Below are 72089 nucleotides of genomic sequence, written 5' to 3' on the forward strand. Positions count from 1 at the left end.
AATTAATTACTACCCTTCTATGCAAGAAGATCTTTAAGAAACAGCGAATACAAAAGTAAATCCCAAGTTCTGTTTGTGGAGAGGAATAAATAAGGGCAATATGATGTCATAAAAAATTAATTAAACTGTGAAATTAAGGCTTATCTAATGTTAAGATGAAGAAGAGGAGTTGATGAAACAAATACGAGGGACGGAGAAGAAGTATTTTCCCTCTAGAAATATTTCAGTTTGGGATTTGATATTTTGTATATATATACTAATAAGTCTCATAAGTTGTTGTATATTATTTTGTTTTTATAGATCTGTTGGTTACTTAAATAAAGCCATGAATACTGTGCGAGATGACGTGCTGTAGAAGGCTCTGGTCTGATCTGCCATAAAATTTCTTCATTGCAAGGCAAAGCAGAACAGATCCATGAGGAGCTGAAGACTGTACATGAGGAGGATTGCCTATCATATGAGACTGTGAAAAATTGGAAAAGACAGTACAAGTGTTGGGGGAAGCAGTGTACACGATGACCCAAGAGGAGGACCCATCTCAGCCACAAATCCTGCCATTGTGGCTAAAGTGGAACAGATAGTCCTTCAATATAGATGTGTGACTATAAACGTTATAGCAAATCAAATGAACATTAGCCATGGGTCTGTTCACACCATAATGCATGACTTCTTGCACATATCTAAGGTGGCAGCCTGAGGGGTTTAGAGATTGTTGAAACTTCCTCAAAAGCTCTACAGGAGAGAATGTTCCGCACATTGTTCGAAAATTTTAGAATGTTGCCGACAGATGAATTCTGGGTACGTCACTATTACTTAGAAACAGAAGAGATGAGCAAACAATTGAAGCATTCATCTTCACCAATCTACACCCCCTCCCCAAAAAGCCAAGGTTCAATTGTCTGCCGACAAAGTCATATTGTCAGTCTTTTGAAACTCTAAATGTATCATCATTACAGATTACTTCCCAAAGGGCAACAGCATCGCTGAGGAGCACTACAGAAACTTCCTGGGAAATTTGAGAGGCTAACAAGTCGAAAAGAGACGGGAAGCTATCCATAGTTGTTAGTCTCCTAGCGAACAGTGCTCCTGCTCATGACTGAGCACATAATGAATTTGAGAGGTCGGGAGAAGAAGGTGAGTGCTTCAAAGTCCAGACTTCTTCATCTCCCCTAAAATTAAGTATTCATTGTGTGGCCAGATTTTAGGCTGATGAGGACATGATTAATGAAGTGAAAGCCTGGTTTTCCGCTTAAATTAAGGAATTATATTCAAGTAATCTGAAGAAGTGAAGAAGCTTAAAACCATAGACTGGAAAAATGTGTAGCTCTGAAGGGCACTGAGTCCTTCTCTACATAGAGAAGGAGTCAATTTCCAACCGAGTGTGAAATCCTTAACTTAAATATTTCTAAGTGAGGAAAAACCCCACTAGCAGTGAAGAGACAACAATATTTATTACAGTGAAGAACAATTTAAGAAGTTAATTTAAATAAAAAAGGTAAGTTAAAAATAAGCAAATAACAATAATAATTACAAACAAAAAAAAAAACAATCGAATAATAAATAAATGTGTAAAAATTAAGATGAAAAGAGCTGAATGAATATAAATTCTTGTATGATGCTACTTTTTTCTGTCTTCTTCTTCTTCGGTCCTTAGCTGGCAGCTGGGGGAGGCAGTTGGCCACGCAACCAGTATGCTGCTGTAGGTGCCGCAGGGTTTCGGACTTGCTCTGTGATGTTCTTCCATACCTTACGATCCATGGCGTCAGTCCTAGCCTGATTAAGGTCGAGACGTCGGCTCTTCAAGTCATTTTCCACTTGCTTGGCCCACGTTTTCCTAGGCGCGGTCCGTTGGATGCTCCATTGGGTGGGTCGTTGTCTCCAAAGGAGTGTGGATGGTATTCTATTCGTACCCATTTTACATACGTGGCCAAACCATCTAAGCCTTCGCTTCTGGATTTGGTCGGCAATGGTTGGTTGCTGTTGGCATCTGGCACGGATGGTATCATTAGTGATGCGGTCGCGAAGAGAGATGCCCAAGATCTGCCGCAGGCATCGCATTTGGAATACCTCAAGTTTGTTCAAAGACGTAGAACTGATTTTTCTGTCTTTTTCTACGTCTAAGACGTAGTAGGTAGAACTGATTGTAAATTCAATGCTTTTGTTGATCCAAATAAATAAGAATTTCATTCTATTGATTAGCATATTTTATATTAGACTACCGTGAGACACTTTATCGAAAGCATTTGCGATGTCAGTGAAAATAACGCTGACTCCTTCACAGTTATTAATTACAGTATATCAGTGAAAATTTATTTCTTCCCTTTTAAAGCCATATCGTTGTTTACTAAATAGTTTTCGAGATATCAGTTTTAAAAATTTCGACAGCCTTGTTCTGGAAGGACAAGGGTCTGTAGTTGTTGACTTGTTTCATTGACTTTTTATTAAAATGTTATATACAGAAAAGAGCCCTATTTGAAGAAGTATAAAAGGCTTGGAACTTTGAATTACTGCCAGTATCCAGGATATAATCACGAGGCACAATGGAATTCTACACTGAGGGTGATTTCTTATTGATGATAACCTGACAAACTGTGTGAGACTGGGGAACATCCAAATGCGGAGATAGACTATTGGCCCAGTGACAAATGGACTTCATCTTTGGAGGAGAGTATACGGTCTTAGAAGTATCTTACGCTGTGAGCGTCGCGGATGGACGTTGAGATGTTTCCTATTAATGGTTTCTTGAGAAAGTTCTTTGTCGATAGATAATCAATGCGTGAGATTGTCTCTTTACTCACATTGAGATTATTTGTAGAACTGGTGGACGATACACAGGTCACATTTGTAACACGGGCCTGCTGGCGCTGGAATAATAGATTCAGAGGCGTCATTATCGAAGACGGATAATATGGCGGATTGGCAAAGAAAGACTGTGTCCTCGTTAAAAAAGAAATCACTCGCAAATACATAAATGTTCGGTCGAGAGTTGACATTCTGGGTTGTTTGAGTCATGTGAACTTCAGCTCGACGATATTTAAACTATTTCTAAGGTCAAAGAGCATATCATGGCAGGTCCTAACGGTCTGCCAACCATGCTATTAATATTCCTAGTACAAATTCATACTAATTCCTTCAAACTTTTGTATTTCCTCTCGTGTTTCTCCTAATGCTTTCAAAATAAGTTGCACTTAGTTCCTATTTTTAAAAATCATTCAGATCATTTTGTGATCACTGTAATTACTAACACATTTCCACTATTAACGTTTAGCCAGGATTTTTAAAATTGAAACCTTCAAGAAGCTAAGTGGATATATCAGCCCTTTTCTTTAAATTTTTGCGCTTATGCCCTATAGATCAATCTGTTGAAATTTGGCCCTATTTCTCACTTCACTCCTGTTAATCTGGATAAGGGTAATCAGATCGATTCTCTATTCTTAGGGGTTGGCTCTATCTTTTGGCTCTATTCAGCATAAAGGCCTTCTTTCTGAGTTGCTATTACAGAAACTATAGAATGTTCACATCTTTACTTCACTCGATAATTCAGTTGTTAAATAATAAGTCAGAAATATTGTTGCAGAAAAGGCTTCAAGATCTTTTATCTTGAGGAGCATGACGAGATCACCTCTGGGCCCTTTACTGTTCATTATATTTTTCAATTGCTTCAAACCAGCACTCCTATGTCAAAAAAACAATTTTAATGTTAAATCTAAAATGTCTTCTGATGACTTTATTTTGTTCACATCTGTAAAATATTCACATTTTATTTTTCCATAATTATATATTAATTATCAAATTTTCCTTTAAATATGCTTTAAATTTAAACTTTGGAAAAATGATGTAATTCTGAAGGTCGCTTCCCTGCATTGACTCTATGCTATGCAGAAAAGAGTGTATGTCACTAAACAATTTCAAACATATTGTTGGTTTGAAAATGTTAAAAGTTATTTAGCGGGAAGTAAAGTAAATAATGAATCACAAAGTACATTGAGCATACACGCCTCCTGGTGACAGAAATAACAATCATAATTTGATAGTTCCAAATTAGGTGATTTTGGTTTTTATAATAAAACCTGGGGGAGTTAAACTGCCAGTCATATTCATAAATGTAAAGAATCTTTTATTTATCATTTTTCCCATTACAAATGCTAAGTGGATATGGATACGGAAGGCATGAATAAAGAAACTGTTACAATTGATTAATATTCCAAACAACAGGCTGATATGCAAGGACATGAATAAATATTATTCGCGGTGTTAAAAATAATTGTTCTTTTTTTTATATTATTTTAATAAAGTTTTGACCTTTGTCTAATTACATAAGCCATCTACGGCAGTTTCCGCTTTATAAAATATATGCCAAGCCGACTTCTGAGGTACTGCATAGTTGGCACTCAAAGGATTATAGGGAAAAACCCTACGTTCATTTCAACAGTTAGCAAATAAAATCCACTAGAAGGCGTTGATAATCACAGACGTACCACGGTAGCTAAAGAACAAGGTGTTTCAAAAAATGTCCACGACTTTATAGAGGGCAGTGTAACCACAGCACCGCGCGCGCAGATGATCTACAAATACTAGCGCTTCAGTCACATGGTCTACCATCGTTGCACATTCACACACAAGAACGTAAGTAATCCCGCCCTCAGGAACTATTTTCTTGTGAAACGTCAACCGCCTAAGTCCGAGATGTTTAGGGAGATTTTTGTAGATTTGTTTTGCTCCTGTCCACGTTAACCAATTTCTTTCCAACTTCTCCCTGTCTTCACCTGGGAATACTCGAAAAGCTGATATGATGTAGCCAGTCTTGTCTGTCACTGGACGCTTGGACAAGATGTTGAAGGATGGTCTAGCTATTGTGGCCACTTCTTCATATCCGGCTACAATAAAAAATAAAAAGACAGTTAATCAGATTTCAGGTTGCTGTAAATGTCGCTTCCCTGCATAACAATGGTGCTATGCGAGGAATTATGTCACATCAAACTTAATTTCAAACATTGCTGAATATTTGAAATTTACAAAGCTAAAGATTTAAAATATGACGAGAAATACTTGCTAGTGATGTCATCTAGTAGACAGAAGAGAAAGATATACAGTATTTTTAAGTTGTAAACTTGTAGTTCTTATTCATTTATTTTAAACAGCTAAAAAATATGTTTATCCCACAATTTTACGTCTAAAGCAGTCTGTAAAAGACTGAATGAGTAAAGAATCTTTGAGGTTGGGAACAGGATACAATAAGTAATTCCTGACTACACTGAGTGATATTAAAACAATTTTATTATACAATATACATATAAAATCTTTAAATAAAACTAAAAAGTCTTAAACATACAGATAATATCAAATAGTTTCAATAAAGGCATTAAAATATACTACGTTTAAAACGGTTAAAAATAAACGAATTAAAACAATATTAAAAATGCCAGACTTCGGCATCCATATGATGTCTTTCTTATCTTGAAAAAGGCATCAGCTGAGAAAAGAATTATATCGATACCGAAAGCTATGTTTTCTTATTTTTTAAAATAATTTTGGTTCTTTTAAAGATAGATATTTTAACTGTTCTATCAGTATTATTTTATTAGTACATTTTAACACTTTTTATTTTTATTTAAAGATTTTAACTGTATATTCTATAATTAAGTTGTTTCAACGTTCATAGGGCAGGCAAGAACTCCTTACACAATATTGTGTTATATTTTTATTATTGTTTATTTTAAGCTTTATATGAATAAGAAAAATATTATGGCTAATAAGATGAACCATTTTAATCAAAGAACACTATTAAAAAGTACAAAAATTGTTTCAGAGGTGCAAAAATAGTATCGTAATTACAAATTTGCAGAACGTCCATAAAAGTGATGCAAATTATTTCTGATATCTTTAATAATTGTTTGTAAAATATTTAAATTCATTTGTTGTTTCTTATTCAAAGATCAGAATTATTCTCTACGTTTCTAGGTAACTAGAATATTCTTTATGAATATCACAATTATCTTTCCTGATAAGTTAGGTGTTAAGTAGATTCATGGTAATATTAAAGATGGTAGGATGGATGGTAGGTAAGATGATAAATAAGAAAAAAAAACGATTTCTGACGAAGTTATTTTTCCGATTTCCCGCAGAACATTTGTCCTGAGTTGTTTACTTCCCTTATGACTTCCTAAGGAAGTAAGATTTCTTAGAAATCTTACTTAGATCATCATTTCTTAGAAAGCATTTTTCTTCCTTGAAAACTCTTTTAAAATCTTCATCGTTTGTTTGAAAAATCTTTCGGAAATGAGAATGCCAACTTCTTCGGGAAGTTATTTTTTCTACTTCCTAAATCGATTTTAATGGCCTCAGCCAGAAGTCGCTTCCTGACAGTTTATCACATGACAGTGAAAGTGGTACAACGAAAGAATATGTACCACAAACAATACCGCAGTGTGTTCTTGATTAATTAGATTACTTAATCCTTATAAGCAGAACGTATGTGGAGTTCTTTACAGTACTTTGAACAGCAACTTCCGTAGCAGCGCTGCTGTTCACCGTTGTTGTTGGACAACCAAAGTACTTGTAAAGCAACCAGGAGATAAATCATTAACCAAATCACCTCTCCAAGGGTAACCACTCAGAAAATCTACTTAACATAATACCAAGAACCGGAGTAATAAAATCCAAACCCGTAGGCGCACGTGGTTAATATTCTCCTCACGGCTACCTCCGTGTACCGAAATTTAATTTTCCACAGTCCGTTCCCGAACTAGACGTTAGTGGATCGCACTTCTTCAAGCGTCAGGTTTTGGCGTCACACCTAAATGATGAGTTCATTATGCAGCAGGTGACAGCAATCTCTCTCTTTCGTTCGATGGAGTTAACACGAACTACATTAATGCGCCAAGACGAAATCTTAGGTTGTAACTCCCTTGAACCGCTTCCATCTACTAAAGCGAATGTAAGAAAAAAAATTGTTTGCTCACTTTTTTCTGGAGCAACTAACTTTCATCCTCAGTGGATTTGCATTCCGCTTTGATATGAAAGACTTCAGCGGATTTAAACTTCTCGTGTTTTCTGAGTATTTGGTAAATACTTAGAAAAATTCTGCGTCCATCCTTTGGGTGGGATGGACCACTTGTTAGCCGTATTGCAATTACCAGTAGAATTAACAGCGTTAGAATTAATTAGAAAGAAACAAAAAGTGGCAGGTCCCAAAATAAACGTAATAAAATTCTGTAAACTTTGAATTTAATAAAAATTTGCAAACTTCGCGAATGAAGTTCACAAAGTGGAATATGATGGTCCTCTATCGTGCTTGGAGACTGCATCAAACAAGGTTTTTTTTTCTTTCTAAACTCTCGTCAAAAAGAGCATTTTAATTTGAAATTATAGCTAGGCTGATATCAGTACCTCAGCCCTCATTAATAACCTCGGAAGCTTAAATCAACAAGGCTTTCCAAATAAAGAAAATTCAAACTTCATAATCAGAATTCTTTTTAGCTAAATCACTATATCTAGTTAAATAAATAGGGTGTTTATTTTGTAATAAATGTTTCATATGTTACTTTGAATGTATCTATTCGATTACCATGTTTAAACAATGCTAAAAAATATAGTCTCTTCACACTTAGCAATATACACTCTGTCTTCAAACTGCTTGAAAAATTGTTCTTCACTTTGGGAATAGGTTGGCGAAACACCAACACGCTTCAGTGGTGTGCTTAAGCAAGTGTGGAAAAGGAGCACATCACATATGATTCATCGCTGTTGTTTTCTCTTCTCTGGATGCCACAGTATCGGGAACTACGAATGTGCACAATTAGCTAGGGAGACAAACTCCTGGTCTGGCTGGTAATCGCGATTTTAACTTTGATACACGTTGCCGTTGCTCAACTGAACGTGTTCTTGAAGAGTTCTTCTCAAAGATATTTTCAATCAATTATACAACGAAATCGATTTCTAATTGATGCATATTGATCCTGTTGTATAATTCTCTCTCTCTCTCTCTCTCTCTCTCTCTCTCTCTCTCTCTCTCTCTCTCTCTCTCCGGACATTCTAGTTTTTTATTCCGAAAATAGCTAAATGGACCCCAAAACCCTCATGGCCTGAGCTGCTTTAAAGAGAAATACAAAACAAGCAACCAACTAATGATAAATCGCACGATCCCTCTTTCACCATGGTTGAACTTTTGACAGAATAAATAACCTATATTTCTAGAAGAGATCTGACCAACTATTTAAGGACAGGATTTCGATGGAATTCTTGTTCTTAATTCAATGGTCTGTTTTTAAAGAGTGTTATTACTCAAAAGTATACGAACAACACTGTTATTTGGAAAAAAATTAGACAAATCCGCCACCTGAATGCCATAAGATACATTGACATTCTGAACAATCCTTCTTTTCTTACAGTGTGGTAATATGAGTGAGGCCCTTTTCTTGTGCAACTTAAAAAGCAAAGCGTGACACCGTGCAGCCAGTGGCTTGATTTGAAGACATAGGTTGTGCAAGAGCTTCATTAGCCCATTAGCGCTCCAACCTTAACCCCATTGAACACCTTCAGGATGAACTGAAACATTGGGCAGCCGAAAACCTGCAATCAATAGCTGAATTGACCACTGTATTGTTAAAGGAATGGATCAAAATTGTTTCCGAGTACCATTGATAACACAGCATGTAATTAAGTCATATATGGATGAACACGTTATTAAATGCGTCTCCGTAGCCAGGTGGGAAGGAGCAGCAGTGCGTAGCACACGCTTCTTGATTAGACCGGGGTTCGAGCCCGTCACCACCAAATACGGAGGATGCGGAAAGGTCAAGGGAATGACCACCGCATATTCCCGGAGCAATATGGCCTTAGTTGCTAATGCTCCTAAAAACCAAATAACAACAACAACGTTATTAAATATTGTATCAATAAAGATTCTTTGAAACATACAGAGTCTCCGTTTACTTTTGGCGATATAGTGTATTATACAATTAATGCATATGCAATGTTTTATTATTATTTTCTCTGATGGCTACTGGAAATAATCATCATTTCCTGGTTATTTAGTGTCATAGCCATCACAGAAAATAATCAGGTTGATCAATAAATACCATTCTCTCTTCCCAAACCTCAACTATTCAAAGGGACCTTATAATATACTCTAAATAATCTTCTCTTTTTTGAAGTACTGCTAGATGGAGCAGAATGATCTCCAATATTTAATGACTTTACCTGAAGGCCTTGACTCTCTAACCCAGCCTCTTCCGGTGATAATCGTTTGTCATGAAGGTTTGCACTTTGAACGATAAGCATTTTTCATTCCCACCACCGTTACACCAGGTGGTGTAGCTATTTTTAGTCGTGTAATAGGCTGGCTTAATGCACGAGAGGTAAACGTAGACTAACAGGAATCAACAGATAAAATTGCTTGCATATGGAGCTCATTACCAACAGGAAAGGAATGAAGCGAAAGATAGATGGAGAGAGAGAGAGAATGCGTAAATTAGCTGAATGATTAATCTTGAAGCTAAATAAACAAAACGGTCTAATGTCTCATTCGTGATGCCTGTTTTAAGTCGAAGAGCGAATGGAGTTAATGAATCCACACGAGATAACGCCAGAGTTGATCTATTTCGTTAATTTACACCCGTTCGCAAATTAGCTTTTTCAGAGTTCATTGTGTTCATCTTTTACCTGCTCCGCACACACATTCACAGTATTAAATCATCAGTTGAAACTGCTAATTAAATTTCTATGTAAACTGAACCTTATCAATGTAAATTAATTTGGACATTTTTAAAGTGAAAGATGTTCAGCATCCTGACTTTCAGATTTTAATAGTAGAATTACGTGCTTAATGGAAATTTACCACCATTTGAATGAAACACATCTTGTGTTTCACATTTCGTCTATGTGATCAAAGTTTCCGGTTTAAATTTAATTTAATATAAATATCTTTAAACAAATTCGTGCGAATTTGTTTAAAGATGTTTATTTAAGTGTTACTAGCTCAATCTACACTTAATACAGGTTGGGTACGCTTCGAGTTTAGAAGCAAAGGTGTAATGAGAGTGGGAGTAATCTACAGACCAGAAGACTATGAAGAGTATGACGAGAGTCCTCATATGTAAATGGAATGGGCAAGCAAGAGGGAATTTCTTATTATTGGTGACTTCTATCTGCCCAAGATTGATTGGAATAAGTGGGAGGGAACTTATCTTAGGGAAATATTTTTCTAAATGGACTAGATGATTATTATTTTTACCAGCACTTTAGAGAAAATATTAGAGGCAAGAATATTCTTGGGCTCATCATTACTCAAGAATAAAATAATATCACGTGTCTTAAAGTAGAGGAACAATTGGCAGGTAGTGATTGTGCAGTTGTTAGTTGGAAGATGGAGAAAGATGTTGGAGTGATTAATGGTTAAGCCACAGGATTTAATTTCAGAACTGGTGACAGTGACAGTTTAAGGCGCTATGTGGTATTTCTTAGTTGGGTGGATTGCAGAGGGAGGACGAATACATCTGAATTATGGAATACCGTTAAAGCAATAATCACATAAGCCATGAACGCATTATGAAAATATAGCATGAGAAAGATGTAGAGATGGATGAATACAGAGCTGGCCGGTCCATTAGAGCGGAAAAAGATATCAAGGAATTTTTACTAATAAAGGATTCAGTTCTGCAAATTGCAGCGTCTGGAGACTAGGCACCTGTGAGGTGATCTGATTGAGGCGTTTAAATCTTTAAATTGATTGAGCAAGCTCAATGATAATGAGTTTCTTCCTCAGACCACTTACGTGGTGGGGCACAAATTCAAACTGAGGAAGGCCGATTGCAGAATAAAGGTCATCGCAGTCACTAAAGCGGGTAGTTTATTGTTGGAACAAACTTCCATCTGTCGTCGTGGAAGTTGATATCTTAAATAAATTCAAGGAGAACTAGACAAACGTTTGTAGGGAAAGGATGGATGAAATGGAGAGTGTTTGATTTTATTTTATTTTCTTTTTTGGCTGATGCTGTAAGGTTATTTTATTTACTGACGAAAGACCATTTATTCTGAAGAAAGGCTGTACGAGAGAGGCTCAGCCGAATGAAATTAGTGATTTCGAAATTGCTGGTGACTGTTAATTAGACAAAAAATTCTTTCGAGCCTAAAGGCAAGTAAGGCTCCTGGAGATTATTGCGTATACCCGATAATTTTGAGGGAAGCAGCTAGAGAGTGTATTGAACTAAGGCAGTGATTAAGAGTACAATCCAAAGGCATTTAGATATAAATGTCATTTTAGGACTCATTAGGACTCATTTGATTAAGGGAAAATCATGTATAACTAAACTGTTAAGCTATTTTGACGCAGTCACTAAAGCACTAGGTGTAGAGAACAATTACAACATGATGTATTTGGATTTTATCAAGGCGACTAAGTCGCTTGATAAATGAGAGGCTACTGTATAATCTGGAACGTGTTGGAATTATTTGAAATATTCTAAGATGGATTGCATGGTGGCTACAAGGCAGAAGGCAGAGGGTTTTAACGTCAGAAGTCGGGTCTTCTAAGGATCTGTTCTTAAACTACTAGTTTCTTATTTTCATGTCTAAGATGGGATAAAGGACGCGGTGTCAAAATTTGAGGACGACGTAAAGACTGGGAGAGTCTTTAATGATCAGTGCCAAGCAGCTCTCCTTCAGGATAACTTGAACAGACTTCGAGAATGGCTAGAAAGTGGCGCCTAGGTTTTGATGCAGCAAAATGCAAGATCTTACACTTGGGGTATAGTAACCCCAAAATAAATTATACATTTGGTTGGGGGGATTGAATTAAAAATAGTACAGGAAGAAAGGGATTTGGGAGTTATAATACTGGCACATATGAAATTTTTGAGCAGGGTAAACAGCTAGCCAGGAAAGCCCATGGTGATCTATCGATGATTTGTCGAACATTATCTTGTAGAGATATGGAGGTCATAGTCCCACTGTATGAGGCAATTGTGAGACCACATTTGAATAATGTGTTCAAGTACAGAGACATCTGAAAAAAGAAATCGAGCTTCTTGAAAGGGTCCAAAGGTGGGCAACTCGCAGTGAGATAGGAAAAAGGGCGTCCACATAAGGAAAGACTCCTTATATGTGGGCCGTAAAGCATGGCAACAAAGCACCTCAGAGGTGACCTGACTGAGGTTTATAAGGCTCGGAGTGGGGTTAGTAAAATGCATGAAGGCAGACTTTTCACTCTTATAAAGACTTCTAGAGGAAGGGGTTTAGACTAGATTGTAGGAAGGTTTCTTTTAGCTAGCGAGTCGTTGATTGGTGGAACAAGTTGCCTCAGCAAGTAGTTGAGGCTGATAGTTTGAAGATTTTCAAAAGTCAACTAGATAGTTACCTGTGTGAGGAAAGAAGCACATAATTTGTATCTTCTTATCTACTTTTTTTTCTTTGGCCGGTGCAGCAAAAACCTCTAGCTTCCTTGCCTTATATGGCTAATACTAATACTTAGAAACGTTTAACAGTTAATAAACGAATTTAAATCATTGAAATAATCCCAGTCAATGGACTCTTTCAATGATTTAAAATTAGAATATTAATATTAGAATTTTAAAGAGATTAATTTAAACCTAATCAGTTTTATATTTACTAAAAGGGACAGGTTGAAACGAAAATTATTTTTATTGCGAAGCACTTTTTTAAAGAATACGAAGCGTCAAAAGGATCTGTCTAGCCAGCTACATGAACTGAGAATCAATATAGGTTTTGAATTGAGTATAACATTAAATGTAATGTGACATAAGAAGAAACAGCTGTTCGATTAATATAGGGGAAATTCATTATTCCTCAAATAACCACATATAAGAAATATTGTCGATCAAAATCATCTTTGTACAGCACTAAACCAATACTTTACGTTGAAGTAAAGATCAACTACCAAGAAGCCCTTTCTAGTATTCTTGAAGTAAACAGATTGAACGTCCCTGACATTAACTATAATGGACGCTGCTTTTATCACTTAACGAAACAGGAATATAATAAAAATATAATCAACAGTTAACATCCTAAATTAAGGGACGATGGTAGTAGCAATTCTGGAGTACTTAATCCGTTTTTGGTTCTTTTCTCTGGATAATGGAAGCTTAACTTCCATTAAATTGTATTATGAGCCAGAGTTGTTCCTCATATTAGTTCTAAGGGTGAATTTTGCCTGGTAGATTCTCCTTTAATATGATTTAAGAAGGTAACGGCTATTCGGGAATTATCTTTGTCTTCGCCTTTACAAAATGAGAGTAAAAAAGATGAAAAGAGTCAAAAAAATTAAATAAAAACAGATACACAAATGAAGAGGGTGATTACAGAAAGGTGCCAAAATCTCAGAGGCGAGAGAGAGAGAGAAAGAGATTATAATTCAATATATTTCCTAGGAGATACTACAACATGCGGATTGTATAACAGCTTTCGTTGACCCAGCGATCTCCGCACGAGAAATCATTATGATTTGTTGCTCACCCTTAATTACAATAGCGTCGCTTTGTAGAGCACCAAAGATTAAGACTTTTAATTAATTGAGTTGTTAAGGCTTGCGAAAATTGCTAAAGATTTATAGGCGTATATACAAGGTCTTAAATCACCCTACGGTGATTGGAGGTCTCTGCTTAATGAAGTGAAAGGCAATGCTTGTCGTCAGCCACTTATAAATTATCCTTTCTTCAATAAACTTTCATCTGTAGTTGTCCTTGCTTTAAAACGTAGAAATTTATTGAATCCAGATATCTAAGAGTAAGCGTGGTTGGGTGCTTCATAAAAATGTATACTTTACGGATAAATTATCCACAGTTATATCACTTATGCGGATGAAAATCCCTAACTTTTTGTGATGCGCATAAAATTACTCCTAAAATAACTCGCATATACCCGGGAAGATGGTGGTAAAAGTACACGCGCACAAACTCATATAAAGAAGAATCAAGGGAGTATAAACTTTGCGCTGTAGAAATTCTAGCAGTGGTCGAAGTGTTTGTATATGGAACACATAAATCTTTACCGAGAGACGAAAGCCTGGCATTCTCTTGTGCATTCCTTGGCGTTTTCTTGACTATTCCGAATACGACTTCGCCGTCTAACCAATCAGCTATAAACAAGAACCATCTATCACTTCGGGAAGTCATCAGATTTCTGCCCTTCTTCACTGCCAACCTCCTAATCGCTATCTGCCTTCGTACCTTACCCTTTCTAGTATAATAATGCTTCAGTGGCAGTTTTCAAACTGATTTTTTTCTTTCAATTTTCAGCGAATGATGAATGTTTGCTATCTACTGATCAATCCTTCCGTTTTTTTTTTTTTTTTTTGCACGTACTCGGATTTCTTTACAACTAAGACTTATTTGACATTTCGGGGGAGGGAAAGAGGTCTTCAAATAGTGAATGACAGGCGAGCCGATCTTTCGAACGAGTTTCATGATTAAGAATGCCAGGATCACGGAAAAGACAACTTCCATAGCAAATGGTAGTGGGAGTTCTTTATAAATGCTGGGATATTCTCCCATCCACGGCAAAAATTTATCGTGATCTGTTTCAGCGTACTTTCTTTTTCTTGTTGTATTTAAGACTATATTTCACTCAAAATTATAACATGCTGCTACAATCACTGACCAAAAAATTGGAAACCCTTTGCAATATGCGTCAACAGACAATTAAACTTACAATATGCATTGTCAGTTGCCACATGGAATGATCTCAAGTTCTTTGGCATCGGATAAATACCGTAAGCTTTCTGGGGCTTCTTAGTCGATTCTGTAGGGAAGATAAGGGAGTTTTCTGATTTTCAGAAAGATGTTGGAGCACGTTTAGCAGGAGTCGCAATTGAGAAAACAAAGGAAATCACTGGTGTTTCGAAGGCAACCATCTCAAATGTACACAATGAGCGGAATACGAAAGGAGATTGCAGCTCTAAAAGAAAGGAATTTAGCAAAAAATGGGTACTATAAGAACGAAACAGCAGAAATTTAAAGGCGAATCGTGCATCAGAATGAAAGGTCCAGTGTACAACAAATGACTGAAAACGTCAATTCACAAAGAAAGACTCATTTACAACTGAACTATGCGGCGAGACTTTAAGAACCTGGGATTTGTCGAGTGCCCATACAAAAGCCACTTCTTTCTGCAAAAAATCGAAAGATTCGAATGGAATGATGCACAAAGATTCGGCTGGAATCAAAGGTTATTTTCACAAACATGAAAATAACTTAACTCATCCTTATAGACAGTGTGCTTTGCCTGTAGAATCTTGGATGTCCTTAGGACTAAAACAAACCTGAAGGCGTGTTATGCGGAGTTATATTCCGTATTTTAAGTTAAGCTATTGGGTATTTCCTGTAAATTATCCTGCTCTCCCACTGCAGAAAAAATTGAGGACAATATTCCATGAGGCATGCGTAAAACTTTATGGAACATAGAAGATGCAACTCATGCTTCTTAGGTCCATAAAAAAAATTCTCTGTGACTTTTCGTAACCCAGACCTGAAGATTTGTTGGAGTTGTTGCAGGTCAGGCCTGTCTACTTCACTTGCATCTGCTAGTTCATTAAAATTTACCTCGCTGATATCCAACACAGATTGAATAAACTTTGCTATCTTCTTGAGGATACTCAAATAATATTCGGGAATACAGAGAAGGGGAAATTTCGTTTATCTCCTCCATCATCAACACAAAGTTCTTGTGTTATCATTAAGTTGTAATCGATGCAAGACCCCGCAATTTTTGGACGCAAATTGTTTTGGAACAAAAGCTGAAAAATAATGAAGAGACATTTTATGTTCTGTTGAGAGAAAACAATTTTTTGAACAAAGACAATGCCAACATATTAAGTCCTTGCTACCATCACCTGTTAACAACTGTTAGAATGCATTTTTATATAAAAAAACCTCTTATATTAAACAAAAATATAGTTGTGTTTAAAGAATTTATAATTTTTACGCAAATTCGTAGAATCCATATATATTTTCTTAATTTTAAAAGAATAATATGAATTTTAAATATCAACAAATTATTTAAAAATATTTTGCTGATATAATCAAATAAATACTTGAAATTAAAATTAAAAAATATATAAAAATTATTAAATCGGTACTTACCTATATGATGGAGCTGTTCCGAACCGTGGAAAGGGGTGGAATAAGTCCGTAGTTGAACAATTAGTTTATAGGGATCGCTGTGTTCTGTGTTTAAAACAAGGTAGGTGACGAAAGGAAAGAGGCCTAGATGGAAAAGAGTTCAGCTCTTTTAATACCAGATAGTTACACGTATTTCATCACTGATTGCATTAAATATCCAAGATCATAAGCTTCGATAAATATTGTTTAAAGAACTGACACAATACAGCGCAAACATTAAAATAGAATCATCTAAAACAAATCTTTCTACACCTTTGAAATACTGAAACATCCCAAATTCGCAAAACTGGCGCTGTGGCCACAAAACTCAACACCACTCTTTCATGTAGTACTGATCAGAAGGTTATTAAACACAATCGTGGTGGTATAGAGGCGTATAATACTCTCGTGGGTGGCACAATGTTATAATCACCCTATTCCACACCGGGGGGAAAGGCCTAAGTTCGAATCTCGTCAATGACGTACTCATTGAGTCATAATTATTAAGTTCTGCTGCAGCACAATGCCAAAAAACGGATTTGAATCAGAATAAATACCGGCCTTTTTGTTTGTCATAGCATATAACAATTTTGGGGACGATAAGGCTTTTAATCTTTCCCTGACCAAAGTATTTGAACCAGCATCAGCAACTTCTGAAGCCATTAAAGTGAAAAATCCATTTCAAAATATTTTATAATGCCCTCATGAAAAGCCCAGAATTGTTGATCAAACCTCATACATATGTAATTCGTTCCTTTTTCATACATAATCGTTTTGAGTCTACCAGAAATATGGCATCCACCGGCATACTTAAAGACCCAAATGAAAATATAGCTTACACGGTTAAAATTCCCTATGCAGCAATTAACCTCCCCCAAATATTTTGATAAGTACGAAGCCAAAAGCAAAATTAAATGAATATTTTAAATCTCTGTGGAAAATTGCTTTCAGCTGGTTGTAAAGGAGAATTTAGCATTAGTTTTCTGAATTCTCCAACACATCTCGCTGGTGAAATATCGACTTGAGGTTTGGAATGTTCCAGAGCAAAACATAAGAAATGGAAAAGGCGAGTAAAACTTTTACAAATCCAAGACGATTTCCACTGGGAGCAGTAATTCTTGTAGCATAACTAAACTCTGACTTTTCTATTTGTTTTTCTTGAGCTTTGCAGGAACACTGGAGATTTTTCACTGATGTCTAGTAAACACCGAAGAATGATATTATCTGACAAACTAGACTCTCTGCAGCGTCTATAAACCATAAAAGGCGCATGGTCTGCTGTATAGTTGGAGACCAAAAATATTCTAAGCAATATCTAAGAACAGAACAAGAAATATCCAGTAAATGTGGATGGCAACTAAGAAACTGCCCCAGGGGATGCTCTATAAATGGCCACCAACAGAATTCAGTAGTAGGTATACCTGGCTGCGCTGGACTATGTGAGTACAACAACGAATGGTAAATTTCGATATTTTATTCGTGCTTCTTTTTGTTTTTAGGTTAGCTGACTTTCCTGGAATTAAACCAGGGGGTTTGGTTATTACCCAGTACAAACCCAGTTTGTTTCGATAAACAAAATGGTACATGATAAATAAGAACATGGTACGTACTCTTACATTTGCTCAGACAGCATAATGCCCTACCATTAATATCCGAGCACAAATCTACAAATAATCTTTATTGACAGGATAATTAATAACGTGTGCTTAAACCTTTATCCTTTACGACAACCTGGAGTCACAGTGGAACACTCTCCATCAGTTTTTGTAAATGTCCTCTGATTCTTTCCACCATTCAGAGGACATTATTGTCTAAAACGTTATATAGACCTCAGCATCCATGGTCTTGTCCAAAATGAAAAACAATGGTTACAGGTCAAACCATGAAAAACAGCCTCAGATTATCACCCTGCCTCCTCTATATATCATTGTCGGGACGATACAGTCCGGGGGGCCAGATTGATAAACCATGCACCATGACTCGTCACTCCAAAACACAACTTTTTATTGGTTAACCATCCAAGAATGGTTAACCGATGGATATCCCTGCATGACCAACTACTAACTGAGGGGTTTCAGGATATTCATAGTAAGACAGCGTATAGGTATTATAGCTTCAGTTTAACTCGTCCCCAATACAACGTACGACTCCTTTCCCAGTAGGATTTGCATCTATTAATTTTGATGTCGAAAGGCCATTTATTTTTAGAAGATTAATCCGATACTTATTTAGCTTAATGAATTCTGTAGGCAGAATTTAATGGTAGTGGAAATGATCGGTTGTTTACATCAGCTGTATCATCACCATGCTTAATTATAGTTCGCAGTAATTAGCAGAGCTTAATCAGTAGTTGGAAAATTACTAATCAAATAAATGTGTAAACTATTAAACACAGAGTGTAATAAGCGTCATCCGTCCGCAGTGAGGTGCTTCTAAGAGGCCCTTCAGCGACCTGCATATTACGTAAATTATCACTATGTTGTATTTATAGCAAACGCTTCATTTCTTAATGAATAACTTAGATCAAGTTAAATAGCTTAATCGAGACTTACGTCTTTAAGGTAATGACTATAATACATATCCTCAAGATTTTATAATTCTTCAAAATCCAAATTAATGTTCTTTAAACTTTAGAAATTTGGAACATATTCTCTCCTCCAGTATTCTGAATGATGAGCTTTGGTGAGTCCCTTGCAAATCCGCCTCCAACAAGGTAAAGGTTGCTTCAAACCTTTTTAAAAATCTCAGTTTTTCTTAATGTTTTACTGCAGACTGGTTTCATTTAGTTTGCTGATTAGCATGAAAAGACGACCAGCAAAAACATTTCTTTAAAAAGGAAAAGAAAAGAGGGAAAGAAACTTGAAAGTATTTAAGGTAACAACCAACAACTAATGTGTTTGCATTTATTTAGCCACCTCCCATTGTCTTCATTAAGCTAAAGATATTCAGTCAAAATAATTCCCCCTTTTTTTTTCCTGCTAAATTTTCTTCGGGACTCTGTATTCTCATGTTAATGAGAAACGTCCAGATGAGCAGGGTAAGAGCAAATTAGAAAAGAAAACATCAAAGGGGAAATATTTTTAAAATTTTATTTCTTTACATACTGTACTTTTAAATTTTATACATTAGTTACAAAATTAATTAAGAGGCCGGTTGCTTTGGAGATCAGTTTTCGGCTGCTGCATTACAAGGTATAAAGAGTGAAGCCAGTCCAGATAACGAAACACTTGTGGGGCTTATTTCTTTAAAGCAAGAGGAAAACACCGAAGTGCAGGCGCTGCTCCATCTACTGCTTGTCTTTGTTGAGCATAGTATCTACAAGACGGCAGTCTTTCAAAATTGTACAGATCTTTAATCTTCTTCTAAGATCTTCTCTAAAGATCTTGAGAGGCTGCCGTTCAAGATGATGAACGATTAGAAATGCACTTGTTAAAATACTTTTAGGCGTGTTAACATACAGTATGTACTAAAATTATTCGGATATCATATACTTGGATTTCAGGAAAGCTTTCGATACTGTGGCATAAGGAAGACTACTGTATAAATTGGAGCAATATGACGTTAAGGAAAAGTTGCTACAATGGATAAAACGATGGTTGAGTGGGAGAAGACAGAGAGTAGGCAATCAATGGACACTGCTCTTCGTGGACTAATGTTATTAGTGGAGTCTCCCAGGGTTCTGTGTTAGGCCCACTGCTGCTTTGTATATGCATCGATGATATTGATGAAGGTATATCAGGCTTAATATCCAAGTATGCAGATGATACAAAGGTTGGCAGGGTTGTTGGTGACATTAATGACAGTATGCTGCTGTAACAGGATTCAGAAAAGTTGCTCACATGGGCTGAGGGGTAGCAATTGAAGTTTAATATTGGCAAATGCAAAGTACTGCATGTGGGTAGAAGTAACCCCAGAGAAACGTACCAACTGTGTGGTACTCTAATTTCATCATCTAACTAGGGTGTTAGAGGATGAAAGAGACCTGGGGTAATTGTGCAGTCAGATATGAAGGTTTCTGAGCAGTGCAGACAGGCTGCTATAGCAGGTCATGGTGTCTTTTCAATGATATATAGGAATTTTGCTAGTAAGGAAAAGGAGGGATTATTCCCTTTTATAAGACAATGGTCAGACCACGCCTTGAATACTGCGTGCAGGTCTGGAGGTCCCATTTCAGGAAGGATGTAGAGCTGCTGAAATGAGTACAGAGAAAGGCAATGAGATTGGTGAGAGGGAACGAAGAGGCCATCTTACGAAGAAAGGACTAAGTTCTGCAAATTGCAGTGTCTGGAAACTAGACACTTGTGAGGTGATCTGATTGAGGTGCATAAGGCCTTGCATAGTTTGGGCGTCAAGAGAAGAATAAATTTTGAATGGATAGCATTCAGGAAATATAGTCACATACTGAGGAGCAATATCCCAATTTGCCTGAAACGTAAAATAATGAACCAATGTATACTCCCCACCATGACTTATGGAAGTGAAACTTGGGCACTCACCAAAAGAATGGAAGAGAAGCTGAGAACTACGCAGGGAAGAATGGAACGAATTATACTGGGAATCAGACTGTTAGATAAGAAGAGAAACACATGGATTAGCAGCAAACTCAAGAAAAGGACATTCTTATCAAAACTAAAGAGCTAAAATGGTTTTGGGCAGGACACATATCTCGAAGACATGATGCCAGATGGACTAAGAAAATAACAGAATGATATCCAAGAGGAGCTAGAAGAAAACCTGGAAGACAAAACTGAGATGGACAGATGAAATTCATGAGTTTGTGGGTAGTAAATGGATGGCCATTGCACAAAACAGAAGGAACTGGAAAGTTGCTGGAGAGGCCTTCATCCTGCAGTGGGTTGAAAATAGCTGATAATGATGATGGTTTCAGAAAGCTCAATGCTGGCTGGATTCTTCCTCTTGCTCAGATCACGCACCTGAGGAGCCATACATTTTAAGTTGAGTAAGGTTGGTTAGTAAGTTGCGACGCTGAAATGACGTAATTTGACTCCATTTCAGTTTCATAACAAAGAAAAACAGAGTCAGGAGAGGATATCGCGCAAAGGATCGTGGTAGGTGATATTGGTTGTGCTCAGAGCCGGCATAAACCAGCTGGTTGCGGAAAAACGTTTATGATTCGTGGCATACCACTTAGGTGGCTTTGGTGTAACAGAAACGTTATCAAAAGGTTTCGTTATCAAAAGGTTTCGTGGCAGAAACCTTTTGATAACGAGAGAAATGGATATCTTAAGGGCAGTGATCTTGGATGTGCTCAGAGCTGGTTTATGCCAGCTCTGAGCACATCCAAGTACTATACAAGTTGCTAATTGCTACATAGGTAATTAGGCTTTTGCGTTGACAAGTCTCAGTTGAAAGAACGAACTGACAATGTGGTGGGTGAGCAGAAGCGAAAATTTCTCTGTTAGTGCATAAAAGTCGTTGATTTTTTCTCATTTTTTGTTGTTAATAATCACGAATTATTATTATTCGCTAACGCGCCTGAAATGTGTAAGAGTTTTAACATAATTACGCTTTTGCGATGAGGTAGAAATTATTTAGCCTGATGTCAATATGAATTGTCGTTTTGAAGTGTCGTTTATACAACGAAACAACAATTAGGCTTAACGCTGAAACTTCCAGGTAACTTCCAAGATGAGGAATTCTAATATATTCTTCCAGTTTTAATGATATACTAATTAGCACCTCGCTCCACACAAAACAAATTAAAACTGAAATATTAAGAACATTTATTTGCACATAATCATACCTCTAGCGAAACTCGTACGTTTTTATTTTTCCTCTGAGCTCAGAAGTTTCGCGCAGCGTACAAGTTGCAACCATTAACAGAACGACGTAAAAATGTTCTGTTCCGCTAACCGTCGTCAACCCTGTTATTTGCAGCCCACACGAGACAGACACTGAATTAATGCCGGTGGTCTTGACAATGGCTCCAGAACGTAATTAGGGTGACATAGTTTCACTGGCGACGAGGAACACGTTTATCCTCAAGGGAACCAAATTACCATGTACAAATCTTCATTTGATACAACCAACGTAACTTGCTTATTTAGGTATTGATTAATTGCTGTAAAATATGAAACGAGCGCGTACACTGAGTGGACAGAAATCATGAGATGCTTACCTAGTAACGGGTAGGCTCACCTTTCGCCCTTATCCGGGCGAAAGCATTGAGTCTACTAGTTCACAAAGGTGTTCCACTGGTATTTCCGTCCATGCTTGCTGGACCGTTGCCCATAATTCTGTCGCATTCCTGGGTGGAGGATCCAAAGCTCGAACGGACCTTACGACAGCATCCCACAGATGCTGCACATATCCGATGAACGGAGAGCCATTCCATGGTGTTAAAATCTGTAGAATGCTCTTCGATGGACACGTAAGCTGCACCGTTCAGAGATTCGTCTGGACATACCAGAGGTCCCAACGTGTGCTAATTGAACACACCCCAGACCATTACCGACTGTTCACTTGCCTGAACAGTTCCTTGTTGACATGACGAGTGAATAGCTTCTTCAGATTTCTGCTAGATACGCATCCTCCCGTCCGCTCGAAATAAAACTGGAAACGGGACTCATCGTTCCAGGAGATAGGTCTCCAATCATCCAAGGTCCAGTGCCGATGTTCTTTCGCCCAATTGAGGCGTAGAATTCTGTGTCGTAGTGCTAGCGATGCAACTCTGGTGGGTCGGCGGCTCCCATAACGTATTGCGGCTAATGATCCCCTGATGGTCTTGGTGGAGACGTTTCTGGCACCTCCCTTGTTGAAATCGGCGGTGATTTGTGCCACTGTCACTCTCCGGTTTGCTGAAATAACGCGATACAGACGTCGACGGCCACGTACACCCGCAACCTTTCTCCGCCCACAGCGCTGTCCACGATGAGATGTTATTCCGGAAATAAAAATAAATAAATTTTCTGTTTATACTCCGGGAAGACCAAACAGTCAGAGGAGTTAACAAGATAGACAGAATACAAGAAACAGCACCGTATTCAGCAGTCACGGGCTTGAACCCCGGTCACTCAAGGCACGTGTACTTATGCACCCGCGCGCCTGACCACTGACAAATGACGTGTTCCTGATACATTCTTGATACTGTCAAATGGGAATAGTGCAATTTCTGTACCATCTCCGCGATAGAGTGACCCATGCGTCGGGCACCCACTATCATCCCTCTTTCAAAGTCGGTTAACTCACGACGTTTATCCATACTGACATCGAGTTACCGTCTACGTGAATGCAGAGTACCTGTATACCTGCCAAGCAGTAGGTTCTTCCACTAGCAAGAGGTACGTCGCGTTGCCCAGGAACCAGGTATCCCATGAATTCTGCCCTTTCAGTGTATATTGGGTAAAAGCATTGAAGCTATTTACATCTGTTCAAATCATCGAAAAACAAATCGTAGAAAAAATGGAATATCAGGGATCGTGTGAAATCAATATCACTAAGTCCTAATTGGAATCCTTTCGCTACCGAATTTGCAAAGTGCTATCATCATGGCTGAAGTAGCTGTTCATAGGCGAAGGTTGCATCCGACATCCTTGTTTCTCAAGGAACTAGAGTTTTTTTCATCCCACAAAACAGATAATCCAACCGTACTAATTCTCTAAATCTATAGACACGCTATTGCCAACCTCTCATGGGCTTAAATTCCTCTACCAGAATTCTAAACAACTTGTAAGACGACACAAATCCCCCGATACTGCAATTTTACCACTTTGTTTATTAGAGCGTGCCTTCGATTTGTGTCTGCTTTAAATTTGCCACCATTATGCTTCTAGCTACGAGATATTCGTTTAAAAGTTGTTTAAAACTTTCTATCGGATATAATCGGACGTAAACGACACGCGACCACAAAATTGGATAAAGCATCGAAGACAGAAATTGTCTCTCGGCTTAATTCATTCGTTTGCGTAAGACATCGAACGCTACTGCAAATATTAATGCAAATCAGTTTCGATTTACCGCTATCGTCAAAGCCAGGGATGTTTCGTATTCGGTCAGAAAGCGAGTAATTTATATAGGCAGCGAATAATCCTCTGCACCAGAGAAGTCGATGGAGTATAAAACTGAAAAGGCGTGCAAGGCAGATAGAAAGACCGCTCCGCCTTGTCTGAGTTCGATAAGAGTAATCACAACAGTGTAAGGAAGTGTGAAATATAAATATTTTGGTTATAGTGATATTTCCTAGGCAACCGACCGGCTGTCTGCACTCGGGGTATTTCGTATTTGCTTATTATAAGTAGCAAGGCATGACCTGCACTCAATTTAAAATTCTGTTAGCTTCTGGCGGATTTCGACAAGCATCATATCAGGAGTTTTTAGATGCTGAGAATCCAATCTTGGGAAAAGTGCACTGGATGGTTACAAGTAGTGAGTACTAGGTTTCTGTGACACCCCTTAGTGATAGTAGTTTATGCCGTCAATTTATTCAGTGAGTTAACCCATTAATGGGTTAACTCACTGAATAAATTGGGATAATTTACCAATTAAAAATTTATTCATAAAATTTTATGAATTCATAATTTTTTTGGATTTATAAATTTTATGATTATGATTATATTTTATGAATCCATAAAATTTTATTCATAAAATTTTCTCTCTTGTCTGTGGCTGATGACAGTATTCAACACGGAGTCCAGAAACGTCACCAATTGTTTAAGTAACTGTATTTCGTTGAAGTTTACTTATAGTTAACTGTAAACCTTTATAAGCTGATTAGGGTTATTCGTACTTCATATTAATTCGGCAATTAAAGATTTAAATAATTTGTAAATTAAATAATATTTTATGAGAAGCCAATCTGCGATGGCACCATCCCATTTCATCACCGAACTTTCGCTCTACTGGAACTCCTATTTCTGTTATAATGAGATGCAAACCATGCAGGAAAAATCCTTACACAACCATCATTTTCTGTTCTTATCGCCGGTTTTTTCTGCACCTTCCATAATCACCGTTCGCTGTGCTACAACATTTTCCTAAGATGTCTGAACAGACTTCCGTAACCAGAGCGCTCCTAATAGAAAAATGATCCTCCTTATTGGGCAATTTTTTCCGCTCAGCGCTCATTCCCATTGGGAAGGAATTCTTTCCCTTCAATTGGTCCAGCTAAGTACAGTTCATTGCTGTGTTCATCCCCAGTGACAACAGTTAACTTCTTCTCTGTTCATCTTTTTCTTATTTCTCCCTCTTTTCGTGCTGCCTTGGAGACCAAATTGTTCTCGAATAACAGTCCAGCTATTCGTGAACAGACCCTAATCGTTAGCGTTAGCTTGTCTATTCATCTGTCGCGGTGAATTAGCTGCCTCGTTGCCTAGAAATGGCTCGAGAGTGTGTCCTTTATTATGTCGTTCATTGAGAGCAAAAAGAAGTTCTTGTCTTTCCTAAATCGAAGTGATAACAGAAAAATTAACTCCGTTAAAGAAATGGATTCGGTGCCTAGTGAGGACAGCTGGTTTAAGTAATAGAAATCCATATTGGAAATTATAAAGTCCACATTATCTTGACAGTGTGTATAAAATTGCAAGAAGAGAGAAATTTAAATTAATATATGCACTGTTCATCATACAGTGCCATCTACAGACTTTCATAAAAATAGAATCTGTAGTTTTGGTATTAAAAATAAAAATTCATTAGTTCTGTTTTACTTTTAGACTCATGTAACTGGATAAGGTAAATGAAGTCCCAGATACTTTTCTGTAAAACCTTAATAATGCTGTTGGACGGATGGATACGGAGTGTCTGTTGATATCTGGTTGGCCTCAAAGGGAAATGGAAGTCTGCAATACTTCCGGAGAATCATAATTCCCAGCGAGAATTTTATAGAGAAACTTGAAATCAGCTGGGGTTTATCTGACGTCATGAGTGGTAGGACAAAGGGTTCCTGGAGGTCAAGTACATTACGAAATTACGCTGAACAGCTTCGAGCTTCTTCTAGAGAATATTCTTGTAGAGATTCCAAACATCCAAACAACAGAGGCATGGTGAATGACTGGCAGAACGGTTGCATTGTGCAGGACAGCATCCTTAGTGGAAAGTTTTCATGAATCCAATTATTTTAAAAGATTTTCTGATGACAAGAAAAATATGGTTGTCAAAATCGGCAATGAGCAATTTCTTAAAAAGATAACTCCTAAATCAGTAATTTTTTTTCAATTTTTTGAATAAAAGCTGATCCAATATAGGAGGAATAGCCGACATTATTACATGACGTGGAAGAGAGAAAGAGATAGATTGATGGATTATGGATTAGATGGATTTATAGTCTGTTGTCTAAAGTCTACTGTCTGAGTTTGCTTAGAGCTTGTTGGAGTTGAATTTGCTCTGCTCAGTTGGTTTAAATGGTTGAGTAGACTTTAGAAGCAACGATTCGGGAAACATGGCAATTTGAACGGATTATCCTGAAACTATTTGAGGAAGGTCAATGATTAAAATACTAAATAGAAGAGGTCATAAGCAAGACTCTTGGGAACCCCAAGTAGTAGGGGAGAAAGATTTTGAACAAGCAATATTGACAATAATAGTATGTTGTCTCTGAGGAAGGTAGATTCCAACCCAAGCACGATACTAAGTACTATAGGTTCTAATACCTCTCGTCTTTGGGGTTTCCATAAAAAAAAACTCAGCGTGTCGGAGTTCAAGAAAAAATTGGGATGTTGCGTAATCATTGCCACTGCACATGCGTAAACTGCGATAAGGCAAAACAAGAAATAACTAAAACCGTTTTTCTGTGTATTTGTATACCTCTGAACCTTCATAAAAGTGATAAAATTACACGAATGATGACATTATCTGTGATTACAACAAGCGGTATGAACTCTCTCTATATTTTTTTGAAGTTAGATGAGCTATTATTTGCTTTATCTTAAGATATCCTCTTTCATCTGAGGGATCTCTCTTTTTGAGTGGATGAAAAACGTAGACACCATGGCGCTCTTCATGAAGAGACAGCAAACTGTATTATTTACTACATATTCACCGAAAAAGTGTAGTACTGAGGCGAAAGTCAACCCACCACATAAATGATATCAAAATGAATATATAAGAGAATTTTAGGTGAACGATCTCACTGCGAACCCAATAAATGGAGAAAACTCTTATGGCGCTGGCTTCCATCATGAGCGATTGAACATCCATCCTATTCGTGAAAGTTGCTAAGGTGACCTCAGAGCGCGTGGAAGACATCGGAACCCTAGATTCTGTAATAAATTCGTAGGGTAATATAAATGAAATTACTAAGAATATTTATTAAATTTTATTATTAGTTTTTCATATCAGTAAAAGGTGTTGAAGTGTCCATAAAAATTTTATGGACTTAATTTCGGGGTCTTTTCCACTCGGGGTAGGAAAAAGTTGAATTACCAATTATTTCATAATAAATCAACCGTATAGTAAATACAATTTACAGACATAATACACGTGGATGTCGCATCTAAATATCTCAATTTAATTTATATCCATTAGCCTGTAATGGTGCCTTAAGCAAAAAAAGCATTCTCAGACATAAAGGATGGATATTGCCCTAACTAACCCAAGAATGAAAACAAATAGTCTAGCTGAGCAGTTCTTTTCCATCTGCAGACTAAAAGATTAGATGTATGGGCAGCCACTGCCGGCCTTTGAAAGTCCAGTACTTAACTGATGTCAACATTCTCTTTGAAATTTTGTTCAATGTCTGGATTCTAATCAATAGAAGCTCACTTACACAGTCTAAATCAACAAAATCAATAACTGCAGCCTCCATGCTGTCTTCCATCCCCTCTGCCAGACGCATTGATGGATAACTATTCCTTTTTGATGTTTCTCCTTTAACCCATTTTGTCGCTCAGACAGCTTATCTAGAAAAATTCCTTCTAGTCTGGATGTCTAGGAAACAATCTGCGGTAAGTATCCTTGCGTTACTTATTGGAGCTTACTGGATAGTAAATTCAAACATTAAGAATGGAAAGTTTTCATTGTGCTAACATACGGTTCAAATGAGGCATACCTTTAGTTAAATATTGGATCAACGATCCCCTCATGCGGAAGTCTTATTAACGCAGTTTTAATATTTCTTCTGGTTAAAGGATAATTCAAACTTCTATCACTAATCCCTGCATTAGTTCTGATTGAATGAGAAATGCAAAGAAATTTATTTTCCAATGAACATAAAAGAATATTTGATGGAACAAATATTTCCATGTTTGTTCAATCAAAAATGAAAATTCTACAGAACAAGATGTACTTTGTAAATCACGTGGAACTGATGATTCTCTTGTAGTTGTTTAGACCAACGCTGATTATTTTTTGTTATAAATAAATAATATCTATATTTATGCTTTCTAAGAAACTTGTGTATTATGTAACATCAAACTTTGTTTTTAAATTCTTCTTCAGCAGAAAGATTCCAATATTTGTAATTTATAAAATTAGACAGACATCCAAACTACTAAATACAATTCACACTTACTATAGCGTTCTACATTCATTAGTAAAAGTCCTTCGAAAGCATATTCAGACTCCCTGACCCAGTCAAAGGTCTTGCGTTGTCTTGTCAGTTGTCCTAGCAACCATTCCTTTGGCGTTAAATTCATAGCTGTAGTGGGGAATGGAAGATCTTGTGAAGCATAAGCAGAATTCTCTCGGAAGTCGATGACAATGCATTCTTTGGGGTCAGCAATTTCCATCATGTTAATTGAATACGATGGTATAACGCTAGAATCCTGAAAGAATTTTTATTCTTAGAATTATTTCTGCAATAACATTTCACATTAAATTTAAACAACAGTTCGACAGTAAAACCAATTCATCCCCAATTATTTTAAAACATTATCTTAGCAATAATAATGATTAAGCCGTTCTGCTACTGATCTGCAAGTTATTTGTACACTATGTTACCAGAACAATTGAGACACTAATAAATAAGCCAAGTTTAGGCAAACTGGTTATGCAAATACTGTACAGGACGGTTTATTTGTTTGTTTTAATATTTGGGCCAAGAAAGCCAAAAAGATAAAGGCCACGAAGCGTCAGTATATTGTCAGCAAATGGAATGCATTGTGGAATGAAAATAATGTGACACTGATCGATGCAGCATCTCAAATCACAACAGAATTTCTGTGGTACAAAGTGGAAAGGCTTTCTCCTTTCATCCACGGAGATTAATGTCACGAACAATTAAAATCTGTTCTACTGAAGAAATGGAGAAATATATCAATCGATATGTGTCACCAAAACGATGGAAAGTGTCCCACAAAGACCACACGCTGTATTAAAGAGAGAATGAAGTGCTTTGCTGTGCTAAAACATGATTCGTAGACTGTTGTTTCTTTTCATAGGGTTATGTAAGTCAGAAATCTCCCTCCTTTTTTATGGAAAAGTTTTATTGAGACATATTGCATGAATACAACAAATTCAATTTCTTGTCAAGAAGACATTTCGAATAATTTATTTCTTTGCCGATTCAAAACTCGATGGAAAGAATGTGAAAATCTATTTTGATTTACTTGGGACAGAATCTAGGACCGACGAAGAAGAATAATCTCTTATTGAATTAAGCTGCGAATAATTGAAAACCCAAATGATAAAAATAATTATAGTATAACCTGTTTCCACTGACAAACCAAATTCAACTCTGCAGCTAAATTTAAATGGGTAAAAGACGAAGACCTCTTGAAAAAAGAAGAAAAGAAAAATAGAAGTACATCCAAAAACGCACCGCTAGCTTTAATCAAGAAATCAATACAACAACAAAAAAAAGGATTCCAGTGTGTGGGTCTACGAAAATAGACCAATCACGAGAATGTAGTGAAAGCATGAATAATCGAAAACAAGGATATTTAATTAGCCTAGTCGCTCTCTCTCTTTTCTTTCTTCTCCTTTCTTTTTTTGTAGAGAGGGAGAGAGAGAGAGTATTGTCTTCTTTCTTTTAGTATTTTTTCAACTTTCAAAAGAAACTTTCTGAAATGCAAATTACAGAAAATCCCACCAGAAAAAGAAATTTAAGCGTTTCTTGATGGTATTTCTTTCTATTGGCCAAATAAAGAATGCCTTTGTGCCCTTCGAATTCACTTTTTATTTCATATCTTTATGGATATACACCATTATAGAATGTCTTCTGCAAAATCCTTCAGTTGCGATTAGTTCTAGCAAGCTTTTCTACCACAATACACCAATTCTAAACCAAATTACTGGTTTGGGTACAAAAATCTCCATATGATATTTAAGTAGCTTAAGCACGCTGCCCGGCAGATTTAAACTTTTTTGTTTCTTTTCCTAAAAAAACAAGATATTCAGATTTGCAACCACATATTAATTTGAGAAAATTAACATTTCAGCTCTGATTCCCGCTTGTATACTGACCACCTGGCTTACCTCTAATCGAAAACATGTTCAGACTCCACTTACTTCCAAACAGTTTTCTGTGGAAAAACGACCTGGTATAATCATCTCCATATTCATGACTGACATCATCCAAGTCCCGGGAAATCATCCATCCATCCTGGGAAATCATGATGAATTTTAAAACGAACATTTAAAAGGAATTTAAGTTCATATTGATAATCTTCGATTTTATATAACGTTTTCGCAGATTGATTTGAAGGCAACCCATGTTGATAACTATCTTTCATTAACATCTTGATTTGTGGACCAAAGAAATAGACCCCTCTTTTTATCTTCGTGTCACTAAATCCATGAAAGTTTTGAAAGAGTTGTTTATGCATGGGTACTGCACTTACATCATTTCTACTATCCAAGTTAATATGAATGCATCGTTTAATTATATCTCATATTGTGAATACCTTCCCAACGAGTGGGCGAGGTATTGCGTTGCTTTGAATAAGTAACGCTTCACCAGGGGAAATGTTGCTTGTTCTCGGCGGATACTTCCGCCTAGAATAGAGGAAAGTTTTGTTTCAACTGTTGGAAACTACGTTGTTCTTCCAAAAAGAGCGAGGCCTTTAATTTCACAAATAGATTTGAAGCGTTGAAGTAGAATTTGAAGAGATGAAGTAGATTTCAAATAAAAAAAACCATTATTGATAAAATAGAGAAAAAGAGATTGGGGTGGTTTGGCCATCTGAAGAGAATGGAGGACGACAGATTGCACACAGAGAAGGAAAAAGAGAAGTCCAAGGAGGACGTGGATAGAGGGTGTGAGATCAGCCATGAATAGAAGGGAGTGGAAAAAGAATGAAGGAATAACTTTTACATTTTGATTTTAGGTAGAGGATAAATCCTAAGAAGAAATACTAATGTAATAAATCCTAAGAAGAAAAAGATTTGAAGTCAAAGAAGAATTAAAGAATTTGAAACAGTTTTGTGCTACTTTGCGGCCTAGAGCTATAACTTAACCTGATCAGAACATGTTGCAGTTTGTCTCGAACTGTCATATAGTAACGAATGTCACCCAGAGTCATTAATCACTGTTAATTATTTAAGGTCAACAGGTCTTGACGGTCCTCGAGAAAAACGGTAGTTTTCAAAAATTCGACGGGATAAAAATATTTTGGAGTTATTTTTTTGTAATCAGGCGAAGTCTCGCTTTACCAGAAAAAAGTATGTTGTTTAATGATGATATTAGCTGAAGCATGGCGACCATTAAAGACCTCAGGAAAACATTGTTTATCTTGTCCTAATCAAGACTGGAGGTTGTATAAAAATCTGTTCAAAAATATGCAAAAGTGCTGTTCGGGTATCGAAGGTAATTTGATGTCCTAACATATTAATTTGCCGAGGTTGAGTGAGCATGATGGATGGGAAAAAGCTGCTGTTGAATACGGGGAGGTACTGACTCGCTGAAATATAGCGTGTTAGACGAAGAGTATGAACAGCAGAAGCACGATGTTTAAGGATGATGTGAACGTAGCCTAGGCCATCAAAGTATCGCAATAATTATCTTGCTGTATTTGTATCTAAGCTAGAACAAAGCACAGCAGGCTTATTTCACTGTACATGGACATTCGTACTCATTCAGTGTTTTTATGCGCATATTGGCTTCACCACATCCGTCCGTCTGTCGATGACCTGTCTGTTAGTTCATCCGCAATTAGTAACTCGACCCTCATTGGACGGATCATAAAATTTCCCAAGTGTCTCTTTGAGAAATCTGCGTCGAGCCATCCCATATATACATATCATTAAAATTGGACCATAGAAATCTGACAATGATTATTTCATTTTTTGGACATATCACGCAGGCTATCTATATACCGTATACGAGTATTGTAGAGGGAGCACTGAATATTATGTTTGTTTGTCATCTTCCATTCCAAGATATTGAAGTTCTGCGCTTCATGTACCCGCACCATTATAAGATATTGAAGCGCTGCAGTTCATATAAAATAATAATTTATTTATCCCTATTTTATGTTACACTTTTTTGTGAGATAACAGCAAAAAGGGAGGGAGAACACATAATCCAATTGCTTTTTAGGGGGTGTTCCCTAAAAAAATTATGAATATACAATTAAAAAATGTATAGTTCTGAAATTGTACAGGTAATGTTCAACAGGAAAAACATAAATAAATTGGAGTTTTTTGTACATTTCTTTACAGAAGACTTCGAAAAGCATCACTACTTATAATATCATTGTGAACATTTTTACAATTAAAAGATGAGAGAAAAGAAAAATGATGAGAAACATGCACAGAAATTTACAAACTATTTGCCAACTGCCTCCTTTAACATTTGTACATTATTTCCATGTTGGTGTTTTTAAAATCCAGGAGTTGAGTGGAAGGTAATTTGAATCAGACATCCCTGGTGATGTGTTCAATTAGTAGTTTCTTGAATTGATTTAGTGAAGTGACATTTTTGATTTTTGCCGGAAGTTTGCTCCAGGTTTTAGCACCTCTGTATTTTATACTTTTCTGACCTATGGCTTTTCTGAAAAACGGAATCTTCAGGCTGGTTTCATTTCTTAGATTGTATGACATTTCTTCTTCGTCTGTGGTTATGAAAAAGGATCTGAAGAGAGGGGAAAAGTCTGTTGTCTTCATAGCATTGTAAACAAGGATCGCCTCGGCTTTCTGCAATAGATGGTAGATGGTTAGGAGTCTCACTTCCTTGTATCTCGAACTAACCGATGCGTTCCAGGGAAGGCCCAAAATTGAACGAACGCATCGATTGAGAATGGAGTGTATTCTCGCAAAGTTTTCTTGGCTGGTGGTACCCCATGAGATGATTCCATAGGTGAGGTGTGGCTGAATTAAAGAAAGGAATACTTATCTGAGAAGAGAAGGAGACACCCAGGCAGAGGCCCTGGCGAGTATTCCCGCTAGTGACGAAGGGTTATCATTTGTTTTGCCCAACTTAGCTTATCATCTAGCCAGATTCCGAGAAACTTGGTTTCATTCACCCTTTCAAGTTGTTTTTCTTTGTATGTTACGTCTAAATCAATATTTAGTGGTTTGTTTTTCGTTCTAAACACCATATATTTTAACTTTTCTGGATTCAGTATAAGCTGATTCTTTTGAAGCCAATTATGCATCACAGAAAGCAAGGCAGAGATTTTGAGTTGAAGCTCATTAGGGTCTTTATCTGTGATTAGGATGGAAATATCATCGGCATACGCTACTAGGTGAGAAGATGGAAGAAGAGAGAGATATTCATCGATGTAAAGAACAAATAGGATAGGTGCAAGAAGTGAGCCTTGAGGTACTCCCCTGGAGAAATAACAGATGTCGGAGTATGATTAATCTGTTCTTACGACAAACGGCCGATCGGTAAGGTAGTCTTCCAGGAGAAGGTTAATTTTCCCTCTCAAGCCAAGGTTATTGAGTTTGTTAAGTAGAATAGTATGGTTTATGCAATGTTGTTTGTTTGTTTGTTTGTTATTTGGTTTTAGGAGCATTAGCAACTAAGGCCATATTGCTCCGGGAATATGCGGTGGTCATTGACCTTTCCGCATCCTCCGTATTTGGTGGTGACGGGCTCGAACCCCGGTCTAATCAAGAAGCGTGTGCTACGCACTGCTGTCCTTCCCACCTGGCTACGGAGGCGCGCCAAGGTTTATGCAATCAAAAGCTTTAGATAAGTCAAGAAACAGTGCTATAGCATAGTGACCTTTTTCAAGACTATCAATGATCCTTGAACAGAAGTCAACAATTGCAAGATCAGTGGATCTTTTAGAGCGATAAGCATTACTGTTGTTGATGGATGAGCTGATTTTCTTCAAGAAAACCCATGAGTCTGCTATGAAGAATTTTTTCGAATAATTTTGCAAAAACTGAGAGTAGAGCTATTGGGCGAAAGTTGTTGATGGAGTTACAGCGGTTTCCCTTTGGAACAAGGATGATTATTGCTTTTTTGAATTGAGAAGGGAATTTACCAGATTGAAAGGAGAGATTGAATATATACTTTAGTGGCTTAAGAATTGAGCTAAGGACCTTTTTCAGCAGAGACAGAGATATTTCAATAAAACCAGGGGCTCCCTTTTCTTTCAATTGATTCCCTGCTTCTAAAATATCTTGATCGGAGAGAGGAACGAGAAAAAAAAGAGTTTCTGATTGAGTACTTGGCAGATTCTCTCATCTCATTGTCTCTGAAGTCAAGTTCGTCTTGAAAGAGGTTATTCATACTTGAAATAAAGTGGTTACAGAAGGCAGTAGCTTTTAGCTCGTCATCTGAAATGAGTACCTCGTTTTCAACTACATCTGCAACGTAGCTCCGTGATTTCAGTTTCCTTCCCGGTAATAGTTTGTTCAAAACTGTCCATTTTTTCTTGCTTGTTATGATACCTGTAAGTTGAGAACTATAGTATTTTCTTTTCTCTGACCGAATACAGTCAGTGACTTTGTTTCTGTACGTTGTGTATTTAATTTTATCTGCCTCGATTCCTGTTGCTCTCGCAATTCTTGCAAAGTTGTCTATTTTCTTTAACATATTACAAATCTTGTTTGAGATGAACGGGCATATTTTCCCTCTTGTCCTGGTGGCCTTTTTATTCCCTGGGCTCCTGATATATGACACGTATTTTTCATAGCTATTTAGGATATGCTTAAAAAAGCAGTTAGTTTCAATTTCAGGATCACTTGTAGCAAGCACTCCATCCCACGTTGACTGCTGCAGGTCGTGACAAAGCTGATTGAGAGAGTCTGGAGTGACAGATTTGAAAGTATGCATGATCTCTGCTTCATTTATTTCATTTTCGATTACCATTAAGATGGGACGATGATCGGAAATAGTTGTATCAAGTATTGCATACGTGAGAGAACATTCCCCAATTGCGAAGTCAAGAAGGGAATTGTGGGACTCTCCCATTCTAGTCGGGATATCTCCATCAGTAATAACACAGAAACCATTTGAAGTAATGACATCTAGGAGGTCTTGCACCGGAGAGGATGAGCTTTGAAGAATGTTAATATTAAAGTCACCAATCAGTAGAAGACTTAGGGATTTGCTTGTGAAATGAGATAAGAGTGTTGTCAAGAGTTACAAGGAAGCTGTTAACTGAAGCTGAGGGAGGTCGGTATAGACACCCGATCACCAAAGAGGCAATGCGGATAAAAGTGAGTTCACTTTTATCAGTGAGCTTGATCAGGCAGATTTGAGATAGGAAAGGCAAAGCATCGCAGATGACTATGAACATAAATAGCAACTCCACCACCTTTTGAATCACCTCTGCAACTTTGAAAAAGAAAGTAGTCTGGAATTTGGATTGAAACCTCAGGAGAGAACCAGGTCTCAGTAAAAACCATCAGGTCTGGATGCAGATTCCATGATGTCAGTTGAGTGAGGATTTCATCATTATGTTTTACAAGACTGCGTGCGTTCATATAGAAAACAGTAATTGCATCTTTTGATACTGCAGTAAGGCATAAGTTGTTTGGCTTAATTGTTGGCAAGTGACAGGGTAGAAAGATGTTTTCACAAGAGTTAGTGTCATTGAAATTCTGGTAGGCTGAAGAGACAAATGAATCATTTGTAGACGTTATTTCCTGAAGAGATTCCTGAATATCTGAAAACCGCGCGGATTGTCATTCATGCTCACTTGTTTCGATAGCTAAGTCATTAGCTGGTAACCTGGGGCCAGGAACAGGGAGTCGTCCGTAGAAAGGCCGAATGATAGTTCCCACAGGCCAACAGTGGTCCTTCAGTAATTCCTCAAAGTCTGTTTGCTAGCATTGAATGTAGAAAGAGCTGCACGACTCGTGTTTAGAAATCATTTTTATCGCCTTTGTTTCTATCTGCTGCTGCGTTCTGATGTGATGCTCTACTTCTCTATCGCAGAGTTGGGGTTCAAGTCTTGAGACAAAAATACCCTTGGTCGAACTTTTGGTTCTGGGAATTGCTGTAGAGTTGGTGGCTGTTCCCACAACAGGAGGAGGATGTCGAATTGTATGCACTGACTCATTAGCTACTTTTCATGGCAGGGATTCCAAAATGAATTTGGTACCCCTGTCATGAAAAGTAGCTAATGAGTCAGTGCATACAATTTCAATGTAATGTCCAGTCTGAGAAAAAATCCTTTTTAATAAAGTAAATATAACCCGAAAAGTTAAATTCCCCACCTTGGGAGTATTCTCCAAAGTAAATTGCAGTCAGACCGTGGAAGTATTCTCATTAGTAAATTGTAGTCAGAAGATGAACACAGTTATGAAGATGAATCTTCATAACCGTTGAAATATGTTTAGTTAGACGTTGACGTTTCAAATGGACTCGTCGAGTACACTGACTTAAAAGACCAATCAGTGATGAAATGCACAACCTAAAGCACCTATCTTCGTCGAGTATACCACTCAGGGAAGTAGCTATCATTCTCGAATACTCTGCCTTAAAAGAGCACTCAGTGATGAAATGTGGGGTAAGTAGGGATGAACTACCCATCCTGGCTGGATAGTGGGCTCAATGCACAACAGGACCATGGACGCGTTGCACCAGGTATTTGGAATCATGCGACCTGCACACTCGTTTGTAGTCCTCCAGTGTCCAACCAGCGCAGCGTGCTGTTGATACCGCAGCATTTTCACCATCGACAAAGATCAGCGGTGAGGAAAGAGTTACTTGAGTAGACTGCTATGGAACTCCATAAATCTTAATGTGCGAGCCAGCGTCATTTGGGATATCTTTTTTGCATTCCCCATATTGTATTGCAATGTCAACTGCCTCACAATGATCTGCCGTTCAGCCCATACGACGTACAGCACCCTTCGCTTACCATGAACTCCACCTTGCGTAATTCTTTACAGTTCTGCCACACCGCCGACAGAACTGTAATTCTTTACAGTTCTGTCGGCGGTGTGGCACCATTCTTTGTATACTTTAACTACAGTGGGCCATGGCAACCGGCTTTAAAATCACCAGACGTACGAGCTCCTCCAATCATGCCCTGTTGAAGCTCCGTGATGCCCATAATTGCTACTTTATCAGTAATACTTTTCATAAAGTTATGAGGTATGCGCAGTGAACTCAAAAGAATTATACAATTTATACAGTATTAGTTAATTAATAGATAATTGGTAACAAGATCAGTTTATTTACTTTTTGTTTCTATTAATCACAGAAAAAGAAAAAAATAAATTAAGAAATTAAAATCGAATGCCCCCGAAATATAACGATCTGCGTACATTAACTAACTTGTTTGTGTTGTAAAGTTTACAAGTGGGATTTGTGTAAAATGTTCTCTTTAGTTCTGTTTCACAGGAATAAAACAGAAAACGTTATTTTATTAATTAAAAGAACAACCCGAAACGCTAATTCTTTTTATTAATATTGGCAGTTAAAATTGTTTTAATTCGTCTTTACACAAGAGTTAACAATAAACTTGTTTCAGGGCAGTTTCTTATATATAATTACGGTTCACGTGTCTTATATATAATTAAGACACCAAAGACAGATTCCAAATTTAAAAGGAAAATTAAACTTTTTAGAACTTCCTCCGGGGAAAAAAAATAAAGTACTTTCCAAGCTAGTCAGAAATCAATATACAGTACATCGTCTTTTTAGAAAACAAGGACTTTTTTGGAGATATCCTGGTCGGCTTTCCAACCCAGTTGGAAAGCCGACAAGGATATCTCCAATAAGTTTATTTTTTATTATCTCTTCTTCTGAATTCCATTTTTGGAGAATATATCATGAGAATTGTAGAATCTATTATATTTTTTATTATAAAACAGGCACTGAGAGTAAACAGGAAGTGACGAACTAGCAGGTGAGTGTTTTAATCCTAGGGCCTTCCGACACTGTTGTGCATCTCTGCAGAAAATGGATAACCAGAATAGGTCTGGTGGTATGGCTATTCTTAAAGCTGTGATTTGAAGTGTGGTTCAACTACAAGGCTCTTAAGAACAGAACAGTACGAATTTGTTCTTCATCAAGGGACATTAGACCTTGGATTTGCCTTCTTTAGTGAGTGGCAGGCAACGTTTCCAGAGGGATGTCCCGTTTGTTTTATTCCACAGGAAACGCCAGATGACTGATTTCATTGGATGAAGGAAGCCGGTGGGTGGAGTTAGAATTTCGACAGTATGCCAGAGCACCCTCGCTGCCATCTGAATTACTGTTTTAACCCTCTTATTAGTGAGGCAGTCCCACAACTCTGCTCTATTTTCGAAATACTCTTTTGAAATGACTCAGCAAGACAGACCAGTTGTTTCAATGGTAAATAGGGAAATTGTAGAATTCCGCTCCTATGAACTTCATGCCCTCACTGCACCAGTTACACTGATGGGGAAATGTGTTCTAACTACCCATTTGTCCACCCATAGACCACTTTTGCTATGATTTAATTCAAACCCGAAGCCCCCTGCTTAAAACTCATGAATAGTGTGAACGGCTTAGAATTCTTCTTATCATTACGTACGATAATGATAAAGAATTCGAAGCACAAACCAACACTCACAGACAACACACTCTGTCTCTTCAGACAGAGTGTGTTGTCTGTAAGTGTTAGTTCTAGTCATAGTTTTCTTCTTGATTTTACGTTCATATTTATTTTTTGAGGAACGGTTCAATTGTTAGTGTATACAGTTGTTTGTTTACAAAGTGAGTACAATTGTTTAATTCCTCTAAACTATGGTAAAGTGTGAGTGAGCTGGTTATTTACTTTCAGGAAGAATTTTCCCTCTTGGTATAGTAGATGAATTATCTTGACAAAGTAAGGACAAATTATCTTTATAATGAATGAATCATGTTGATAATTAGAGCTACATTTTCCCGATTACCGTTTTGAAAGTTTTGAACGCTTTTTGACAGACGACAGTATTGAAAGCTTTTCATGTATCCCTTCCTGGGAATAATAATACTGTTAATAGAAGTTGTATCTGATATTAGCAATCCACTGGTTTGTGCTTATTCGAGCATTAGTAGAAAAAGTGGACCAAGATGATCCCAAAAGCCTTGAAAAAAATCGGATGTCGATCCGTCCAGCCTTGGAGAGTTGTTCTTTGCGAGAGCTTTGCGCTACAGTTAATTATTGTACGGTTATTGGTATTTCAAGGCTAGTTTGAGCTGTTAAGGATTGTTTTATTTCTTGTGAGATTTCTTCAATGGTCATGGAGGAAGTTGCTACACAGATGATTTCCTGTAATATCTGACAACCTCAAAAATGATTTCGCCAGGGCGAACACCAGTAGTAGTGTTTGCATCTTGCAGAGATGGCCACGGTTGCATTATGATGTCTGCGTTTCAGGGAAAAGAAGTACTTGGTAAGAGCATCAGATAGCTTGTATCAACTTAAACAGAGGATAAAGCAACCCTACTCTAGATTTATGAGGATTCTAATTGTTTTTGAATCCTGAGAGTTCATGAGATTTCATATCAGAGTATGCAACTTTGAAGTATATTCTGCATCTTATAAGAGGCTTTATTGAGGATCCATTAGGCACTTTCATTTTGAGATGACTGAAAAATAAGGAAAGTTGCAATTTTCCAAAGGATAGAATGTGTGTGTTAATTCTGATCACGAGAGCAGTGTGTTTTGTGATATAAAAGGTGCCAACTCGGGCCCTAGTGGGTAGCACAGTTGGTAGACTCGCAGTCCTCCCCACACTGTGGAAGAATTCCGAGTTCGAATGGCGTGAGAAATTTTTATGGGCCTTTTTCACAACGTGGCTGAGTGGTTGGCCTCATGGGGAGGGACAGCACGATTTTTTTTACCAGAAACTAGGGCTTTTCGTCCAATTATGTGGGCAAATCGACTAGTGAACACACGCAATTTACAGACGCAATACATAAGGAGCAATATGGCCTAAGTCGCTGATGCGCCTGAATAAAAACCCAGCAACGATCGCAACTACTGTCTAGTCGGATTTAGTGAACAGATCTTCCAGCTGCTCTATTTGTTCAGTTCCAGGTATAGAATTCTGGCATTTTTACGTTGGCGGGTGCCTAAAGGCTCAGCTCATTATTTTCTGGTAAGGCTTCCAAACTGTTCATTACTGAGCAATTCTTTACAAACTGAAGTCTATACCATGAAACCTCAGGCTAGTATTATATGTTATAAATCCATTGCAGAAAGATATCTCTGTTATGAATGTAATTTGAAAGGCATGTATGTGTAATGAAATATCACAAAATTCCCAACTCTCTCTCTCTCTCTCTCTCTCTCTCTCTCTCTCTCTCTCTCTCTTCTCTCTCTCTTCTCTCTCTCTCTCTCTCTCTCTCTCTCTCTCTCTCTCTCTCTCTCTCTCTCTCTCTCTCTCTCTCTTTCTCTCTCTCTCTCTCTCTTCTTGAAGCTTGTTCAGCCATTAAGAACCAACATAGCACACAGTTTAGAGAAGTTTCTGTGTCTTTTGTGTTATTTGATTTCTTCCGTATCGGTAGATACAAAGGCAGCCATACAAAGAACAATGCAAAGAAACAAAAGAGAGTGGTAGAGACTTGTACAGTCAATTGAACAATAAATTTTCCGAAGAAAAGATCTCGGATCATTACAGGCAGAATTCCAATTCCTCCTCAAGAGAACAATGGGCCACCATTCGCTTTCGAACTGCCCGGTTCAAAATCGCTTCTATAAAGTCGATTCAAATCTGCGCTATAACTGAACTCATTGACAACGATGACGTGTTCACTTGTGCTTGCCAAACGCAAAATATCATGGATGCACACCCATAGGATAAAATGAGAGCTATGAAATCGTGCGCGATCTCCTTACCTCAAATATTTATCAAATGCATGGTAGTGGAGAATTGAAAAGAAAAATCTATTTCAGATGTCTAAAAACAGAATCGGTGGATACTTCAGCAGACAGGTTAATGCGGTGAATGTGGACTGCTGCTAAAATTAAACAGAAAAAGGGGTAGATAAATGCTTCTCGTTGTATTTCACTCCTCCATCTTTCCGTTACTTCTGTTTACCTCCAAAATTAAAATAGTTTTAATTTCGAAAGTGATTTCATTGGAAATGTTGATCTGTATCATCTAAATATATACTACAAACATAAAAGTTCTGGTTTTGTGCTTGCTTATAGAATTAAAAGCAAATTCGCAGGATTGATACAAGTACTGCTGCTTTAAATATACATAAACAGAAATCTAAAAATCAGAAGCGCTAAATTTTCAGATGAATACCCAAATCCTCTGGAAACGAATGACCACGTTTTGATTTATCAACAGGCTAGGAATATAAAACTTGCTTCTTATCCAAAACCATTCAGGTTTCTTGCCAAATCTATTGGTCACCCATACTTCTACCTCTGTTGCAATCAATTTGTTCTATTACATCTTTAAATACAATTCTGGCTTAGAAGAATCCTATTTTCCTTCTAACTGTTGTATCGACGACCTTGTTAGGCCATCTCCTCTCACTTCCAATTCACTTCACTCACTGCCGCTTGTGACCTTCTTATAGAAGGTTGTTAGAAAAATTCTGATAATTCTTGATGCTAAGAAAGCTCCAGGTCCTGGTGGTGTTTCTCCATTTCTTTTCAAAACCTGTTCTCCTGAGCTTACTCCTTTTTTTGTGTATCGCCCTTTTACGCTTTCTCCACTAGTGTATTTTCTTTCTGCTTAGAAATTTGCTGATGTCCAGCTCCGGAAAAGGATAACAAATCCCTCCCTTCCAATTGTCGCCCATCTGCGCTCACCTCTACGGTGTCCAAAGTAATGCAGAAATCCATCAACCGCGAAACCCTAAACTATCTCAAAACCTTCTATCTGATTAATACTTTTCAATGTGAATTCCCTCAGCATCATTCTACAGGTTTGATATATTGATTTATTTCTTTTTTCACTCCTTGGCTGAGTTAGTTGGTCTCAGGCGTAGATAGCAAGGTTTTTCTCCCCAGTAACTGAGGTTTTTTCGTCCAGCAAAACAGGCAAATCAACCATAGAACATACGCAATTTACAGACACAAATACGGGTTAATGTATTTAATTACGGGCAATCCTAAAATAATAATAATAATAATGGTTTATTTTACTCATCTTTGGAAAAATTCAATGAGACTCATACAATTGCTATTGATATTTCTAAGGCTTTTAATGTGTTTGTCATAATTATCTTTTAAACAAGCTCCCATCTTATGGCCTGGCGACTATATTTTGCAATTAGATACTAGTTTTCTCTCTGAAACTTCACTGCGAGTGATTATTGATGGCGCTCAGTCTTCTAATTTCTCCACAAATGTTCGTGTTCCCCAAAGGTTCATTTCTTTCTCCCACTTAAGGGGAAGCAGTGAGGGGAAGCTTTCCTCTTTGTATATTAATGACTTTCATCCACTGACAGCAAATCCTATCCATAGTTTTACTAATGATAATTTACCTTCCACTACCCGTTTGAGAAACCTTGGGCTGCAAAAAACAGCCTCAACTTCTTTGCCACCCCTTCTAACTGCTGTATCGATGACTTTGTTAAAACATCTCCTGCCATATCCAATTCACTCTACTCACTGCTTCCCCTTAAATGCTAATTCCCAAGTAATACTCAAAAATTGGAGCGAAAACACTTAAACACTTAAACACTTGATGAGGCATTCTGCCTCATCAAGCATCCAGCGCATTCTGCCTTAGGGGTTGCACTTACTTAACTTCAATCCACCTAAAACTCAGTCCTATCTTATTTCTTGCAAAAATACTACTGTTCCTCTGTTTTCTTGACAAAATAATTACACATTTCTCATAAGAATTTCTCTCTCTCTCTCAGTATAAGCACATCACAAATATTGCTTCATCTGGATCAAAAACCTGGATTGTCTTTATTTTTTTTTCTAAACAAATACTCTGTAAAAATCTTAACTCTACCAAAGAATATTATTCCCACATCTTGGCTGGTCCCCACAAAAACTCGCTCTTATAGGTGGCACAGTTGATAAAATCACCGTCCTCCTCACACCGGGTAGAAAAGAACTGAGTTCGAATCCGGTCAATGATGCGAGGAATTTTTATGGGCCTTTTTGACAAGGTGGCTGAGTTAGTCCCTCTCAAATCGACCACAGAACGCGCATAATTTACAGACATTATATGCGGCAAACCATAGTCTAAGTTCTAATGCGCCTAACATTACATCAATCAACCAAACAACGCAAAAACTCAGTTACATGCCTTTTCTTTAGGTACTTCCATGTGAACTGTCCTTCTAAATTCCCCACTGTCTTTCAAACCAATCTGAAGAGGTGCCCCCACGTGGGTAGCAGTTAGCAAAATCGCAGTCCTCCCTACACTGGTGAAAAAGAGCTGAGTACGAATCCCATCGCTGATGTAGGGATTTTTTATGAGCCTTTTTCACAACATGGCCGAGTCAGTCAGCCTCAGGCTAGGGTAACATGATTTTTCTCTGGGAAATTCGGGTTTTTCGTCCAACAAACAGAAAAGAAACTCGACCACAGAACACGCGCAATATACAGACAATATACACAGATCAATATGGCCTTGGTCGCTGATGCTTCTAAAACCTTACAACAACAACCGAACACGTGCCGCATGCAGTCAGTATTCATTCATTGTACAACTCCAAACTACAGCAGATTCTAATACCTTTCGTGTTTGGAGCTTTCCTTAAAAAATCGACTCTGGGAGTAAGTCGATGAGAACCAGTTTTTCTTCCTCTCTAAAGTACTCCAGAGATGATCAGTTGGATTCACGTGCAAATATCTGACTGTTCATTTCATATAGAAGGATATCCTCACTGTGAAGGAATTCATTCGCCACTCTGCATATTCTTGTATCATAATGGCTGCCGGGAACACCACAACAACAACGGTCCCTATCCTTGATATCGGGGAGATGACAGCGCATGTTCTATATTCTCTTCAGATCAGAACAAATCGAGATTGAATCTTGATTCACCTATAAAGAGAACAATGGCTCATTGGTCTTGCACCAGAGATGGTGTCTGTACTAAATTGGTTGGACTGTTTTGGGAAAAGAGATGAAGGAGAATGTAAGCAATGGACTATTTCTTATAGAGTCCATTTCCTGAAGCCTTTTGCATACAGTTTACCCTTCATCTGCCATTTCCTATGGCTGACTGAGAGCTGCCTCTCAGTCAGAGACCGTTATCTTTCTGTGAAGTCCTTGCTGTTAGAGTCAGACCTTGTAGCTCTTGGCCAACCTTAAATTTGCATTCAAGACACTTCTCTGATTTGTTGTCATAACTTTGAATTTATCAGTTCTGGAACGGTTGAGGTTCTGGATGCTTCGGCTAGACAATAGCCATGCGCTGTTCCAAATCTTCTAAATATCTATTTCTCACTCTACAGAAAAAGAATATATAATCAGATGCATTCTGTTCTGCATTAGATTAGAAGTGCTTTATGCACACTTTTATAGTCCGTTTTCATGTTTGTGAGCTTTAAATCGTATTCTGATTTAAAATTTGGATTTATCATGTTAAATTTATACATTAGGACTAAACTTTTTAATAAAAAAGCTTAGGTAGACTTTAAAAAATATATATATATGGAATAACTAAATGCATGTATCTCAGGGGAAGCTCATTATAAGTTACGACAACATCCATATCGTTAATTATCAGTAGTATTTACCATTACACTAAATCTGTTGGTTCTCAAGTTCCACTCTTTGAGTATTACTAATATTGCAGGGCCTCCGTAGGAGTGCAGTAGCATGCGCTCTTTGAGTTGACCAGGGTTCAAATCCCAGACTGCTAAATACTGCCGATCTGCCAACTCGTACTGGACCAGCGTGGCAGATTATGGTCCATTTCCCTCAACATGAATTGTTGAGGAGGCTTCCATCCTGAGGTTGGTTGGTAATGGCATCAGTTTTTAATATAGATAGCATTCACGTTTGAATTGTGTAATACCCAATTAGTCTTTGGAAGGAGTGCAACCAGAAATTCATCTTAATGGGTGCAGTGTGTATATCTGCTATATTATTTATTATTACACATAAAAATTAAATTCTGTTTTACCTTAGAAAATTGTCGTTTCCTTTTATTTTTTAAGTAATATCTTACAGTGGATAATAATAAAACTAACAGCAGGATGTTTTGAATTAAAGTTCAAAATTTGTTCAAATTTTAAACTTGAATTCAAAAATAGTAAAATATATGAGTTTATTCGTGGGGGTGCAGTCCCCCGGGGTTGTGCTTGGGTGGTAAAATCTAATATAATGGGGTTAATTGGATTCTGGTTAGAGTCACTTTTTTGTCTTGGAAATATTTCCACTGCTCTTTGCAAGCATATGTTTTGAGTTGGAGGAGTCCCATACTCATTATTCATTACTTGGCCCCCTTTTACGATAAATATCATAATAATACGGATGTCCGCATGTCTAGTTTATTGTCTATGTCAGTTGATATACAGATGGGCAGCGTGTTTAATAACAATAGCAAGATACACTATTTCAAGAAGATCTATGTGAACTAAGCACATTTGCTGAAAATGGCAATTGTGGTTTAATATTGATAACTGAGTTGCAATAATGCTTGGAATAACTTAAAATTTTGGTAGAGCCATATTCAATGTAGAGCAGAATGAAGAAGACTTACGATAACTGCACAGTCCGATATGAAGTTCTCAGAGTAGTGCAGAAGGGTTGTTATATTCGTGAGGGGTCTGTCAATAACATACAGGAACTTTTTCAGGAGAGACAAACAGGTGATTATCTCGATGTATAGATCAGTGAGTGGATTATGTCTTCAGTACTGCATACAGGTTTGGAATCTTCAGTCTAGGAAGGACATAGAAATATTGAACAGTGCAGAGAAGAGCAAAAAGATTAGTCGGTGGCACAAAAGGATATTCTTACTAAGAAAGAGTGGAAATCTCTAAATTTCACTATTTGGAAACTGTACATCTGAGTGGAGACTTAATTGTGGTTCCTAAGGGTCTAAAAAATGGATGAGTAAATCAAACACTGAGAGCACCTTTAATGTATCTTAAGGGACATAATGGAACATAAAATTTAACTAGAAAAGGATGATTTCAAATTTGTCTTCAATCAGAGAGTAATGAATTGTTGGAACAGGCTTCAGCCTGATATTTGTGGAAGTGGATAGTTTGAATAAATTTAACGATTTGGAGAAATTACTAGAAATTAAGTGGAAAAGGAATGGACAAGAGTCCGTTTCTTATCCCAGTAAACAAAGAATCGAACACAGAACACGTGTAATAATAAAAACGAGCGATCAAAGATGTCAGCACACACTCCGCAGGGAATGTGCCAACTCTGAAGAACGTTCTCAATAAAATAAGTCGTACCTCGTATATATTTAACTGTTGCTGCTTGGGTTAATTTTATTAAGTAATAATACAGAAAAGTATTTTTTGAGTTGCAATAAAAGTACATTAATAGGCATATAAAAAAGATGAATGCTGATGCTGATACAGCCATAAATTTTACACTTGATTAGAGAGTTATAAACCACGACACTGCGTTGTTTATCTGTGCAATAAAAATAATTTGAAAAAACCTGCTTCCTATTTACTCGACGTTTGTGCGTTTATCACTGTGTACAGTTCCTCCCCACCAAAACCTGTTCGGAAAATGTGTGGGAACAGCATGGACTCTCTTTATTAACGTGCCACAAGAAATTCGACTTCTGCACGCGCATTTGCTCCAATGAATACTGATATAGAAGTGTCAAGGTTGCTTTATGATTCTGTACAAGTAATATACTTTCCACCAAACTTTCCGGAATTAGGCAGTTATCAGACCATGTAACACGCACAGACAGATACACAGACAACAAAATAAAAGCGTGAATATATATTTATATAGTTATCCCTGAATGACGAAATGATATTCTGTAAATGTATATTATCCCCTACCTTCAATATTTCCAAAAAGTACGTCAAAATTTAATTCATCTTTAGCGAAACATTAAATTAAAAAAAAAGTCCATCTTACTTGAGCTCCGGGAAGAAACCTTCCCAACGTGTGAGTCGGGATGATCAGATAATCCTGCTCTGCTTCTTTATGGGATTCTGTTTTCCTGACGGTGGAACTATAAGAACTATAACCTGTAGATGTTCCTAAACAAGCAGATGGGGGTGTATGAGGAGGAGATAAATTTGTTGTAAGTATTCCTGGTCCCTGAGACTGATTGTAGGGAGAGTCGTAAATGGTATCCATCTGAAAGTTCTCGGCATCGAACCTTGAAGACTTTCTTCCATTCCTTCGCCTATGCCTGGACACTGGAAGCTCAGGAGAAAGCATATAAGGACTATAACAGAAGTACGAAGTATCACCCAGTTCCAAAAGACGTGGATGTTCTTGTCGCACAGCGTCTTGGTGCCTATGGTTCTGATCAGTCTCTCTCTCTCTACTAGCACTTCGACTACCCCGCTCGTCGATTATGTATGCATTTTCTTTGCTCCAAGGTTTTCTTCTGTGATGACTACTGGTCCCTGAGGTATCTTGGTGGAATCCTGAGCTTTCTTGATGGAATCCTGAGGTCGATGCTTCTGCAGGGCGGTTGGGGGCCCTTTCCATGTGGAAGTACAAATGTGTGCTGAGATGTTTTGTAAACGCTGCCATGACCACATGTCTTTCTCTGTCACCAAACGTTCTACGTTAACACAATCCACATCAAGAGAATATTGACACTTTTTTTATTAAGAGTATTTCCGTCGATGACCTAATAGATAACTTAATGAATCCATTCTATATCTCCCCTTCTCTAAAGTACCTATAAAGAAAACACAATCGCACACTAAACACATGAAACTTTCACGTTTAACTTTTCACAGATTTGCCAAGTATTAAAACGACATTCGATCCCCTCTGTGGTGTGATTATTTCCACATATGTGCAGTAAGTTGCTGTTACTAGTGTCCCAATCAGCACTGCAAATGCCATTAAAAACACATGGGAATGCCAACAGCACCGATTTTAAGCTTAACTCCAACTGGCTACACCCAACTATGCCTTCTACGAACTGTCAGAGAACCAGCAACAGGCTGGCTGTCATCTGGTTGCTTGTAACGACCGCAGCGCCACTGTGTGAGTGACTCACACAACCGATCGATACTTTGTGGTTTCCATCCAATACGTCATCGGCAGCCAGTGTTTGTCGCACTAACTGTGTAATATAAGACACTTGCAGTTCAGATTGGTTGTGCCTACCATATCGCGTTTACTAAACAATAAGGGAAGCAAGGCCGAGAATGTACCCTGAAAAATCGATTATTAAAAAAAAGAAAACAGGAATTCGTCGAAATCAAAAAGTCAAGTATCGACTAAGGCATTGCAATAAGAGAAAAATTATAATTTTAAAGATAACGGTGGATCCAATATTAATAAAAGTATTAATGAACACACACTAAAAATGTTAAAAATTCTTAACCCTCTCTCTCTCTCTTAAATCGTTTATGACTTCGGTGTCTGGAATCTAACTAATATAATAAATCCTCCTTCTAGAGCGAAAATAGTATGATGTGATGGTCTTAACTGCTTCTCCTTGTGGGACTTTTCGATCATTATCGCTTAAGTAAGCAAGCTCCTGCTCAAGAATATTCAGGCATTCATCCGTGCGAAAATACATTACTGATTTTTATTAGCGTCGTTTATTCGGTAATGCTGAGGTCTACATAAATTGCTGACTTGGGATGTGAACAGCAATATCGTGACATTACAGAGCTTTAGTAGCGAAGTCTGGGTTTCCCCGTTGAAGTATTAAGATTGTCACTTTAAAGTAATGATACTTAGCCGAGGAATCTCATTAAGAAAACAATATCATCTTAAATCCCATACTAGCGGTGGTAATTTTTCCAACTTTATGGCTATTATTTGTTTCCTATTATTTATCTGAGCATAATCGTTATAAACATACGTTATAATTCGTTATAAAATAACATTCGGATAGTTTATCTTAGAATGTAAATTTTCCTTCTAAAGCAATAGCCTCTTAAACCAGTCCACACTACATAAAAGAGCAGGTAGTGTTTGGATGAAGCGTGGAAGTATCTGAAAAGCATCGGGGATGGGAGGGTGATCCAATCATACGCATTTCAGCATGTATTTATCTTTAAATCCTGGAAAATTTCTCGCTATTTTGTTTTTATACACGCTTGAATTTTATCTTTTCAAACACTGTCTATAAATTAACGGAAACCCTGATTACACCGTTGAACAACATATTTTTCAGATAAATCAAGACCTTTGTTTAATGGACTTTTTCTCCCTAATTACAAAAATGACTTCAAAATATTTTTATCGCTACAGATATCTGAACTGTTTCATTATTTTAATTAAAATCTGCACTTAAGAGTTATGTGGTAATAGGAAATAGATTGCAGTCGTCGGGAATTTCATTTTCCTGAAAGTTGTTAATACCCGTTGGACTTAACTACTCAAGGGTTTTAATGACTCTAGGTGACACTCATTACTCTATGACAGGTCGTGGCACTCTGGATATCTTCTGATTAGTTGGGTGTTATATTATGATATAAACAACACTAAGCCGCGAAGTGACACAGTACAAAGCTAGATTCGACATGCAAAAAGAGTGATTTGTGTTTAATATACAACTTGAAGTCAGTGTTCGAGTGTTTTTTTAAAATTCGCGTGTGCAAAAAATATTTATTGTGTAAGAATCAAAATGCTGCCTCGGTGTGTTAATAAACCGAACAGTTTCTGTTACGCTTGTGGAGAGTATTTAACTGAGCAGCACAAAAGAACAATTTCTTCTACGATAAAGAAAGCTTGTACTCCTAATCTGTGTCTTTGGTTCCACACATCTGCCCTGCACGAGGTGTAGTGAGGAATGGAAAAATTAAAGTGTAGTATTTTCAGTGCCAATGATATGCCACGAACACAAAAAGACCATTTTGTTGGCTTTCATCTAAAACACCATTGGCTTTCATCTAAAAGTAAGAAGAAAACTGATTATCATAATTCAAAAATAATCTGTTTTTGCCCAAACTGAGCAGTAACCCATTCTATTGGCATGTTAATTCCTAAGTGCCTTACATGGAGATTTTAGTTGAAGATATATCATCTTGTGAAGATGATGGACAAATGGAAGTATCCAACAAGGGCGGTCCAACAAGGGTTAATAGGAGATCTCACTTTCTGCAGTGATATTAATGATGCAATCGGGGCTCTAGCTCACAAGCATAAAGCCAGTGCTTTTATCGACTTGTCAGAACCGGATTTTAAAGCCTGCTGTTGCATAATAGAAGAATCCAACCACCTCTACTCCTCGAACATGCTATCATTTTGAAGAAAACCTACAAAAACATGGAATTCCTCCTAGAATAAATTAATCACACAAGATATAACTGGAAATTTTTTCGATCTGAAGTGATCGTAATTTTATCGGGTCTCTAAATTGATTTCACTAAATTTAGCTGTTTGTGGGAGTGGCACAGCGAAACATCAGAATGCCCATTAAATTGTTAAAAATTGTCATCTTGAAAAGTGTATATTCCTGGATAGAAGAAGTTTACCATCCACCATTAGTTAATAGAGAAAAGAAAAAATCTTTTACTGCTCTCTTTTATTTAATAATCTTTTATTTTCAAGTAAAATAATCTTTTATTTGATTTATTTAATGTGAAGAGAGAGAGAGAGAGAGAGAGAGAGAGAGAGAAATAAAAGATTAAAATTTTTATTGCTCTCTTTTCCTCTCTCTCTTTTTATATCAAATTAATCTTAATGAAAACTTCGTAAAAGTTCTGGACAAAGATGGATGTAGTTTCCAACACTCCAAAAAAAAGTTCATGGACCTGATACGAAAATAAAAGAAAGAATATTCATTGGTTCAAAAATCAATATGTTAATGAAAGCGAGTTCTTTTGACGGCGTCCTGAACATATGCGTATAAAAGCAGAGTGGAATAATTTCAAAGTACAAAAACGTCTGCCAAAAACTTTTCCAGAAATCAAAGTTCAGCAAACTGAGAGGAACATACTCACCAACTCCTGAGAGTATAAAAGACGTGGAAGCGTTAGCTTAAAATTCATCTTCAACACTTTAATTTTTCTACACGAACTTGGGTGATATCAGCGATGAACATTGAGAACGAATTCACCTAGATATATCTTGCATAGAAAGGCGGTGTAAAGGCAAGTGGAGTCCAAACAAACGTGTCGATTGCTGATGGGCGCTTATGAGAGGTGACAGAGGGGAAAAGTAGAAAAGAAAATCAGGGCTCAAAACATTTTAGCTCATGAAAATTAACATTTTGTTCAAGCTTATTAAATGATTTATTAATCATTTAATAAGAGATGAAAGTAAGAACGTCAGAAGGAATGGACAGTGGCCTGAAGTTCTGCACTTATTCTACTAATCGATTGTGAAGAGTCTCAGATACAGAAGAAAAGTTTTAAGAAATTCAGGCAAATTCATCGATTCGAATGGGAAAAATTTAACTTTTTTTTCAATTTACAGCTGAAAGAACAGTATTCAAATTACATTATTTATTTTTACCCGAAATATTGTAGTCACATATGTCAAAATAACAGTCAATATGCATTACGATAAACAAAAAAATGCTTAGTATATTTTTGTATTATTTTCAGATCAAGACGTGAATCAAATCATTGTCAGAAGCCACACTTTATAAACTAATTTACTTGTATTATAAATAGCTTCAATGTGCTACCTGAATGTAAACTTTTCATCAATGACCGCATCTACAAATTTTATTATAGAACTCCCTGTAAAGACACGGATTTCATTTTAGAAGTGTTAATGATTATTCCAAAGAGAATATCCTCCATTAGGTTGTCAATTAATTTCTGGCCACAAGTCCGATCTCCTCATTACTTAAAGATTGATGGATCCTACACGATAATGAGGTGGCATCAGTAAATGACACAAAACCCAGAAGTTCTTTGTGAGGGACTGCTATAATAGTTGAAGATGTTAGCTATTAATCTATTATCTCCAATTCTCAGATTTTGTTATAGCTCAAGTGCACGCACGTTGGCAAGAAACTAGTGGAGCTTTTGAAACATAAAGTTCTCTATAACTTTATTAATAGAATAAATTATAGAATGAATTCAGTTTATTTATAAATCGTGGGGAATATTATTTCTAAAGATGCATAACCAACCCTATGAAGATGTTTCGTTCTTTAAAGACACTATTAGGCCAAAAAATCGCATTAAATCGAATTGTGACTGTTGAAACGATCCATTTAGTGGAGAAACCTGCTCCATAATACTTTATCCTAGATTTCGATGTTACCCTGGAAGGAGTACAATGAAAAAAGCAGTCTGTGCTGTTTCATTGCTTGCTATGTATGCAGGATTCGTTTGTGGCTTTGACGTCACCACAGTTTGCGGTCCCAGTGCTGGTAAAACGACCGTAATTCTATTACCCAATCTATTTCCTGGTGGAGTTTCTTCTCGCTAATCTGATTATGGTTTCCTCTCAAAGAACTCATCTAAAGAGTAAAAATAAAGAAGATTATTTTTTTCCCTTCCTCGATAAAAGGATATCGCTTTTAGGGTTTCTGATGTGCTGGTGAGAATGAATTTACTAGGAGGTCATGGTGTATTAATGGTCCAATCCCCTTTCTTTGCTCTTTACAATTACCCCTCGGTGTTCTGGACTTTCGAGAGACGTGAAAAATTTAGGATGGTTAAAACAGTTAGGTGTGCGGTGATCAATTAGAGAGTCTCTTGTCATTTGATGGTTAACAGCTCTGATGCATATTATTGATTTGTTTCCCCTCCCCTCCCTTTCTGGTATAATATAATGACACTTCTTTCGGTAATGAGATTGCAATTATACGTCATCAAAGTACCTATAATGCAACTGTACACATTTTTCCTTAGAGAAACATCCCAGCAAACTTCGGTCATTATTTTTGTAAATTAGACATATTATCACCGGTGTTTGTTGCAATAATATAAGGCACGAAAACCTGTCTGAGGGTGTCAAGACAGGGGAATTTACTTTGGACGTGTTTCACACAAAGAGACAACTTAATTATCTTTCGTAGGAACTCGGAGAAAAGGTCACCTTTTACGCCTTGCTAATGCCATCTGGGCATCTCCCTTTTAATTATCCCCTACGGAGCTGTTATGATGAACGGTAGATGTCCACACCCCAACAAACATGTACAGACATTCTCTGTCATGTGACTATCTTACATCCAGCTGCATAATGAATGCCCACTGCAACATCGATGCGTTACCATCTCGAAGATCTTTCAAAACAAAACGAGCTACTTCTGTAGATTATTATAACCTACCCCAGAATGACTATTTCTTTCAGGAAACTGTGTAAAGCTAAGACTACTTCGGCATATTCATATATTTTATAAAATCGCCATAAGCGACAATTTCTTTATGAAGATTTGGTTTTGTAGAATCTTTCTTTTTGGTATATTTACTGTATTTGTTAAGCTAATTAAAACTCTTCCACATTAGAAGTACTGTGTCACGTTCTTTACCTGTGAATGTTTTGTCTTTTCTTTGTACAATTAAGCCAATTAATTTTAAATAACTGTCAACTGAAATTTCGGCACATGAGCTCCACCTATAGTGCGTCCCTCATTCCTTGTGGATTAAATCAGTGTTGGAGTTTGAAACAAATACTTCACCAGGACAACAACGCAGTTGATACTTAACTAATGACAACAGACACACACATGCACGTAGTCTGAAAAGAACGTAGCAAGATCTCGCTAATTAAAGGTTAATTGGCCTTGCTAATGAGTTTTGTTAGCGAACTCTAATGGACACGTTTGATTCCTTCAATAGGGAATTAGATCCTTTCAATTATGCAGCTGATTTGTCATTGGAATAGAGTTTCGCAATTCTTAGAATATTTAAAGAATGTGTGACAGTGCGATACGATCGTGAAATAAGTCATTTAAACGAACAGGAAATTTAGTTCCAAATCTGAGTAGTCGCCCCTGAAGAGGACAAATGAATATAGGCTTTCTAAGTATAATTTTATAATTAATGGCATCGATATTTTAATACGATATAAGCTTTTACTAAGTTACTCTTGTGTCTGGTGGGAGCATTTCGCAGGACCAGTCGATATGCGAGGATGGAAGAGCAACGTGAACTTTGTTTCAAGCTGATAAAAAGCGCAGCTGGACGGTCGGTGGAACGGCCGTGTTCTTAAATAAAAGGAGACAGTTAAAGATGATTCCAGGGTTAGTTGCGGTTCCTTATTAGGCATCCTTGAAAATGCCGATCAGATCCGTGTAATTTAGGGAAGCATTGCATTATTTTATGGATGATGAATGATGAATTGAGCATCAATAAAATTGAGCATCAGAATAATGCAGTACTGCTCACAACTGGATCCACGCAACAGTTTTTGATAAATAAAAACAAATCACTGTTTTACTATATTGAGTAAAATTATATTTGTTTCCCTCGGAGTATTGCAATTATAACTGCTGCTCAAATTAGCAGTGAAAAGTCATCGATAAGTCGATATTCAAGTCATTCGAATATAGGGGTGATCAAAAAACATGGAGCCAGATTAGCGAGGATCGTTCATCAAACAATGCTTTTGATGAAAGTATTAATTCTCACCAGTTACTCAAGTCTCTTGTTTACTTCATCCATTCCTAAATTAAAAATATATTTTCTGTTTATACTCTGGGACGACCAAATGGTCAGACGAGCTCACAAGATTGAGGGAATACAAGAAACAGCAACTTATTTAGCAGTCACGGCCCTTGAAACCCGGCCACTTCACCCAAAGTGGGTGTACTTATGCAACCACTCGGCTACAAATTCCTGGCAAACAGATTCACAATGGTGGAAATTTAATGAGTATACTACGATTCCTAAGGTAAGAAACCGCACTCAGTGTATTGGAAGTAACCTCCCAGACGTGAACCAACATAATCAGAAGTCGAAGTGTGATCCACATCACATAAACGAATAGTCAGCCAATGGGGCGAAAAAAACTCAGTAACTACAATCCATCTAAAGCTCAGTCCTTTCGTATTTCCTCAAAAAACGAGTCTACTTCTCCTATGCTCATCTACGATGACACTCAGATTTCTAGACAAGATCACATATTTCTGGTAGGAATTACCCTGAATTTTAAAATCTCTCTCTCTCTCTCTCTCTCTCTGAGCATAAGAACTTTACCAAAACATTGTCTCCTGCTCTGCATAAAAAATTGGGTTCTTTTCACACTCGGCGTTACTTTTCTTATAAACATCTACTCACTTTGTACAAATCTCAAGTCTGTCCTACCATGGAATATTATTCTCACATCTGGGGTGTTGTCTCTAAAACTTACTCATCCCCTTCTGGTCAGTCTTACATAGATGCCACTCTGTCGAATGCAATATTCGGGAGATGCATAGACTGGACTATTCACTGCTCTTGTTCGGTAAGCGATCACAATGTAATAACCTCTGATATAATATCTAATGAAAACGCAGCAGTTTTGAGAGTCACTGATGACTTCCCCAGATACAAAACTCTACTAATCAATTGGAATCCTTTTGATAAACTACTTAAGGAAAAATTCACGGATAAAAAACTGACAAATTTGACAGTTCTTACTTTGGACCAACATCTAAAAGAATTGATGGCAACCATCACCGAAATATGCGACGAGACGATTAAGAAGAAACAGAGAAGACAAAATTCGGTTCCATGGTGGTCCCAGAACCTTTATACTCTAAGGAATCATACAAAGAGCGCAAGACAAGATGTTCAGAGAGCTAGGAGAGATGGTAGACCTGAAGATGAGATAAACCGATTGAATAAAATATACAAAAATGCGAGGACATATTTCAACGATATTTACAAAGAAAAACGCTCCGCTTGGGAACGCTTATTTAAACAAACTATGGACCGGGAGCCCTGGAGCTTGATCTACAAGCTAACTCTTGACAAAATTCATCCGGGGGAAATCTTCTCCTCTGTACTTAGACCTGATAACTCCGAAACTCTGACATGAGCCGAGACTATGGAAACAATTTTGGATGAATTGATTATGCAGGATGAAACTGTACCAGAAAATCCGGTAAAAAACAGGCATTCGTTTAGAACATCTTTCCTACATGGGCCAAAGCCACGAAGATGATTTTGACAGGGACGAAATAGGTCTTGCTGTTGCGAATTTACGTGACGGCAAATGCCCTGGAATGGACCTATCAGAAGTTACCATTGTTAAAAGAATCTGGAGCACCTGTCCCCTACTGATTATGAACCTCTTTATGCCTGCCTACAGTATGGATCCTTCCCCTCTCCTTGGAAAAAGGCAAATCTTAAATTACTCATTAAGAGTCCCAACAAAACAACAAATCAGGAAAATTCATACCGCCCAATCTCTATACTTCCGGTCTTCGGAAAAATACTAGAGAAGCTGATTGTAGCGAGATTCAAAAAGCACTATAAAGAAAGAAACCTCAACAACAAATATCATTTTTGGCTTCACTGCTGTGATGTCTACAGTGGATGCCATTAACCTAGTTATTAATACTGTTTCAGCATCCAATGAAAAGTATGTCCTCGACTTCCTTGTGGACTTCAAAGGGACCTTTGACACTGTTTGGTGGCAAGGTGTCCTGGAGAGGTTCCGAAAGGCCGGGGTCTCCGTGCCTATTTATCGTCTCGTCACGGATTATTTCCAGAATCGCTCACTTCTGATCTCCAGTTGCCCTCACTTGTGGTCTCCTGCTCTGTTGCGAGACCTGTGACTCGCGGTTGCCCTCAGGGGGTCAGTTCTCGGATCAGTATGCTGGAACGTGGTCCTTGATGGGTGACTGGCTACCGAACTTAATTGCACTACTAAGATATCTTACACAGACGATCTAATTATCCTTGTTTCTGGAAACTCCAGACTACAACTTGAAATCCGTGCTAATGAAGTCCTATCAGACCTAGATGAGTGATGTAGTATACATAAATTAACTATTTCTGTTCCCAAAACAAAACAAATTCTTCTCAAAGGAAAATTATACCTAAATAGACCTCCAAGTATTAAGAGTAAAGAACAATCAATAAAGTCAGTTAACTCGTACAAATACCTAGGAATTAGGTTAGATAACAAACCTCAATTCATTACACATGATAAATATGCACTACGCAAAATGAAGACTTTGACAGGCAAAATAATTAGAATTACAAAAGGTTCTTGGGGTCTGAAACCCTCCACTCTCAAGCTGTACTAAAAAATGCATATTTATTCCTATTGTCTGCTATGCTGCGGGCGCTTGAGTCCCCAGTATATGCAGAGTCATGGTGGAAAAAATCTTGACTCAAGCCCAGCGCTTCTTCCTGATTGCAGCTTCAAGAGCTTGTCGCACGATTTCAATGTCGGCACTATAGGTAATCAACGGCAAACTGCCAATCAATTAAATACGAAGTACTGTACAATTACTTTCAGTATTGTAGAAGGAACGGTATTGCAGCACAATTCAACCAGTTTTCTGTTAACCTGAACGTGCCAGTGAAAGAAGACAATACTAGATTAAGAAACCAGTTCCTCCAGGAGTGGCAAAACGAATGGACTAATGCAAACACTGGAAGAATTACTATCCTTTTTATACCTCAATTTGTTAAATTTGACAATAAACATTGGCCCTGGCCTAACCCAGGTCTTCACCTAACTTTCCTTCGATCCGAGCATGGCAGCCTAAACTCAAAGTTATTTACTCTGGGCTGGGTCTCCTATATGTAAATGTGGCTCAGAGGTGACAGTCCAACATGCAATCTTAAAATGTCGATATTATGTAGATATTTTTGAACTTCAGACATTGACGGAAGTTTATGATGTAAATAACTTCAACAAGTTTTTAGAATGTAAAGAAAATTAACAGGCACTGGCTAACTTTGCAGACAAGGCTTTCCGCAGAAGGAAATGAATGTAGAAGAAACTGAACATTCGCGAGACAGAGAGTGGTGAAACTCTCTATCTCACGTCTAACATCCATGGACTCTGTAATTCTTAACTGGAATCTGTAATTCAACCCTCTCTCTCTTCCAAATCAGTCCTGATACATGCCTCAGCCAGTCAGCATTCAATCACCGACCAACTCCCAACGCTTGTCAACAACTTGTCACAGAATATGTCAACAACTTGTCACAAAACTTGACACTTTAATTCAACCCTCTCTCTTCCAAATCAGTCCTGATATATGCCTCAGCCAGTCAGCATTCACTGACCGACGAACTCACAACACTTGTCAACAACTTGTCACAGAATTTGTCGACAACTTGTCACAAAACTTGACACAACTTGTCACAGAACCAACTTTCCCTCTTCCTCATTTATTCATTCTACTTCGACAAGTAAATATACGTGAAAAAATATGTAAGGGAAGGTCGTTCTAGAGAACAACCTTCCTTCACGTACATTTACCAAATTACAATCTACAGAAATTCAAGTCTAACGTCAATAAACATCCTATGCGTTCTCAACCTTTAATTACAGCATCTCCTTGGGTTCTCATTTACGGTTTCATGAAAATCCATCCACTTGGAACATAATTATTACATGCCCAATGAATGAACACAGAAATAATAATTGCTAGATTTCTAATTTTAATTAAATTTGGAATGCTCGATTGGCTCCAAAAATCTTTCTAAAAGAGCCAAACATAAAATTATATGATATCCATCCAATAGGAGCCGAATTATTACACGTGAGTAGGATATGGCGAAGAGATGCTTTACGCATATATGCTAAAGCGTCTAAAAAGAAAGACCTTGTGCTGATGAGCTGAAACTGCTTTATCAGATTAATTCAAACACCCCAACAATCTTTGAAGGTGACTTCAGCCACTCCCAACCACCTAACACAATTTGAGACATACCTGTATAATTTTGCTTAAAAATAAATCTATCAAAATAATTACTTTTTTTTTTCTAATTACATACCAACCCCTATTATTTCATGTATTGCATCAACTGTTGTGATCCTTGTTAATATTAGTACAAGGTGCAATAAAAATATTTATAAAGTTGTGATCCTTGTTAATATTACCATATTAGTACAAGGTGCAATAAAAATATTTATAAAGGTGTTTGCTTTTGTTCTTGTAATATTCACGGACATTTAAACTAATTTTTTAGAAATTGGCTTGAAATCCATAGATTAAAAACAGACTTGATAATTGGAATTTCAGAAAGAAAGTAAACTGAATTTTCAAAAAATCACAGGAATTTCTGAAACTGAAAGTTTCAATTCAACGTATTTTTTTACTGCAGACTATCCAATGTTCATCTGCACTTTTAATCTTTTCAAACTTGATCCAGTCTGATCATCATCATCATCAGCCATTTTCAATCCACTGCAGGATGAAGGCCTCTCCAGCAACTTTCCAGTTCCTTCTATTTTGAGCACTGGCCATCCATTTACTACCCAAAAACTCATGAATTTCATCTATCCATCTCCGCCTTTGTCTTCCAGGTTTTCTTCTAGCTCCTCTTGGGTACCATTCTGTTATTTTCTTAGTCCATCTGTCATCATGTCTTCGAGCTATGTGTCCTGCCCAAGACCATTTTAGTTCTTTAGTTTTGATAAGAATGTCCTTTACTTGAGTTTGTTGCCTAATCCATGTGTTTCTCTTCTTATCTAACAGTCTGATTCCCAATATAATTCGTTCCATTCTTCACTGTGTAGTTCTCAGCTTCTCTTCCATTCTTTTGGTGAGTGCCCAAGTTTCACTTCCATTAGTCATGGTGGGGAGTATACATTGATTCATTATTTTACGTTTCAGACAAACCGGGATATTGCTCTTCAGTATGTGACTATATTCCTGAATGCTATCCATCCAAAATTTATTCTTCTCTTCACTTCCAGCCATTTATCATTATTACAGCTAATAACTTGTCCCAGATAAGTATATGACTCCACCTTTTCAATTACTGCTCCTTCAATCATTATTTCCCTTTCCGTGGCATACTTGTTCATCATTACTTTTGTTTTAGCCATATTCATCTTTAGTCCAAAATCCTTACTAACTGTGCATAACTGATATCCAGTCCGATAATAATCATTAAGTACAATAAAATCTGTTTCATTTGAGTTACCGGAGAACAATGCCATCCACCCATTTGTATTATATTCATAACCTTTGTGTGTCCTCTTTTCAGGTTGGCTGTTTTCCTGGAAGAAAAATCCAAGTTTCCCAGAGGGAAAAAACTTGCTATCCTCTGTTGAGACCGACTAGCTCAATCACCGAGTGAAAAAAGTCCACAGAAAAGTCCCTCGTCATTTACGGGTTTCGAAACTATGGTGGTTATGACCACTGTGCTGCTCGCGAGAACAGATATTCCAATAAATTGAAGAAAGGTTTCTAGATCCCCAACACGCATTTCGTACTATTTAAAAAACTTTCCCCTAGTCTGTTTGTATTTTGTTAAGCGCCAGAGCAACTAAGGTTATGAGGCCTCAGCATATTAGGTATGTTCTGAGGTCGGTGTGACCGATTGGTGGAAGAAAAACCATGCAACCCTCGACACCGACTAACTTGACACCGACTAACTCGGCCATGTTGTGAAAAAATCTAATAAATGTATCATTGATGGCATTCGATCCCGGGCATTTCAACCAGGTGTGGATCTCCCTTAGTGGCGTACTTATATCCGAATAGTGCTGTAAAGCGAGGCAAGAAGCTTTTAACAGTGATCTATGAATACATCGCAACTTCGACAGAGCCAATACCCAACATTTTCAAACTCTTTTCTTCTCTGAAAGAACGGTATCACTTCCAGTGTTTTTAGGTTAAAAATCAAAAAGGCATTATCGAGGTGTATCGTAGTCACTGGACTGCAGCATAATATTAATTAGTTAACTAAATAAATAATGCTTTTTAGAAAAACATTTAGAAGATTTACATACTAGCTTTCATCTTGAAGCTCTGAGAACTAGTTTAGAAAGAAAATCTGTTCAAAGCATACGGAAAAAAAGTCATTTATCGAAAACTTCGGGGAAAACTTTTTTCCATGATGTAAAATCTTTCTTAGCTTCCGTTTCTTCCGGATGAAAACAACCTTCCCCTTTCCTCTCCCACCCTACAGTGTGTGTGTGTGTTTGTATTGATTACTCACCATCCTATAAACCATAGAAAGAATCAATAACGAGATGTACAGGAAAGCCAATACAGGTTCTTAAACTCTTCTGTGCTGCAATTTAATATTACTTGTATGACTTAAAGAAAAGACAGAATCAGAGTCCAAAACGAAGTACAGTGAAATGAAAAATAAAGAGAGAGAGAGAACAGTAAATCCGATAAAGCAGCTAATTGTCATATTTTAATGGCCATGTGTGTTCATAAAAATAAATTAAAATACGGCTTTTCCATCTAATATCAGTCCCATAATTATTTCTACGTTTTTATTTTCTTCATTCCGCTATCTATCTTTCAAAAGGAATGCACGAACAGCACATTTATTTAAAATTTTCTGGTAAACATACAGAGAAGGAAAAAGCACTAAACGTTCTCAATCTAAAGAAATTTCTTTGAAAAAAGATCTTTTTTGAGTGGGTCTCTGGAGAGAGCGTCCGCTGGAAGCTTTGTAAGTGGCAGGTAAAGCGATATCCAGAAAGATAACAGTGAGGAAATAATGGTAAAAGAAAACAAGTGGAACCAATTCAACCGTTTTTACCTAATGGTAGCGATTTGGGAGAGTATCACTAAAAGAAATACACGTTTCTAATAAGACTACGAACCTTTTTACATTGAATCTGCTGCTTAAATGCTCGAGATTTTAAATTGCATCATTTCAAAATATTGAAACCATTTATGTGGATATCTTGGTCTTTTATTACTGCTCGTATACGTATACTCATTTCCTACTTTTTCAGCAAAATCTAAAGATAAAGACATCTATCCAGTGATTCTTAATAAAAGCCATTCTTTTGAGAGATTCTTTCGGAGCATATATTTGAAAGGAAAATGCCTAATCAACATGGGTCATGGAATTCATTGAGCTAAGTCGGAAAGAGTTTGTGTTCGATCACTGTAATAGGAATTCATGTGGTCAAAAATTACGTCAGTTATAGCATAATACCAGTTCGTGTATGATATTCCTGCACTGAATACAAAGTACTCGTGATTAATGTAGGTATCAACACTGCCTCAAGTAATCCACTTTGCTTGCTGCATTCGCAAACACACTGAGATCTTCGATCGATAGTGATTATTATATCTCTCCCACGCACTCGATGGCCCATCGTCGCACGAGGTCAAACGTTACAAATAAATAAATACACTGCCCTACCATTAATATCCAGACACCCCTCCATGGATGGGGAAACAGGCCCTAGGCATGCACGTCACAGAACCTGCTATAAATATGCACACTGGGCTTAGTACAGACAATTGCAAAGTGGGCATGCAAGATGACACGTTCAACAGAATTACCTCAACGGTTCAACAGAATTGATCATCTCAAGATTAACATGGTGTAAGGAGCGCGAGTCCTGGACCATAGAGCAGTAGAAAACAGCCCTGTGGACAGACGAGTTGAGGTTCGTACTCTATCAGTCTGATGGCCGTTCGTGGGTGTGACGAATGCCAGGGGAACAATTCCTTCCTGATTGTATCCTCCCAACAATGAAGTTTGGTGGAGGCAGTGTCATGGTATGGGGCTGCTTTTCGTGGTTTGGCTTGGCCCATTAGTCGTTATCGACAAAACCATGAATGATGTGCAATACCAGGACATCGTGGACAATTATGCACTTCCAACATTATGGCAATACTTCGGGGAAGGCCCCTGTATTAACAAGACAACCCGCCATGCCATACTGCTCGGGTCGTAATAGAGTGGTTTGAGGACATGGGTGCGGAAAAGTTGGATTGGCCAGACCAGAGTACTGATCTGAACCTTATCAAGCATCTTTGGGATGTATTGAATCGTCGGGTACGTGCACGTCCAGATCGCCCAAGGAACAGGGCCGAACTGGTGACTGTGTTAAAGGCCGGGTGGAGAAACATATCACCTGACATTCATAAAAAGCTATTTGATAGTATGCCGCGAAGATTGAAGGCCGTTATAAAAGCAAAAGGTTTCAGCACAAAATATTAAATGTTACAATAAAAGCTCTTTTTTGTCTAAAGGCAGGTGTTCGGATATTAATGGTAAGGCTATATATATATATGGCCATATCTGTTGTACCAAAAGTAAATAGATAAATGCCACATACTGATAAGAGACAAATTTCCTTAAAGGTAGTAGACAACAGGAAATCGAAATATAATATTTTTAGAATACATTAAAATGGAAAATTGCAATAAAAATCTATATCGGTTAAGGAAAATCAATGTAAGTTTTCAGTAAGCAAACAACTACATGCTACGGCTCTGGCAATTATTGCACGAAATCTTCAATTTAACAGCAGAGTGCAATCGTGATGCTCACGCTCCATACATCGGAATTAATCAGCTCGCCATTAAACTTGAATTTACAGAGTTTAAATGTTTAAACACAAATTGTCCACCATACCACATGATTGGTACTGCATACCAACGTAATCTTCGGGAAATTCGAAATATTTCATAAATTTTAGCATTATCGTAATGCGTGGATCTCGGCATGATTTTAGATCGTTATTTAAACTAAAGTAATCTGAGAAAATCACACAACTGTATGCTTCCTACAACTCTCATTCGTTGCCTGCTTTCCAATATTCAATAAGCCTATTACACTATAAACCACAAGACGATAGGTGAATTTCTCAGGAAATACATCTTTATTTCGGTCTTCCTCGGATTTAGACACAAGCGAAATTGTTCTTAGTACATAAATAACTCCAGAAGCTTATGATTTATCTGCTCGCATAATATTGGTCAACGACGGTTGAATCTTATTATCATCCACTTAAATACATACATCACTCCTACGCTTGCAAAACAGAATAAGACCATGGCAGTATAAAGGAGATCGGACAAGACTAGTCATTATGGAACACTTGTATGGACTGGGAGTTCCAGGATCTGCTTGTATGCATGCAGGTACATGGACCTAAAAGTTAGTAAAGAATGTAGGAAAAGTGTTTCCCTTTATTTGTAAGTAGTACTTTAGCAGGCGTTGTAGAGGATGTAAATTCAAACTATTGAGGGCCTTATACCATCATATATTTTTTCAACTCCATTTCTGGCTTGGAAATGTTTGAGTCTGATTGTCACGTATATGATCCATCATTTTTTTCAATAGAGTTCTCTCCCGAATATTTATAAGAGTATAAAGGCAGTGTATATAGGACTATAATTGTTGTCATTACTGTTGTAGGGTTTTAGGCACATCAGCGATTAAGACCATATTGTGCAGTATGTATTATATCTGCAAACTACAAGTGTTCTCTGGTCGTTTGGCTTGTTTCCTGGAAGAAAAACCCGAATTTCTCAGAAAAAAAGCATGCAACCCTTGCTGGGACCAAATATCTGATCCATGTTGTGAAAAAGTCCCATAAAAATTCCTCGTGTCATTGATGGGAATCGAATCCTGACCTTTTCCACTCAGTGTTTGTAGAACGCTGCTTATATGCACAGTGTTACCCGCGAGGGCACGCCCGTAATGCTCCACGAGGTTAGGCATGGTTAATCCAGATTTAAGGAACCTGTGTTAGTAAGGATTGTGTTATAAAATGCTTTGAGTGGTTCAGTTAGATACGGACGTACCATAAAGTGGGTAAACCGATTCACTCCAGTTATTTTAGCGGCTCTTAGGTAGTTGAATTCTGTATTGGCGCTTATTTAATGATAATGACAGAATGACTCTCATTATCAATCAGAGGAACCTAATCAACTCCATGACTTGGGATTCATGGTGAATTCTGAAGAATCTGCTGAAATAATTCTTCCAGTAGCAATTCAGCAGTGTGTATTCAGTCTACGTTGAGAGGGGATCTTTCCCCTCTCAACGTAGACTGAATACACACTGCTGAATTGCTACTGGTAGATTAGAAGATGGTCAAATAGTAAACAAGCTAGAATGCTCATGAGTACACTTAACACGAAATCGACGAAGTTAAGGCAGTCCGATGAAGGCTATAGTTCCAACATGCATTCCTCTCTACGGCCATGGAAAGACCATAATTGTCTTTGTCAAAGAGGGTTTAATACCTGTTAAACAAAATTTTGCATTCTACTGGCCGTATGTCATGAAAGAGACCAGGTCCAAGAATATCATAGCTGGACCAATGAAAAAGGGAGTCAAGTTCTCGTCACAAACAAGTCCAGATTCTGTTCGCAACCTGATTCTCGATGGATGCTCACAAGAGACAATATGGACGCGCCTGCTCAGGAATGGCATCAGTTTGTTTGAGGTATAGTGACGCATTCATGCATTCCATTGGACATAACCAATCCAGTTTGGCCATATGTCATGTCGGATAACGCATGCTGTGGTTATTATATCCTACAGAAATTCTGAATTCATCCACGTTATTAAGATATAGTGCAATAATTCTTTCATAAAAATAACAAAAGTTACATCAGCGAACGTTATAAATATATTAACTGCAGTTCTTAGTAATTTTAACGTTTGTAATTTCACTTATGGACACAAGGCACGTTACCTTTTTAGCCATCCATATATTAAATTGAAAGTGGATGGAACTCATTAAATTGTCAATTAGCCATAGATATAAAAACCAACTTGAAAGCTTATGAGAATATTAGTAGATAATGACTTTAAATTGACATCAGAATATTGCACTCAAGAGTGTCCTCGGTTTTGATTAGAAAAAAATTTTTACAGAAAAGCAGTTAATAGCTATTGTTCATTAAGTACTTATACCAAAATATGTCCTCTGCTAATATCTTCTATCTAGAAGAGAGAGACAGAGATCTATACTATACCATACCATCGGTGTAGCGCGTGGCAGAAAGCATTATTTGAAGTTTTAAGAGATCCATGGAATGATGCATTCCCAGGACATTAAAAGCAATTTCGTAATTTTAATAGAATTTACTTTCAACTAACATCACTCTTCCGGCAGTCAGACACCAGCACGTGCTACAAGAATTCCCCAAGCATCATACCGGAAATGGCTTTCTGCAGCACAAGGCGCTGCTATCGTTCAAATGAAATCTTATTTGTAGCAATCTCTTGAATAAACAGAAACGTCTGAATGAGATTTATGAGCTGGTGGTAATTCATCCCTGAGAAGATATAGTGTCTTCTTGAGAATGAAGACAATACAGAACGTGTCACCTTAGATTTATTTCGTAATTAGCAACTTGATTGCACCGCTAGTCAATGAAATTTCTCCACTAAATATATACTGGACAGATCGTCACTGAAAATTTTCATGGTGTTCAGTTATATATACATAAACGATTATCTTTTACAGGTTCTCGACGTAGTGACACTGCCACCATCCGGCTGATTGTTATGTGTTTCTGTTCAGATGTCAGTGCTTGTTAAACTATTTGACAAGCACTAACAGTTACACGGAAAGAGGATGGCCTAATAGTAATATATCCAAATTTCCTAAAACTTAGATATATTATTATTATTATTATTATCATTATTGTTTGCTCTTATATTATTTCTCCATGATGGAGATTTTCACCCCGTGACGGGTGCTGGTACTAAGTGCACATGGTGGTTGTTAAATCTGGTGTTATTATTGGTCGAAGAACTCTCTGACTGTCCAAAAGGTGTTCAAGATTGCGACTTTCTGGAGTTCTTTGTATGTGTTCTGTGGGATACCTATCGCTGCTAGGTGTTGTGTAGGGTCTTTGGCATCGTACTGATGATCGGGGTGGTCGTTACTTGTTGCATATGCCACATCACTTTGATCTCCTGTCTTAGGTCCGTGCCCTTCATGATCTTCTGGACGTTGCTAGTATTGGGCACCACTATATCAATCAGATAGGTAGCCTTTTCTCTCTTGTCGACAAGGGTTATATCAGATCTGCTGTTCTGTAATTTCTTGTCCGTTATTATGGCGCAGTCACAGTACAGCTTGTGGGTCGAGGTCTCTAGTACTGTGGGGTTCGTATTTCGTATTTCCTCGCTAGCTTCTGATGTATTATCCTGGCTACCTGGTCGTGTCTACGAGTGTACTCCATCTGGGTGATCACTCTGCGTCCTGCGATCGTTTCTAAGGCTAGGTGGCATCGTAGAAATGCGTCATCTGTCACTTGGTCTCCTTGGCGACTCCTCTCCACGCCGGGTGGAAAAGACCCGAGTTCGAGTACCATCGATCACATGAGGAATTTTTATGAGCCTTTTTCACAACGTGGCAGAGTAAATCGACCTCAGGAGAGGGGCGCATGTTTTTTTTTCCTCCAGGAAACTCGAGATTTTCGTCCAACAAACAGAAAATCGACCGCAGAACACACGCAGTTTACAAACAGTATATACGGAGCTGTTGTTATTTGTTGTTATTTTGGTTTTTAGGAGCATTTGCAACTAAGGCCATATTGTTCCGGGTATATGCGGTGGTCATTCCCTGACCTTTCCACATCCTCCGTATTTAGCGGTTACGGGCTCGAACGCCGGTCTAATCAAGAAGCGTGTGCACGCACTGCTGCTCCTGCCCACCTGGCTACGGAGGCGCCATATACGGAGCAATATGGCCTTAGTCGCTGATGCTCCTAAAACTCTATACAACAACAACAACAGCTCCTTGGAGATATATTTTTTTATAGCTCCTGATGTTGCTTAGCTGGTCTTGGATGGAGAGCACGAATCCTTCAGTCTCAGGGAAGAGCGTCCCGCTCGTGAGCCATGCATTGGAAGCCATGTGGTCTTCATGGAGGTCATTATAATGTCTACCAAAGAGTCTGCGCGGGTAGCACAGTGGTATCGTCACCGTCCTCTCCACACCGGGTGGAAAAGACCCGGGTTCGAATCCCATCGATAACGTGAGAAACTTCAGTGGGTTGTTTTCACTCCGTGACTGAGTTAGTCGGTCTCAGGCGTAGAGAGCAAGGTCCCCCCCCCGGCAACTCGGGTTTTTCGCCCAGCAAACAGACAAATCGACAATGGAACACACGGGTGGCCTAAAATGATAACATGATATTTTTAATGTCTACCATGGTGTCATCTTTGCCAATATTTCTAGCTTCGTTTGTTTTGACTGGGCGGGAGAGGTCTTCTCGCTTCGGTTGAACAGGGTATGTGGCTTAACTATCTTCCTTATGGCCTGGCAGAATGACTCTGTATTTTTCTGTAGGTAATCCTTCAGGTTAACTATCGATGTCTTCCGTTGCTCGATGAGGTCCATCAAACCCTTTTCTTCTTCTTTCTTTTCGAGCTATTGTGCCTCTCACGGCTGACTACGGGTGGTGTTGGCGACCCTTGGTCATCATTGTCCTTGTCTAATTTCCTTCCTTCTTTGAGGTTATATCCATACTTGCTGTTGTTGAGCATGGTGGGTGGATAGCAGATTGAGTGCTATACAGAACCACAGGGGCTCAGGGCATCTCCCTGAAAGATTCCTCTGCTGATGGAGATCGGTCTGATTGTGAAGTTCTCGACCTGGTGGTGGTACCCATTTCGCCATGGTTGCTTCTGGAAAGGTTGCCACTGTTGAATTGACTTTGTAGATCTTCAGTTCTCCTTTAGCCAACTATGACCCATGAAGTCGAAGGCCTTGCCGTAATTGATGTAGACCGTGTACCGTGTACAGGTTGCGGCGCTTCTTGTATGCTTACTCTATAACTGCGGAATTTGCGATTAATTGCTACTTGCTTGCTTTCTGCAGTTCGACCATAATGTTCTGGCTCGAAAGTGGTCTGATATCTTCTTGGTTATGCAGCTGGTCAGGATCTTGTGCATCGTTGGGAGACAGGTGATTGGCCTATATTTCGCCAGGTTTATTATCTTGGTCTTTAGCCATCAGATGTGTGACGCCTTCAGTGAGAAATTTTGGAATTGTCTTTGGGTGCCTTATCATTCGGGTGAACTGCTGTGCTAGGTGCTTGTGGGTGAAAGCACACACAATCACCCGGCAGAGCATTATTATTATTATATGACAACTAGAATAGTTTATTTCCTACCCTAGTTTTAATAGAATCGATCACTGTTTTCGCTCCCATCTTAATTTCTTATTGTTTTAATTGGCATTTTGACTAATGGACGTTATAACCACGTTGGCATTTCGGGCTGTCAGCGATTTGAGTGTCGTTGTTTTGATGGGATCGGAGTTTGTATTTCGAACTTTTTTTGTCGCGTTTTGGTGTCGCCATTTTTGTTGTTACTATTATGACTTTCAGTGTTATGGCTTTCGGCAATTAACCAACTCCTATTTGAACAGTAGTGTGCACAAGAAAAGTGACATGCATTCCTTGCTAAAAAGGAATGTAATACCTTTGATACAGATCCGGTAAAGGAAAGTTCATCCCAGCAAAATTCAGCTGCAACATTCTCAGACATTATACTGAAACACTTCAACAATATTAAAGGAATTTGAAAACAGTTTTTTTATTAGATATTCATACCTTTTTACAGATTTAAAACAATGTTGACACTATCCTAAGATTCGTGCTTCTACCTTAAAACGATTCATCCTAAATAGCATAATTCAGAAAGAATGTTCCTCTTCACACACCTAATTATCTATTTTTTGTTATTATGCCAAAGCAACTGAAGTTATGAGGTGTCAGTGTATTATGACTGTTAACCACGGTGTTGCTTGTTTGGTTGAACGTGCAATCCGAATTTTGGAGAAAAAAATCTAAACCTACTAACTCAGCGATAGTGTGGAATAAGCCCATAAAAATCCCTCCTATCATGATGAGATTTGAATACAGGCCTTTCCATACAGTATGGAAGGAGAGTGATTGTACCCATTGTCCTACCCACGAAGATCTCAACTGTGATATTGGTATCATCTAGCGTGCAAGATCACTAGATCCTCCTCAATAGAGAAAATCTACCACATTACAAGGCGTCATTCTCCAACTAGACGTGCCCTGTCTGTAATAAAGCATACGAGCCCCCTCAGGTTCGTAATCTGAGCAAATGGAAGAATCATTTTGACTCACAAAGTACAGTACATAGCATCAGTATTACTCATGCACAGTAGTTAAACCACACGAATCCCGGAAGTAAATTAATTCATTTTGACTTGCAAACAATAATTTCTTCCTTGCGTGGTTATTTCTTCTTATCACGATTTGAACGATATATGTGAACTTCTTTCGGGCAAGAAAAGATTCAAATACACTCGTTTTTGAATCTTTCTGTACACACTTCTCCGTTAGCGATGGCGGAAACGTAGTTCCAACAGTCCTTCAACCTTGCCTCTCAAAGCTGTGAAATGTTAATAGGATTTGAATTCGTGTATGACACTGAACACACACTGACTGTCTTTCCGGTATTTATTGTCCACAACTCATCACGGAACTAACCTGACTTAAAAGAGCTCCAAGGTCACACACATCCTGTCAGCGTAAGGAACTGAAAGAGCAGCATTCGGATATTGATTCACTCGGTTTCCCACCCCTGACCGTGCGAGGCCTTGTTATCTGCTTCTTCTTCTTCCGTTACCGTGGCAACGGCCATTTTCTCCCGGTCCCACCGGGTATGGCAAATCTCGTAGAATATATTGCAAGCCAATGTATCAATCTCTTAATAAGTAGTCAGGCTAGTGACTGATGAAAACAAGAAAAGTGGCCCAGACTTCCCCCTTATTCTTTTCCCCAAAACTTATATATCTGTTGATGATCCTTCAAGACTGTTGAAACAAAAAGTTAGTTTGTTCCTTGCTAAACAAAGAAGTGGTGGAAGACAATATTTACACTACGAATTAAGACTTGTAAATGATCTGAGAGCTCTTTTGTCCGAAACTTTGCGATTTGTCTCCGAAACTTTGCGATTTTAGTAAGATGTTACTTTCTGGTACATACCATGCCATTAGCTGATTGATTTCAACCAAACTGAACGGAAAAGAAAAACAAAACAAGGAAAAAACAGAGTAATTCCTTGATTTCGGATAGTTTCCTGCATAGCCGAGATCCGAATGATGTTGAGACACAAAAAATTCGTCTACTAAATCTAATAAGTTTTAACTATACTTTGAAGAAAAATTAAATACACCCTTACACCACGTGATAGAGTTTTAAATGTCTATTGAAGTGAATAACATTAATTTACGCTTAATAATTTGGCGACGTTTCAATGCTCAACTGAACCCCGTCGTCAAACCTAAATTTCGGAGAGAGAGAGAGAGAGAGAGAGAATGCTTGAGGTAGACTGCTATATTGGGATTAGTCTAGCAGTCTGCTAATAAAATTTAAGACCTCCGTGATAATATAGTGGTTTCGCCATTTGTCACTCGTTGGGAGAGAGAGCTCTAGGTTCGAATTCCATCAAATGACTTTAGAAATTTCTGAAGTCCTCTTTAATCCAGGTTGTAATTAGCCAATCTCAAGATAATGGAAACTTCAAGATAATGTTTTGATTTCAAAATAGTTATAACATTATAATCATTTACCACTACCTCAATGCGAATTCAAATCTGTTTTGGAGCTGCTGAAACAGAGCCACACATTCAAGTCAGTCTCGATGTAAGTACACCGATGAACAGAAACTCGAGTTAAAAGGATGAGCTTACACAAACGTACGTTTCATTTAATTATTTTCCTCAATACAAACTCAGTGTAATGAAATTGGTATCATAGTGGTTAATGATATTTATAATCTTAATAAAATTAACTGAATCCATAAATATTAGAATTGTTAAATTCAAAGATAAATTTTCATATTTTATATCTAGATTAAATTAATT

General features: G+C 37.7%; 1 protein-coding gene across 1 annotated transcript; it reads right to left on the bottom strand.

The window, feature by feature from the left end:
• Nucleotides 1–4343: 4343 nt before the first annotated feature.
• Nucleotides 4344–48356, bottom strand: LOC150080320 (uncharacterized). Its single transcript, XM_090381392.1, has 4 exons — nt 47361–48356; nt 28576–28828; nt 16095–16217; nt 4344–4877 (listed from the first exon to the last, which is right to left on the bottom strand). The coding sequence occupies exons 1-4, from the start codon at nt 47988–47990 to the stop codon at nt 4504–4506; spliced, it is 1380 nt and encodes a 459-aa protein (XP_090237518.1). The 5' UTR covers nt 47991–48356; the 3' UTR covers nt 4344–4503.
• Nucleotides 48357–72089: the final 23733 nt, after the last annotated feature.

Source organism: Mastigoproctus giganteus, chromosome 9, assembly GCF_048544385.1.
Source record: "Mastigoproctus giganteus isolate SK-2022 chromosome 9, ASM4854438v1, whole genome shotgun sequence".
In the NCBI taxonomy this organism is placed as follows: domain Eukaryota; kingdom Metazoa; phylum Arthropoda; class Arachnida; order Uropygi; family Thelyphonidae; genus Mastigoproctus; species Mastigoproctus giganteus.

Coding starts and splice junctions, on each gene's coding strand:
- LOC150080320 (XM_090381392.1), bottom strand. CDS start 47,990: ATGGCAGCGTTTACAAAACATCTCAGCACACATTTGTACTTCCACATG. Junction 28,829..47,360: donor GGTTTCTTCCCGGAGCTCAA/GTAAGATGGACT, acceptor AAATTCTTTCAG/GATTCTAGCGTTATACCATC. Junction 16,218..28,575: donor AATGAATGTAGAACGCTATA/GTAAGTGTGAAT, acceptor TTTTCCATCTAG/GCCTCTTTCCTTTCGTCACC.